Genomic DNA, 72,089 nt, shown 5'->3' on the forward strand with positions numbered 1-72,089 from the left:
ATATGGACCTGACTGTATTACTTATATTACAGCAAAAACAGTAAAAAATTGAAATATTTTGACTATTTAAAAAAAAAAAAATTCTGTTTGAATATATTTGAAAATGTAATTTATTCCTTTGATTTCAAAGCTGAATTTTAAGCATCATTTCTCCGGTCAAATGATCCTTCAGAAATCATTCTAATATTCTGATTTGCTGCTCTTTATGTTGAAAACAGCTGAGTAGATTTTTTTTTTTTTTTTCCAGGTTTGTTTGATGAATAGAAAGTTCAGAAGAACAGCATTTATCTGAAATAGAAATCTTTTGTAACTTTAGAAATGTCTTCATCACTTTTGATCAATTTAAAGCATCCTTGCTAAATAAAATAATTAATTTCTATAATTTATAAAAAAAAATAATTAAGTTTTTTGAATGGTATAGTGTATAATGATACAAAATCTTTAATAAATAATAATAATAAATAATAAATGCTGATCTTTGGATCTTTCTATTCATCAAAGAATTTTGGAAAAAAAAATGTACTCAGCTGTAATAAATATTGATATTAATACTAATAATATTAAAAATGTTTCTTGAACAGCAAATCAGCATATTAGAATGACTTCTGAAAGATTGAAGACTGGAGTAATGATGTTAAAATGTAGCTTTGATCACCGGAATAAATTACATTTAAAAATATTAATTTAAATAGAAAACAGTTATTTTAAATAGTAAAAATATTTCAAAATAGTACTGTTTTTGCTGTACTTTGGATCAAATAAATGCAGGCTTGGTGACCAGAAGAGACTTCTTTTAAAAAACAATAAAAATCGTGGTGTTCAAAAACTTTTGACTCTCGATGGAAATCAGTTTACGAAATAATGTAAACTTGACTAACTGCTTAACTTCTACTTTAAAGTAATAGTTCACCCAAACCGGCTGCAGAATTTCAATTCTAATTTAAATGCAAGGACATAGAATTAAATTCATTGTCGAAGAATTTAGCTTTTTTTCCTAGAAAGCAGTGTGTAAGGACAAACTTTTGACAAAAAGCCCAATTCTTCAACCTAGTACTCACTAGCAACCTGCAAATTGGGCCATTGTGGGGCTAGTTTGAGATATTACCTCATTTGCATAACGCCTTTAGCGAATCGGTTGCTAAAACAACGCAGTCAGGGTGTGCAAATAAATGGCGCAATTCATTCTTAGTGAATTCCCCCTAGAATATCACAATGTTCATTAAGATAATGAACACGTAAGTTCATTTGCAAACGTGTAAAACTCGTATTTTTAGTCTCATTTAATTTACTGCTGTTTGCTCCCTTGTGTATACCATCATTTCAGTCACTGTATCCTATAGGGACAGATGGCCGAGGAGGATGGAATTAATCATGCAGTGCTGCACTTTCATTATTTAAGAGATGAGCGTTTATTGATGACCCTTTAAACTGTCATTCGAGTAGAATAGCTGCTTGTTAATTGAGCTGATTGTTTAGGATTGGAGCTCCTCGCATCAGTTAGTGGGGCTTCTGCCATTTTTATGCGCTGTACTTTTAGCACCTCAGACCACATTAAGATTAATTACTGTGTTTTTATCACATCTCATTCAGTTATGAGAGCGTATGTACCTCTCTGAAAAAAAAAAAAAAGGATCCGGCTGTATTGGAGAGGTGAAGCTACTGATGCATTGACAACATTAGTATTTTGACTAATTAGTGATTCAAATCAGGCTAAACAAGAGGTACAAACAAAAAATGAAAGAAGAAAGACCTGTAAATTAAGATTGTGAATGAAAGCATCTCTCTCGTACAGGCTAATAGCTAATTACTGGCTTAATGAGAGTAAATGCCTTCATTTTTCCATCCGCGGTGTACACGCGTAGCTTCTGCCTGCAGTGATGTTACGTGTCACTCTGCGGCGTCAAACTAATGTAGTGAATCAAACGAGCATTCGCTGGTCATTAAAATGAAATGGATCATGATGGCCCGTGAAGGAGAAGCCTCAGCGAACAGCGCCATAGAAATATTCCCAATTCACAGTGCGCTAATACACATGACTGCTCTATAGGGATGTTCACAGTTCACCGTGACCTCCAAATATCAGCCTACTCATCTAAGGAGGCCCAGCCAGCCAGCATGTGTCATATTATTCTATTACTTGCCTATATGGAATCACTGGCTTGTGGGAGGCTAAGAATTATGGGAGCTGGAAAATTGTCAACTTTTTAATGCACATAATTAGTTGACTGGCATTTCATTGGCCAGAACTGATAACTATAGAGCTGGGTGGTCATTGAGCAATAGTGTGATGCAGATAAATACATAATACAATTTTAAGCTGTTTAAAGTTTGTTTTTGTTTGTTGTTGTTTTTTCACCTCATATGTAAACTTCTGGCTCAAGTTGAATGGTGTGAGTTTGTCAGTATTTGAATAAGAACAGATTGCAGGACTGTTTAAAGTGATAGTTCACCCTAAAAATGAAAATTCTGTCGTTAATTACTCACCCTCATGTCGTTCCACACCTGTAAGACTTTCGTTCAACTTCAAAACACAAATTAAGATATTTTTGATGATATCCAAGAGCTTTCTCACCCTGCATAGACAGCAACGCAACTACAGTTGAGGTTAAAAGTTTACACCCCCCTTTTAGAATTTGCAAAATGTTGATTATTTTATCAAAATAAGAGGGATCATACAAAATGCATGTTATTGTTTATTTAATACAGACCTGAATAAGATATTTCACATAAAAGATGGTTACATGTAGTCCAGAAAAGAAAATAATTGTTGAATTTATAAGAATAACCCCGTTCAAAAGTTTACATCCCCTTGATTCTTAATATTGTGTTCTTATCTGAATGATCCACAGGTGTGTTTTTTTTTTTTTTTTTTTTTTTAGTGATAGTTGTTCATTAATCCCTTGTCTTGAACTGTTTGACTGCCCACTGTTTTTCCAGAAAAATCTTTTAGGTTAAAACGCTCACTGATGCTCCAGAAGGAAAAACCATGCATTAAGAGCCGGGGGTGAAAACTATTTGAATTTGAAGATCAGGGTAAACTGAGCTTATTTTGTCTTCTGGGAAACATGTAACTACCTTCTATAGTCTCTGAAGGGCAGTGATAAATGAAAAAATACGATATTTAGGCAAAATAAGAAAAAAGTATACATCTCCATTCTGTTCGAAAGTTTTCACCCCCGTTTCTTAATGCATGTTTTTTCCTTCTGGAGCATCAGTGAGCGTTTGAACCTTCTGTAACAGTTGCATATGAGTCCCTCAGTTGGGACTTAGTCCCATACAGTCATTTGGAAAGGGTTCAAGTACACAAAAATGCTGGAAAACCAAAGAATTTGTGGGATCTAAAAGATTTTTCTGAAGAACAGCAGGCAGTTTAACTGTTCAGGACAAACAAGGGACTCATGAACAACTATCACTAAACAGCAAAACATAGCTGTGGATCATTCAGGTAACAACACAGTATTAAGAATCAGGTGTATGTAAACTTTTGAACAGGGTCATTTTTATAAATTCAACTATTATTTTCTTTTGTGGACTATATGTGACCCTCGACCACAAAACCAGTCATAAGGTAAAATTTTACAAAACTGAGATGTATACATCATATGAAAGCCCAATACATAAGCTTTCTATTGATATATGGTTTGTTAGGATAGGACACTATTTGACAGACACATAAATTTGAAAATCAGGAATCTGAGGATGCAAAAATATCAAAATACTGCGAAAATCACCTTTAAAGTTGTCCAAATTAGGTTCTTAACAATGCATATTACAAATGAAAAATTACATTTTGATATATTTACAGTAGTTAATTAGGTCAGTCCTAAATAAACAACAACATGAATTTTGTATGACCCTTCTTATTTTGGTAAAATAATCAACGTTTTTGCAGATTCTGAAAGGGGGATGTAAACTTTTTACCACAACTGTACCATGTTCAAGGCCCAGAAAGGTAGTAAGGACATCGTTAAAATAGTCCATGTGACATCAGCCGTTTAACCGCAATGTTATTAAAGGGGTCATCGGATGCCCATTTTCCATAAGTTGATATGATTCTTTAGGGCCTAAACAGAAGTCTATAACATACTTTGGTTAAAATTTCTCAATGGTAGTGTAAAAAACACTCTTTTTACGTTGTCGAAATCAGCCCTGTTCAGAGCGAGTTATTATGTTGCATGTTCCTTTAAATGCTAATGATCTCTGTTCACTCCGCCCCTTTCTGCCGTGGGGTGACGAGCCGTAATGTTTACCTTAGCCGCAAAACTTGCTAACTAGCACTTTATTAAGAAAGGTGATTTGCAAAGATGCATAAAAAACCCCTTTACTCACTTCTGCTGTGGGATGAAGCTGCATTACGAATGATTCGCACAAACATAGACCCAAATATGTGGATCGTACGGTGGCCGAGACAGCTCAACGCACTGCAAACTCAAGAAAACACATGCAAACAGAAAAAACGACATCAAATTAAGAAAACATCTTCATCAGTTTGACAACACAGGCGCTGCAAATGAAGATGTTTTCTTAATTTGTTGTCGTTTTTTGTTTGCATGTGTTTTCTTAAGTTTGCAGCGCGTTGAGCTCTCTCGGCCACCGTAGGATCGGGGATCAGTGCCTTCCTTTCAAAAATGAAAGTGACGTTAATCAGCTGCGTCTTCAGCGACTAAGATGTCGGGAGTAAATGAGGACTGCTAACTTCAATATTACATCCAACAACAGAACACCTCAATCGCTCAGTCGTGGAGACATTGTTGTCTTTAGTTGACACAATGGTGGTCGAAGTCAGGCTGTTTCAGCTCAGTGAGGGCGGGTCTAAGGTAAGACAGTCGTGTCAATCAACTATTTGTGTTCCGAAGATGAACAGAGACCTTATGGGTTTGAAATGACATGAAGGTGAGTAATTAATGACAAAATTTTCATTTTGGGGTGAACTGTGCCTTTAAGAAAACTTGTTTGAAAACCATTATTTATGTTTGGTGTTTTTACTGATATGAAAATTACACATTGCAGCTTGAATAACGGCAAAAGAGACACAGAAATTGTAAAAATTATTAAATTAATTGAAGATTTATTTTACAATATGTGCATGATTGTCGATTTCACAGTTTTGTTATTTAATATAATTGACATGGTTATCAGTCAAAGCCGAAAATCTCAAAATCTCAAAATAGTTTCTTGGTACTGCACATAATACCAGTATTTAATGCTAGTTTTCCTTTCTTGGACTGTTCTTCCTTTTACACATCTTCGGTTTTAAGGGGATTGTGCATCCAAATATGAAGAATCTGTCCATTTATTTGCCTTCATGTTGTTCCAAACCCTTAAGACTTTTATTCTTCTTCAAAACACAAATTAAGATATTTTAATGAAAGCTGAAAGGTTTATGTCCCTTCATGCAGCCAAAATTTTGACACTTCCAAAAGTTTAGTTTATGAAGACATCATAAAAATATCCCATTATGGATTGAGCACCTTAATCAAAGTCTGCTAAAGGGAAACGTTTGCTTTAAATGATGAACAGATTTTATCTAGGCTTTTATTCATCTAAAAGCATAGCGTACATTCAATATGGTAAACTGAAGTTTGTTTGATGTGCAGATTTGGTGGATAATTTTGGTTTTAAAGATGGAAAAAACGTCTTACAGGTTTGGAATGACTTGAGGGGAAAGTAATTGGTGGCAATTTTTATTTTTGGAACTATTCATTAAAAGGTTAGATTACTCAAAAATGAAAATGCTGTGATTTATAACTCACCCTCATGTCGTTCCAAACCCGTAAGACCTTCATTCATCTTAGGAACACAAATTAAAATATTTTTGATGAAATCAGAGAGTTTTTTTGACCCTGCATAGAAAGCAACGCAACTACCACGTTCAGTGGAGACTGATACGGAAGAGAATAATTTGTTGAATAAAGTCGTAATTTTTATTTTCTTTGTGCACCATAAGTATTCTCGTAGCTTCATAAAATTACGATTGAACCACTGATTTCACATGGACTATTTTATCATTGTCCTTACTACCTTTCTGGGCCTTGAACGTGTCAGTTGCTTTGCTGTGGGATTTCATCATAAATATCTTAATTTGTGTTCTGAAGATGAACAAAGGTCTTATGGGTTTGGAACGACATAAGGGTGGCCAATTAATGACAGAATTTTAATTTCTGGTTGAACTATTCCTTTAAAGTTATCTTGTTTTTCTCTAATGTCATTGTAACTGGTTTGTTGTTGTAGGAGAGCCAAGTCCCCCTAAACTAGAGGGCACTCTACAACCCAAAGGCAACTCTCTCAAAGTGAAATGGACCAAACAAGATGATGGAGGGTCACCAATCACCCATTATTTGGTCCGATACAAAGCCGTGAGTGTCAAATCTAAATGTATTTTATATGAGCCTTCATATTTTGTCTTAGCAAGTTTATGACCGTTTCATGCCTGGTTGTTGGTAGAGGGAAGACTCCGACTGGAAACCCGAGATCCGTCTGCCCAACGTGAGCGAGTATGTAATGCTGATTGGGCTGGAGTGGGACACTGAGTATGACGTGTTCGTTGTGGCAGAGAACCAGCAGGGCAAGTCCAAGCCTGGCACTCTGACCTTCAGAACCTCTTCGGAGCCTGCAGCGACCACAGGTATCCACCATCCGTCTCTCCCTCCCTTCCTCCCTCCTTCTCTCCTCCCATCCCTCCTTCTCTGTGTTCACCCTCACCGCCGGTCTCAAGCACACTGATTTTAACAGCTGACTCAGAGCTGTAATGACACCAAACATGTGAATGCAGTGTGGGCCATCACTTACGCTGCATGATAAACAGTGAGTCATGCTACATGGTAGATCACGAAACACACGGACAAAACATTTGGCGTGGTCATATGGGATTCTTGATGCCATATTTCTATAACATAAGATTAGCGTGAGACGGCGATGCCAGTCTCCAAGCTGGCCATTTAAGCTGTTGTAGATTTAGTCAGATATGCAAGGTGGGGAGAGGGGCAATTTTGATCACAAACAAGCGTGATGACAATTATTCAGCAAATGCTCAGTAGATGTTTTTTTCTGCAATGTTCAAAATATAATATATATATATATATATATATATATATATATATATATATAACGTAAAACATTTTCATACAATATATTGTTATATTCATATATATATTTTTACATATTCGTTTTAAATATTAGCCAATGTATTGTAAAAAATATTACCAAAAATATTGTTAAAAATGGTATATTGTTTATTATAATGTGTATATATAAAATATATTATTATATGTAATTATATAATTTATAGATGATTATTATTATTATTATTATATATTTAATAATAAACATTTTAAGTACAACAAATATCTATATATATGTGTAAATGTTTATCATAAACATTGTAAAAAAACGGCATTGTTTATTTTAATGTATAATATATAATCTAATAATAGTAATAGTGTATCTGTGTGTGTGTGTGTGTGTATGTGTGTATATATGTAAATATAGATTTTATAGATTATTATTATTATTATTATTATCATTATATATTAAATAGACATTTATATATATATATATATATATATATAAGCTAAAGTATTGTAAAAATGTATATAAAATTGTTTATCGTAAAAAATATATAAAATATCTAAATATGTAATTATTTATTTTATAGATTATGTAATATTCAAAAATATCATATATATATACTGTGTGTGTGTGTGTGTGTGTGTGTGTGTGTGTGTGTGTGTGTGTGTGTGTATATATATATATATATATATATATATATATATATATATATATATATATATATATATATACACACACACACACACACACACACACACACACACACACAGTATATATATGATATTTTGTGTGTGTGTGTGTGTGTATATATATATAGATATACATACACACACACACACACACACACATATGGAAATAGATTTAATAGAGTATTATTTAGAGTATTATTATCATTCTATATTAAATAATAGACATTTTAATAAAAAATAATATATATAATATATATAAATTTGCTAATATATAAATATTAGCAAAATTGTTGTAAAAAAGTATAGAAAATGTGTATAAATGTTTATCTTAAAAAAATATTGTTAAAAACACTTTATTGTTTATTATAATGTATATATAAACTTATTTTGTGTGTGTGTATAAATATATATAAAATGTTTACAAAAGTATTGTGAAAATGTGTATATATGTTTATTATAAAATGATTAGCAAAATTCTATTGTAAAAGTAAAAATTATAAATTTAAAATTATAAAAACAAATATAAAATGTATATAAAAAAATAAAAATGATATTGTAAAAAACAATATTGTGCTGATTTTCATTTAATCACTAATTTATACAGGATTTATATTTGCATATTCAACTAAATCAGCATTGCTTCTTTAAAAAAAATGCTTTGAATGGTCAGTTCACGTTTTGTTTCTCCAACACAAGAATCAACAGACCTCTTGCATTCACATGCAGGTACACTCTGAGTCGCTGTCTCTTTAATGTTACTGACTTGGCCTCCATCCACCTGTGACCAGGCTAACCCTCAGCATTAGCAGCAGGGCAGTAGCCCAGTGCATCTCCCTTCCCCCACCCCCTGCCTGATGGAGAATCACTTCCTGTTTACAAGCCCTGCCTAGTGTGCTGCGGCTACCCAGAAGCTGGGGGTTGCGGTCTGGTCAGGCGTGCCAGGGCCACAGCTGGGGTTCACTGCTTCACTTGTAATGTAACAAGCATCTGGTGCTTCTTAAATGCAGAGAGACTTTGTCTGTCCCTCGCTGTCTCTCTTTCTCATTAACACTCCGAGACGGCCCTCTGGACGTAGGAGGGCTGAATCGCCGCTCTCTTTGGCATACCAGGCTGTGAATGGCCCACATCCAAAGGCTGTTTGTCTCACTCACACCTCGGGAGTACAGAAGCGCACTCCTCACAGCATGCCAATGAGACCACATCACCTCCCGACTAGAACTTCACTAAACATGTTTTATTTTTTTACTGTGATAACCAACAGTAAAGTGGAGAACAGCTTGGATGTTGGCGTATTAGAAGAACATTTTGCAGTGCTTTAATGTAGTGCTTATCCAGTATAAATCACATAGTTTTATTTATTTTGAGTAATATTTAAACACATGCTTACTCAAAATAATAATTTCCGCAACTTGTGTGCAGGTTTTCCGTTTATTTAATCATATTTGGCATTTTGTAGCCTCTCAACTGAATATTTTATAAGAACTCATGCATTATTCTGCTGTTTGTTAATGAACTGTGTACATCTTGGAGCTACAATGTCAGTACAGGCATATTTCATAACTGCTTTAATCACAATGGAGATTTATTTAATGTGGATGCACATTAAAGCAGATCTTCACAACAAATCTGTTTCCTCCTTATGGAAGACTTCTGGTGCAGACTCTTTATCCCTCAATGCCAGACTAACAGTTTTTAGGTGACATTTTCATTCACAATGAGTGTTTTTAAGCTTAAACATCATGAAATTCTTTAGCATTCTTTTATTTGTCTGACAGTTATTAATGAATATATAATGAACAAAGCAAGTGTTAAACATGTCTTTTATGACTAATTATGTTGAGGTCAAAAGTTTACATACCTTGCAGAATCTGCAAAATGTTAATTATTTTACCAGAATTTGAGGGATCACACAAAATGCATGTTTTTTTTTTTTATTTAGTACTGACCTGAATAAGATATTTAGCATTAAAGAAAATAATGGTTGAATTTATAAAAATTATTCTTAATACTGTTTTTGATCCACAGCTGTTTTTGTTTAGTGAGTATTTGAACCCTTTCCAACAATGACTATATGACTTTTTTTTTTCATTTAGTGCTTCCCCTTCAGAAGTTACAGAAGATACATGTTTCCTAGAAGACAAAATAAGTTACATTTACCCTGATCTTCAAATTCAAAAAATTTTCACCCCCCAGCTCTTAATGCATTGTTTTTCCTTCTGGAGCATCAGTGAGTGTTTGAACCTTCTGTAATAGTTGCATATGAGTCCCTCAGTTGTCCTCAGTGTGAAAAGGATCTCAAAATCATACAGTCATTGTTGGAAAAGGCTGGCTGAAAAACCAAAGAATGTGTGGGACCTGAAGGATTTTTCGGAAGAACAAGCAAGGGACTCATGAACAACTATAAAAAAAAAAAAAAAAAAAAAAAAAAAACAGCTGTGGATCATTCAGGTAACAACACAGTATTAAGAATCAAGCGTATGTAAACTTTTGAATGGGGTAATTTTTATAAATTCAACTGTTATTTTCTCTCGTGGACTATATGTGATCATCGTTTATGTGAAATATCTTATTCAGGTCAGTACTAAATAAAAAATAACATGAATTTTTGTATAATATTAATTATTTTGGTAAAATAATGAGCATTTTGCAGATTCTGCAAGGTGTATGGAAACTTTTGACCTCAACTGTATTAATTTATATAAATTTAATTTCAGGGTTTATATTTAGCTGCGCAACTCTGTAAAATATTTTAAAAATGTTTAAAAATTATGTTATATATAATATTATGCACACAAGTCTTATTTTAGTTTCATTAAGACTTTTGAAACATTAATATATTTATTAATATTTTAATCAGGTTTTTTTTGGGGGGGGATAGTTAAAATTCTAGTAATTTTGTTGTGTTTTTGTCTTTTTTTGTAGTTATACTGTATATCACAATATAGTGCATGTAGTCAGTATTCTATTTATTTTTTATAGAAGTATAAATCTCATAATGATAGTGTTTTCAAGCATTTTACATTTATACCAAAATAACTCAAGGCATTAACAATTTAAACAATATACTTTATTTGTGTGCTTATGTTCAGCTATTCTTTTCAACTGGTAACTTTTTGAATTTTTCGTATCATCAGTCATCAAAGCTCGGTAAATACTGGCTATTGACACTGAGATTTACTTAAAATTTCACCAAGCTGGTTACTCACTAAAAAACTTCCACGGATCATGTTTTCAGGCCATTTTAAGTCTTATTTTGACTTAACGAAGTGGTTATATCCAAGTGTGTGAGTTGTTTACTTATTTTTTTCTAATTAGTCTTCCTATTAATGCAATTATATTGTTCATTCAGACTGATTTGAGAGTGCAAAACGCGTACAAACACAAGAGGCAGGATTTATCGCATGAACCAATCACAACCGTTCATATCGCGATGGAGTCATTACCTCCTCTCACGTGACTTTCCTCCATTAATTCTCAATTACCCCCCTACCAAACTTACCGCATGTTTTAGGGGGACTGTTAAAACTCAATGGGCTCAGAGGAGGCGAGAGAGACGTGGACTTCTGCTGTAACTTTACATTTTGGTGTCGCTTTTGATAGACTTTGTGATTTATAGACTTTCTAATGTCTATGTTTTCTAACATAAGCGTTGTTTTAATTTTGTACTACAGTATGTTTCTCATTTAATACTTTGAGAAGACACTAACTCCCTTGCCTCCTCTGAGGAAACGCTTTTTAGTTTTTCACTTTCGATTTTAGTTAACTAATATCCCTGATGTTCATACACAAACATATGCATTAATACATATTGCTACTCTGCTGTTGTTGCTCAGCTATTCCACATATTTCTCATACTTTGAAGCAAAATCAAAACTACACAGCGCTGAGCTCTTCATTAGCAGCTTGCTTTGTAGAGCGTTGTTTGTTTAATGCAGTACCTTGGTCTTCGAGGACATTCCTCAGACCATTTTTGTGGTTTCAAAGTCAGTAAATGCACTCTCTAATTAGCTTAAAATATAATAAATAGCTTGTTCCCTGCTATCCGCTGTGTGAGCTGTGAGGTACGCTGTGTTTTAGTCTGCATTATAAAGTGAAGTGCTAATTCTACGTGTTTTGCATAATTTTCAGTAACGCCGTCCCGTTATTATCCTCGTTAAAGTGCAATAAACAACTCCCACCGTCCCATCAAAACCATTTGCTGGCTTTTGCACGCCTTGTTTTGTAATCTGGGTCATCCTCAGGACATGGCGCCATTTATGCAAGAACATCTCAGGAACTTTTCATATTTCATTTAATTTGTATCATCATTTTCTTTTAAGTGACTTCCGAACTACTTTCGAGAAGTCGTATTTTCCCATCCCAAGCCCTAAATACTTGGCAGCGGTACTGAGAATGACCCAGCAAGTGTCACATATTTTCTCTCTCACCCTCAGCTTGTGCTTTCATTCGTTTTCCTTTCATCCCCACTTTACTTTTTCATTTTGAGACTTTGTTTCTGTGTTTGACTTATTTTTCTGCCTCTTGTTTTTCTCTCTCTTTTTCTCTCTTCCCATTTCCCTTTTTCCTTGTTTCTCTGTTGTCCTGTCGTTGTTCCTGGGCTTGGAAAATGGACGGACCATCACATGCACTCATAACGCACGCGTCCTGGTGCCAATACTCTTCCTCCTCCTCCCCTTTGTCATGGTTATGGCGTGAATGTTTGTTTCTGCCTGTGATCTTTGTGTTTTGTAGTCACTCAGAGTGGTTCTTCAATCTCCTCCACTCTAGTGTCCCTTCTGCTCTCTCCGTTATTGCTGCTTTTGCTTTGATAGAGTCGAGGAAATGTCTTCTCCTCATGTTGAGGATCCTCTGCATGACTTGTCTCTGTATCTCTCTAATGTGCTGGGAACACTGAGCCTCATAGACAAATAACTCCAATTACAGTAAAATACGAGATATGTTCCGTTTCAGATGACCAAATGCTTAAAATGACTGTGCTTTTTAATTTATGTGATTAAAAACGTAACATTTTTATATCGCATCCAGTCTATTGCACTGTATTGTGTAAGTAAAGCTGCATTGTGTCATTCCAGTGGCACCAGATGGAATTAACTGAACGCTAAGCCCCGCCTTATTAATCATATACATACTTATTAATCAAGTTTATGGAGGATTTGTTTTTGCCTGGTTTTAAACGTAAATTAACAATAATCTAGAGAGGCGGGGCTTAGCGTATAGTTGAAAAACATGAATAAATAATGAAACGGAAGGTCATGAGTACGTTTTTAGAGCCCGAATACTAATGTATGGCCTCTGTGGGCTTCTGTGTGTTTAGAAACAATTACTTTTGCAATTCCATGTAGTGCTGCTAATGATGCAGAAATGACACGTTTCACCTTAAAGAATGACAGAGTGAAGTTAAAAAGTTAAAAGCAGAGAGAGAGAATATATCTTGTCTGTCTGATGTTCTTCTTTTGCTCTCGGATTGTTGTTTGAACTAAAACTCTACAAGTCCTTTGGGAACGAATTTTGTAACAAACCTTTCAGATGTTATTTTATTACTTAAAAGATTTTTTGAGGCTTCTACTTACTGTAATGTTTGGGGGGGGAAAAACAACGCAGTGTATTATAGTCATCACTAGGGCTATTGTTCACACGTGGCATTATTAAATTCATTTTTATATAATGTTGTAATGTCTTTTTTTATTTTTTAAATATACAATAAGTTTGGGGTTGGTAAGTTTTTAAATTTGATCCTAGATCACAAAACCAGTAGCACGGGTATATTTGTAGCAATAGTCATAAAAATACATTGTATGGGTCAAAATGATACATTTTTCTTTTATGTCAGAAATCATTAGGATATTAAGTGAAGATCATGTTCCCTGAAGATATTTTGTAAATTTCCTTCTGTAAGTATTATCAAAACTTAATTTTTGAGTAGTAATGTGCATTGCTAAGAACTTAATTTGGACAAATTTAAAGGCGGTTTTCTCAATATTTAGATTTATTTGCACCCTCAGGTTCCAGATTTTCAAATAGGTGTATCTCGGCCAAATATTGTCCTATCCCACATCCTACATTGTCCAAACCATACCTCAATGTAAAGCTTATTTATTCAGCTGTCAGATGTTGAATATATCTCAGTTTCGAAAAGTTGACACTTATGACTGGTTTTGTGGTCCAGGGTCACAAATGTTTTTAATAAAAGGTCTCCAAGATTGAATTTATTTGATAAAATATAACAGTAAAAACGGTGATATTGTAAAAATAAATAGACATATTGAGCCCTATAATTTCCGCTATGTGGAAACGCAGACAGAATCGGGTCATGAATTTACTGTGGAAATTGGAATGTGACAAAAATTTGCCAAATTCACAATGAATAAATCAAAAATAGGTCCGTTCACATCAGTCAAAACGCGATATGAACTATGTTCTGCACTTCTCTCTGTGAATGAATGGACAATCTCTAGAACTGCTCTGAGACTCACTTCATAAGCATTTTACCGTTTCTTTTGAGAAAAACTGTCATCATATGATACACAAAGCGAAACTTAAAGGTCTTTAAAAGTTAGGTTTAACTTGAAAAAACTGTGACAGAAATACATTGCTTAATGTAATGATAGTACTACTACTAATATTATACTTAAAAAGGAATTATTTCTTAAAAAGGAAATAAATACAATAATATGTTTTTTTTTTTTTTAATAAAATCAACTAATTAAAAATGTTTTTCATTAATAAATTTAATGAAGCCATTAAAATGGAATCCAGAAAGTTAATGGAAAACACAGAATTTGATTATTACGGCCTTTTAAAAAAGTCATTTTTGATTGTGACGCGATGCTAAATTGCTGTTAAATTGTGCAAGTTTCATGATTTAAGCATAGACATGCTTTTTGATCAATAAAATGTATTTTAACCATTAAAACAGAGGCTATAAAAAATTTTAATGAAAAAAAAAATAAATAAATAAAACCGGTTTCATAATGCCCTAGAATTTATTTATTTTTTTTTCAAAATCTTACCAACCCAAAACTTTTGAACGGTGGTGTGTATGTAAATTGCAATGACTTTAATCTGCCATAAATAGCGTTTATGTTGTGTGAGTTGCCATCATCATATCATCATGATCTTAACTGTCACTGGTGTTTATAGGTAAGTATTATTTATTTATTTATTTTCTACTGGTGGTCAAAAAACCATAAAGCTTGCAAAGATGCGGGCAAAGATTATATTATCATTTAGTCCCCCTCATGTTGTTCTGTTGGTACAAAAGATTTTGACAGTTTTGGTTCCCATCGACTTCCATTATATGAACGTTATATGGAACTTATGAAAACTTAAGAAACTATGTTGAACGGTTTGGAGCCACGTGAGGTTGAGTAAATGATGACAGAATTTTATTTTTGGGAGAATTGTCAATTCTGTCATTAATTACTCACCCTCATGTCTTTCCAAACCTGTAAAACCTTCGGTCATCTTCGGAACACAAATTAAGATATTTTTAATTAAATCCGAGAGCTTTCTAACCCTGCATAGACAGCAACGCAACTGACATGTTCAAAACGCAGAAAGGTAGTAAGGACATTGTTAAAATAGTCTATGTCACATTAGTGGTTCAACCATAATTTTATGAAGCTACAAGCATACTTAGTGTGCACAAAGAAAACAAAAATAATCACTTAATTCAACAATTTCCTATTGCATGTATGCGTCGTCGTGAACATGCTTTGTAGACTGGCATGGAAGAGAAAAAAATTTGTTAAAGTTATTTTTGTTTTCTTTGCGCACAAAAACTATTCTCGTAGCTTTGTAAAACTAAGGTTGAACCACTGATGTCACATGGACAATTTTAGCAATGTTCTTACTTCCTTTCTGGGCCTTGAATGTGTCAGTTGCATGCTGTCTACGCAGGTTCATCAAAAATATCTTAAATTTGTGTTCCAAAGATGAATAAAGGTCTTACGGGTTTGAAACGTCATGAGGGTGAGTAATTAATGACAGAATGTTTATTTCTGGGTGAACTATCCCTTTAAGTCCAAACTTGTGCATTACATTCACTGAGTGCACAATTGCGTCTAAAAGGGGGAGTTGTTAGCTTTGCCTTGTTGCCTTCACAAATTGTCTTTGCCTTGCTGAATCCTGATAGTCTTATGATCTGAAAATAACTCATGCTTGCTTGACTGTTACATTGTGTGCAATTTGTGCATCTCTAGTTTGGGCTGATGATCCTCCTGCTCTGTCTCTTTGTCTGTATCTCTCCTGTTTCTCCTCAAGACTCCATGGAAGATGGGCCGGGCCTGAACACTGGAGTAATTGTTGGTATTCTTATACTGGTGTGTGTGCTGCTCTTGCTGATCGTGGACGCCACCTGCTGCTTCCTCAACAAGTGTGGCATCCTCATGTGCATCTGTGGTAAACCCGGCCAAGGCACCAAGGGCAAAGATATAGAGACAGGCAAAGCTGCCTTTGTGTGAGTATCCACAATGCTCCTGCACTCTATATATAAAATCGCCTCAAATAAGCTTATATCACGCGTGGCGAACAGTCAAGGGCCCTTCATTGTTAAAGCATATGAATCTAAAGCATGAATATTTTCACTCACATTAAGCTGTGCTTTTAAAGCCATCAAACAAGAGCTTCTCTTATGCCATCGCTTTAGTGACCTCATCAAACTCTACTCAGTGCTGTATAATGAGCAGATGTGTGTGCTTTCTCTTTGCATACAGTCAAGATGTGTCTAAAGAGCCCATTGTAGAAGTGAGGACAGAGGAAGAGGCCACAGCCAATCACGACGCAGAAGGCCATCCGGAGCCCAATGAGACCACGCCGCTGACCGAACCAGAGTAAGCTCAGTGTTATGTGATACTGTTACTGTGCTCAATCACTTAATCACTAAATCACAGAACATGTGCAATGCCATTATATCGGTGTTTTCTGCACCCTAAAAATAACCATTTGAATCCACCTCTGCTATCTATCTTCTATTTTTACTCTTAAAGACAACATGAAACAGCATTTTGCAATGCATTTAAAGCTGCAGTGTGTCATTTTTGCACAGCTAGTGGCGCCAAATGGAACTGTGGAAAATAAGAAAAGGTTCCCTTGAGCTTATACTGACACCTTGTGGTGTGAATATAACATCGCAAGAAATTGAAAGAAGGAAGTTAATACTTTTATTTAGTAAGAATTAATTAAATTGATCAAAACAGTAATGTTATAGTGACACTTAAGACATTTATATTATAAATGATGTATTTTTTAAAAAAAATGCTATTCTTTTGAGATTTCTATTCATTTGAGAATTCTAAAAGTAACAGTTTCCACAAAAATATTAAGCAACACAACTGTTTGTGTTTGATAATAAAGGCAAGACACAGCAGGTTAATATGGTAAAAAAAAAAAATAACTAGTAGTTATCGCCTTATTTACCCAGTTGATTGATTACATTCATAATTGCAAACGTTTTTTTTTTGTATTACACGTTTTTTAAATGTTAGGTTTAAATTTGGAAATGAGGCATTATTTAATGAAATATGCGCTAATTGCTCACATTTCTAGTACAAAAATCTAAAGACCGGATGAAGTCAGTTTTGAAATTCTTGACATATTAGAGTCGATACTTTTTACAGAGGGAATTGTGGGTATCAAATTATTGTCACTCCATGATTCAGAAAATACAGATAACAACAGACAGAAAACGATAAATTTTCACAATTTTTGGGGTAATGAAATGTTGTATATTATCAAGCAAATTATATATTAACAAATATCTGTAAAAACTCTCAGGATATAGACAGGAATAAAAATGTGAAGTTTGGTGTGTGTAAGTGCTACTGAAGTGGAGATTTATGGCTCAGTGTAAGAGGAAAAAACACATTTTGAGAAAACGGCTTTAAAAATATGTATTGTTATTGAAATCTATTGACACAAATAGATAAAAAGAAACAATTACAGTGTCTTTAGGATGTTTTCTTTCCACTAGTCTGGAAAAAAAACACTTAAAAAAAGCCTAAAATCTCAAACTTTGACAGGTGCATGAAAAAACACTGTTTTTGCCTGCAGTGTCTTTCCATAAGTTGCAAAATAGCATATTAAAATTATTTCTGAAGGATCATGTGACACTGAATACTGGAGTAATGATGCTGAAAATTCAGCATTGCCTCACAGGAATAACATTTTAAACAATTGCTTTTTTAAATTGAATTCAGTTAGAGAACTGTTATTTTTTAATTGCGTTTGTTTTATTTATTTCACAATATTACCATATATCTAATCAAATAAATGCAATCTTGATGAGCATAAGAAATAAATGTAAATTCAAATTTAAGTTGTAATTTAAAACAGATTTTAAAACTATTAATAAGTGCATCTTTAAAAGGAACCCCAGGTATTAAGGCTTGTATGGCTTAATTTGTCTCTTACTGAAATATGTAGTAGAAAACCCATGAAAGACTTATGGTTATATAAAAAAATCTGCATTCTTTTATACATATTTTGGACTATAGGGGGCGCCATTAGTTTGATGTTTGATGACATCAAATGGTTGCACTCAGTGAGCTACTGACGCTACTGTTGCAATTTTTAGTGCAGGACAACTCGGAAAATATAATACTGATACAACACACTGTGTTATAATTTTAGTCGAAGGGCAACAAGAGAAGCGATGTAAGTCTTTACTGCTTTCCTAGCGATAAGGAGAGGAAAAGAGAATGGGAAGATGCCTGTGGACTAATAAAACTTCCTAAAGACCAGCGACTTTGTTCTTTCCACTTTAGCCCTGATGCCTTTGAGGCTTTTAGTAGACCACAGCTACTAAAAGAGCTTACAAATGGCAGAGACAAGAAATGCTAGATGCCATCCTGGCAGGATATAAACATGCAGACGCTTGTTGTGACGCTGCGGTTACCAAAGAGTTTCTTAGTGTGGATTTCACTCGATATCCGGAGTTGTTTAGAATTCTATATATAATATGTGCCTATTCGTATATCCATCGCCACTTATAAGCTCTTTGAGCAGTTGTGGTCATCGTATCAGTATTTTATTTTCCAAGGTGTATTCTGAGTTGTGTTGCGGTAAAAATAGCGACAGGTAGCGCCAGTAGCTATGCAATCGAAATAATGGTGCCCCCTATAGTCCAAAATATGTATAAAGCGATGTGGTTTTTAAAAAAATAACCTAATCTTTCATGAGGTTTCTACGAAATATTTGAGTGAAAACAAACATGTTTTTTATGGTTAAATTGTGTACAGGAATGTATACACAATCAGCTTTGATTTCATGTTGTCTAATCTCATGCTCATTTTCCCTACATTCCCCCCCCTCAATTTTCATATTTTAGATCAAGTGCTCCCTCTAGTGACTGTTAATTGTAACACCACTCTTACAATACATCCAATACTGTATTTCAAATCAGTATTGCATATGTGTTGTAACCCCACACCTGAAATGATTTGGTGTCTCTCCCTCAATGTCTCCCCTCTGTGTCAACATCACCCGTCTGTGTCTCTGTTCTCTCCCTCTTCTCACAGGCAAGTGACGGAAACTGCCGCCGCGGTGGTGGACTTGCCTCTTTCCGTGCCCACTAACTCAGACACAGTCACTGACACCTTTGACCTTAGCCAAAGCAGCCCAGTTAGCGAAAGCACCACTCTCACCTCCAGCATCACAGCACCTCCCTCTGACCCTCCTAACCCCGACATGACACCACCCGACAGCAGCACGCCCAAATCTCACACCAAACCCTCCGTTTCATCTCCCCCGTCTTCCGATCCAACTAATGTTACTCTCCTGGTAGACCTGGGTGATTCCCCAGAGGCTGAGGTTCCTCCAGTGGTCCCTTCAGAAGAACCAGTCCCAGTGCCTCCTTTTTCCCCTCTCCAGCCAGCTGCTATAAACTCAAAAGTAACAGAAAACGCATTTGAGTCGCCCGAATCTCATGCCACTTTAAATCCCATCAGCCCACAGGGCAGCGTCGCGATCCCCTTAGTGAATCATGAACATGAGATTGATGGAGAGCTCCCACTGGCTCCAGATACAGACGTCCCTCAGGATGGGTCACATGCTGTGGGGACAGCTGGCTCCAGTGGCCCATCTGTTCCAGCACAGGACGAGTATGGATCTCTAGATGCTCTGTAGATGTTCTCTCAGTTTGTTTGTTTGTGTTGTGGCTGTTAGTTGTTTTTTGCAATTTCACTGCATGTGGTCATCTAAATGAATGTGCATGCCTTGTTTAGATTTGGTCATTTAAAGGTGGCGAAAATTAAAATAATTATGTCATTCCAGACATGAGAATTAATAAATGAAGGGCTGTTCACATCAAAGATAATAACTATAAAGAAAACTATAACTAAATAATCTTATTAGAACAGGTAAGTCCAAAAACCTCCAGTCCTCTAGAACTCACTTAAAGGGATAGTTAACTCAAAAATGAAAATTACCCCATGATTTCATCATCCTCAAGCCATCCTAGGTGTATATGACTTTCTTCTTTCAGATGAATAAAATCAAAGTTATATTAAAAAAATGTCTTAAAGTTTTAAATACAGATATTTTTTCTCACACAAATGCATCAATTTGATCCAGAAGGCCTTTATTGAAGCAGTGTGGAGTACTTTTTATGATGGATGGATGGATGCACTTTATTGGACTTCAAAGTTTTAACACCCATTCACTGCCATTATAAAGCTTGGAAGAGCCAGAACATTTTTTTTTAATATAAGTCGTATTATATTTGTCTGAAAGAAGAAAGCTGACTAAATCATGGGCTAGTTTACATTTTTGGGTGAGCTATCCCTTTAAGAACATGAGTTGTGGTAAGAAATACACTGTGTACTGTGAAATAATGGCAATCAATATCTCATATTAAGTAGTTTTTGCTGTATGCATGCAAAAACAAACATACAACGCCATTAGTGTAGTCTGATTCGCGAAGAAATGATTCTTACAAGCCTGTTGTTCATAATGAAAGAAATATACAGTGTGAACAGTAGGTCGATCCCCAAATCAAATCACTTTTATGTTTTTTTGTTTGTTTGTTTTTGTCATGTAGTTCTAAAAATCATAGTCTAGTTATACATGTACAGTTGCAATCAAAATTATTCAACCTCCTTGACCTGCAAGACATTTTGCTGCAGAGAACATCATTTTGTGAAAACAATTCAACAAAGGCATCAGTACACTATTAAAGGGATAGTTCCCCCAAAAATGAAAATTTGAAGTTTATCTGCTTACCCCCAGGGCATCCAAGATGTAGGTGACTTTGTTTCTTCATCAGAACACAAACAAAGATTTTTAACGAAAACCGGTGCAGTCTGCCAGCCAAATAATGGCAGTGGATGGGCACCAGACCTTTAAAAGTAAAAAAAAAAAACATGCACAGACAAATCCAAATTACACCCTGCGGCTCGTGGCGATACATTGATGCCCTAAGACACGAAACGATCGGTTTTTGTGAGAAACTGAACAGTATTTATATCATTTTTTACCTTTGATACACGGCCACGTCCAACTGTCATGAGCATGAGCTTTTCATCCGGCTCGTTACACGTGTACGCGCTCTGGCGTAATATACGCAAACGCCGGAAGGGGAAATCGGTGAAAAGTCCCGGATGAGTAATCCTTTAGCTTTAAATCAGTTTGAACAATCAGGATAAGCGCAAGTAATTAGCATTTTGAATAGCCGCTATACCCACAATCTCTGTGCACTGTGTAAACAATGAGTGTTGTATACATGCGACAGATCGCTTCCGGCGTTTGCGTACTCTACGTCAGAGCGCGTGCACATGTGACGTGACTGATGCTAAACTCGTGCTCATGACAGTTGGACGTGGCTGTGTATCAAAGGTAAAAAATTATATAAATACTGTTCAGTTTTTCGCAAAAAACGATCGTTTCATGTCTTAGGACATCAATGGTGCCCATCCACAGCCATTATTTGGCTGGCAGACTGCACCAGTTTTCGTTAAAAATCTTTGTTTGTGTTCTGCTGAAGAAACAAAGTCACCTACATCTTGGATGCCCTGGGGGTAAGCAGATAAACATCAAATTTTCATTTTTGGGTGAACTATCCCTTTAAAGAAAGTTTATTAATACACATTTGAGTAATTCTGATAATGTAAGTTGGTGAATAATGAAAAAAAAATCAACTTAGCTCTAAACATTTATAATATGTTCAAAATTATTCAACCCCTAAAAGTCAAATTTGGTGCTGAACCTTTTATTCTTTAAAACCACCAATAAATGCTGCTTGGAAGAGCTTCTGTCACCTCTCTACTGCAACCTTGGCCCATTCCTTACCTGAAAAGCTTTTAAGATCGCTAATAGTCTTTGGTTTTCACTTTGCCACTGCTTTCTTCAAATTCAACCAAATATTTTCAGTGAGAATTAAATCTGGAGACTGAACAGAGCACTCAAGAACATTCTATGACTGATCCCTGAACCAAGCATAAGTATGTATACTTTGGGATGATTTTCCTGCAGGAAAGTCAATTGATCATCAGCTTCAATCTTTGGACCAAAGGAATCACAATTCTTGCCAAAATGGTCTGATACTTCAGAGAATCCATGATGTCCTTCATACAGTCATGATTTCCATTTCTCGCTACAGTAAAACTGTTTTTAAAACTGTTTCCAGTTTTGAAGATGGAGATGGTGTTCTTCTGCGTATAAGCTTTGCCTAATCCATGGGTCTAAAAAGTTCCAGTTTGATCGTCACTCCATAAATCATTCTTCCAGAACTCCACAGGTCTATCCAAATGAATTTTAGCATATTCAAGCACATTTATGTTCTTCTTGGTCAAGAGTGGCATTCGGCAAGTTGCCCTAATATGAAGACCATACTTGTCTAGTGTTCTTCTTGTACACCTTATTAAAATGTTTTTCCTCCTTTCATTTGGCCATCTTGCAAGTCTTTGGCTGTACATTGCAGGTTTTTCCTCAGATGTTCTGATTAAACATTTTATGATATCATGCTTTTTCTTCAACGCCCTCGAGGTTTTCTGGTACAATATATTTTAAGCTAAGAAATAAGGCTGCCAGCTGTGTCTCTAGGAATTTTTATTGTCTTGGAAATCTTCACTTAGACTTAGAAAGTAATAAAAATATTTCTTCTCTATAGCTTTTGTGAGAGCTCTGTTGACTTTACCAGATTTGCAGCTTGTATGTACGTGTAACAGCTCAAGCTAATTCTGTTTTCTAATAGAGTTTCTAAAGATTCAATTGTGTTTTAAGACAATTTTGTTCCTCACCATACAAATAAGTGACTAAAAAAACAGCGATGTTAAATAGGGGTTGAATAATTATGACATAGCTGTGTTATTAGAGAAATCCCAGAACTCTAATTGACATTATCACCTTAAATATGCCAGTAATCTGTTATAGATGGAATTTTTATAAAGTCCTGGATCTTCAGAAAAGCTTGTATTTTTAAAGTACTGCAGTCTCTGGAGGGGTTGAATAATTTCGATTGCAACTGTAGTTCAAACATAAACATTTTCTCTAAGTAAGTTCACATCAAAGCTTGTGAATCAGCATTGAACTCAATCAAATCTTAGCAATGTTGAGACCTCTGCAAACCAGTGAAGTGAACTTGAGAAGTCCTGAATGAATCTTTAAGACCAGTTTTGTCAGCTAACTGAATAATTTATGAACCGAACCAAAGAAATAAAGTCATACAGGTTTGGAATGACATGAGGGTTAGTAAATAATGACAAAATGTTCATTTTTGGCTGAACTGTCCCTTTAATGGTCTCAATCACAGGAAAATTCTGGATGATGAGAAGACTATGACTGAAAACGCAAAGCTGAAGAAAGATGCACCAGGAGGAGAACCCAACGCCCTCACGCAAACAAACGCTACTGAGAGTAAAGCATGAGAAGAGGAATTGAGTAAAAGCGTCATGGTGACCATGAACGTGTTTGTTTAACAGTGCCCTTAATGAATTTTCTGAACAAAGCGGTGTATCGACAGACCGAAGTTTCACTTATGTATGTATGCATTTTCCTTTTATTTTTGTTGATTTGAGTAAACTTACAGACATTTCTGTATCAGAGTTACAAATCCATATAATTCAAAGATATTCTTATAGAGCTTCTTGTGTTACATTTTTTTTTTTCCATCAAAAGGATAATTATTATAGCAGGGCATCAAGTTATTCAGGAAAATGATTTAGTCAGTAATACACAAATGATTTGTTTGCAAAGTACATTGTTAAAATGTAAATGATTTCTCCTATTTTTTTATCTTGAGTGTTTGAGAGCTAGGTTCGATTTGTTGTTAGTTTTGTATTTTATTATATTTTATCATATTTTATTTACACTTAACTGTTTTGCCTGTTGGACGATAACTCATAATGGCAGTTATGTAATGACAAAAGATATCGTAAGGTATTTTAACATACTGTTATATGATCGAAAGTCTGGTAAAGATTTCAAATAAGCCATTTGATTCGCTATTGAAGTCTTTATTAAATCCGTTTTTACAATTATCGTGTGTTTCTAATATTTGGGATTTGTACATTAAATCATTCTTCCAACATGCAAAAAGCATCGACTTACACTAAAATATCTGCTCATTTTTATACCTTGTACCTCTGGAGAAATGTTTCACACTGTCACCTGCCAGCTTGTGCACTGTGATTGTGATATTGAGATCTTTGACATTTTTTCTTTTCTTTTAAGAACATTTGCATAGCGTTGCAGTAACTGCTGATTGTCCTTTTATAACATGAAGTATGTTAACAGTCCTGTATGAAATGGGACTGATGGGACACGTGACTCTGAGAAGAGTTCTTATATCATCACTCATTGCATGACTGTTTGCTTGCCCATGTCTGATGTTAAACAAGAGTGGCCTGAACTGTACAACCTCAGTTTGTGGCGGTGAAGATTGTCGGTTCTGGGAGTTTTCATGATTTCAATGCTTTCTATGATGTTTTGGAGAGAATGGAAGATAATTTTCTTTGCCCACTTGTACACCATTTGTTCAGTTGTTCACTGCCAGTTTGCCCCAAAACTGTAAATCGTTTCATGTATATGGGGATCTGACCCATGAAATTGCAGTATAATGGGCGAGCTTTACAATGACAAGCAAAGAACATGTTGTAAATTGTGTTGTTCTAACACATTTTAATTAAACTCATTAAAACATGAAAGATTCTCCAAATAGTTTGTTGTGTTCGTGTATTGTCATGCTTAGGTAATCTGACCTTAAAAAGTAAATGTCAACTCTCTGCGTGTTTTTATTTGGCAGATTTATAAGAGTCCAACATCATGATGTTTTTAAAATGTCTTCCGATCAAAGTATTAGTTCATTTCAAGAATGAAAATATCCCAATAAGTTGCTCACTCATGTCCTCAAAGATGTTCATGTCTTTCTTTCTTCAGTCTAAAAAAAGAAATTAATTTTGAGGAAGACACTCCAGGATTTTTCTCCATATAGTGGACTTCAATGGGAGCCAACAGTTTGAAGGTTTAAATTGCAGTTCACTGCAGCTTCAAAGGGCTCTACACAATCCCAGCCGAGGAATAAGGGTCTTATCTAGCAAAACGATCAGTAATTTTCTATAAAAATAAAATTGATATACTTTTTTAACCACAATCGCGCGTCTTGCGCTAGCTTACATTACATAATAATGTTGGAAAGGTCACATATTATGTAGGCGGAAGTACCGACCAAATGTTTACAAAGCGAACATGCGAAGAAACGCCATTTACAAAAAAGGTAAAACAACAATGTTGGACAATTTTAAAGTTGGAGGAGAAAATGAGATTTTTCAACCTACCCAAACGTTTTGAACCAAAGTACACAGATGAAGAACTACCTGTGACCTTTCCGATGTGATTTAGCTAGTCAAGTCACCTTTATTTATATAGCGTTTTTATCAATACAGATTCTGTCAAAGCAGCTTTACAGTATTAAATAGGACAATAGTGTATCAATAATGCAAAAAGACTATAGTAAACACTCAGTTTTCATTTAAAATCAGTTAATCATTGATTCAGTGATGTTATCATCCAGTTCAGTTCAAGCTAGTGCAAAATTTGCTGTTAAAGGGTATGCATAGCCAAGCCTGAAATTATTCATACCCCTGGCAAATTCTGACTTAAAGTTACTTTTTTTCAACCAGCAAGTTTTTTTGACTGGAAATGACACAGGGTTCTCTCAAAAGATAATAAGACGATGTACAAGAGGCATCATTGTGGAAAAAAAAATAATATTTCTCAGCTTTTATTTACTTTTTGAACAAAAAGTGGCGTGTCTAAAATTATTCATACCTTTTGCAAACCGTCACAGTCTATGGAAAAATCCAAAGTTCTATACCATTCCAAATAGTCCAAGCTGTTCTAAAGCATCCTAATTACCCTGATTCATTGGAAACAGCTGTTTTAATCAACTCAACAGGTGAAAAACAGAAGCTGTCTGCTTGGTTTGTGGACAGTCATGGCTAAGACAAAGGAGCTCACTGAGGACCTGCGGCTGCGCATTGTGGCTGCTCACAAGTCAGGAAAGGGCTATAAGACCATATCTAAATGTTTTGAAGTTCCAGTGGCTACAGTGCAAAGTATTATTAAAAAATACAAGACTTTCCGCACTGTGAAAAATCTCAGAGGACGTGGTCGGAAGCCAAAAGTGACACCTGTGCTGGCCAGGAGGATAGTGAGAGAGGTAAAAAAGAATCCGAGGATCACCACCAAGGCCATCCTGATAAATCTGGGCTCTGCTGGTGGCAACATCTCAAGGCAGACAGTCTAACGGACACTGCACACCGCTGGGTTCCACGGACGCAGACCAAGGAGGACACCACTTCTCCAGATAAAGGCACACAAAAGCCTGCTTGGCCTTTGCAAATGCTCATCTGGACAAAGAAGAAAACTTCTGGTCTTCTGTTTTATGGTCAGATGAAACAAAAATTGAATTGTTTGGCCACAATGATGTAGCCTTCATTTGGCGTAAAAAAGGAGAAGCCTTTAACCCAAAGAACACCATCCCCACTGTCAAACATGGTGGTGGGAACCTAATGTTTTGTTTTTTTTTTTTTTTAGCCGGTGGACCAGGGAACCTAATCTCAGTAAACGGCACCATGAAAAAGGAGCAATACATCAAAATTCTCAACAACAACATCAGGCAGTCTGCAGAGAAACTTGGCCTTGGGCACCAGTTGACATTTCAGCACGACAACGACCCAAAACACACAACAAACATGAAGAAATGGTTAGTAGAAAAAAGATTAACGTTTTGCAGTGGCCCAGCCAGAGTCCTGACTTAAATCCAATTGAGAATCTGTGGAGGGAGCTAAAGATCAGGGTGATGGCAAGGATACCCTCCAACCTGAAAGAGTTGGAGCTCATCGCTAAAGATGAATGGGCAAAAATACCAGTGGAGACATGCAAAAAGCTGGTCAGCAATTATAGGAAGCGTGTGATTGCTGTAATAGCCTATTGATTGTTGAGAAGGGTATGAATAATTCTGGACATGGATTTTTGTTCAAATGTAAATAAAAGATGAGTAATATTTTTTTCCACAATGTGTTTTCCACAAACCTCTTGTACATCGTCTTATTATCTCCTGTGTCATTTCTGGTCAAAAAAAAAAAAAACTTGCTGGTTGAATAAAAATAACTTTAAGTCTACTTTAAATTTGCCAGGGTATGACTAATTTCGGGCTTGACTGTATATATTTATTTATATTTAAAAGATTAACGATTGCTAGATAAGACCTTTATTTTTCGTCAGGGTTCGTGTTGAGCCCTTTAAAGCTGCATTGAAACTGCAATTTGGACCTTCAACCCTTGACTCCTATTGAAGTTTACTATATGGAGAAAAAACCCTGAAATTTTTTCCTCAAAAACCTTCTTTTTTTTTCGACTGAAGAAACACGAACATCTTGGATGACATGGGGGTGAGTAAATTATCAGGAAATTTTTATTCTGGAAGTGAAGTAAGTCTTTAATACTCGCTTTCATTTTGAACATTATAAACGTAAGTAAACCATTTCTATCCGTTTATACAAATATGGTAAACAAGATACCCTTCAAAATACTCAGCACTAGTTATTGTTGCAACAATAAAAGTGGTAACATTGTTATTGGTCAACAATGGCGTCAAAAATGAAAATGGTAGAAATGCTCTGAATAAACAATATAGGATAGGCTATATTAGGACATTACAGTGGAAAAATTGCTAATTATTTTTTTAAGTGTCACTCTAGAGTTTGTGTGTATAATGTGTCTGTTGTATCCTGTTCAAATTCCCATGTTAGGCTCTGAGAAAATACCTACAGTATGTATCAATTATTTAACTTGACCAGCAGGTGGCACTATTTCATAAGCCTCAAATGTTAGTGGACGTTAGTGACTGCACATGCTTTAATATAAACATATTTAACACTAACAAATGCATTCATTGCGTTTAATATTCATTGAATGCAATTCATACATGTCTTGAATACAACTTCTTTAATTTCTGAATTAAAAGTAACTTTGGATTTTGTGGGGCTTTTGTGCATCTACCTGTCTGGAGATTAAAGTTCCGTTAACACTTCTAAACTCTTAAAAATGTGAAAAGTTGAGTTTGGCACAAACGTGTAAGTTATTTTTATTTCTTTAAGGAATTAGTAGTTCAAATGGATAGTAGATCAAAGGTGAGCACAGAAGAAGATATTCTGAAGAATGTTGGAAATCAAACCCTAGTGCTTTTTGGCAATGGCTACTGTCAAATAAGTTACCAACATTCTTCACAATATCCTCTTTTGTCCTCAACTGAAAAAAAAAAAAAGAAACTCATACAGGTTTGGAACAACCTGAGGGCGAGTGATGACAGAATTTCGCTTTGGGGTGAACTATCCCTTTAAGGTTACACAACGTTTGAAACATTTTTAAAAACATTACCAAAAATGTCTCACTACATTTCGAAGAACTTTTTTTTTTTTTGTACTCGATTAAACTACAACCTTTTAATCTATCATCAGTTGTGTGCTCTGAAAACAACATAGGTTATAGTAATGATAAGGTTGGCAATTAAGCAGACAAGAAAATACAGTGGCTCTCTAATGTTCTCAGTCACTGTTATTGCGCGTTTAGGCAAAGAAGCAGCATGTCTCCAGATAAGACGACTGTGGGAGATGAGGTAAAACTCCCATGCTTACAATTGGCACGGTGCTTTTGTGCATGGTTTTATTCTCATTCATTCTTTCCCCCCTTCATTCACGGACAAGCTAAGCTCTTTTAATTCAGTCATGCTCTTTAAAGTTAAACATCCTCTGAGGGAAGTGTAAGTGGACTGCATGCGGGGTTGTATTTCGCTGTAATACTTTAATTTTCAGTCACATGTAAATGACTATTAGGAGTTTGGGTTTAATTCTAGTAATAGAACACCACAGCGCTGTTTTCTTCACCAGCTCCATCCTAAAAGCACTAATAATCATATGCTGCGTCCCAATTCGCATACTTATACTACGTACTAAAAGTATGTACTTTTTTTCGTATTGAAAAGTACGTACTTTTGAGTATGTAGCAAAATAGTATGAACGTTCTGGGACATACTACCAAGACGTCATATAACGTAAGAGAACTTTGTTGCCTAGTTACGCACAACCAACGTAAACAAAGCATCCAAAGCAAGTTCATTGATTCCTATTTACTCAATATCACTTAATTTTCGCATTTTATCTATTTTTTTTTCCTCATTTCGTATATACCGCTCTAATATGCGTCCTACCAGCTTGAAGAGAGAAGCAGCACGTCGCCGTAGATCTACCAAACGCAGGTCTTTCGTGAGGAGGCTGGTGTTGACGTTCATGTGCAATGTGTGTAACAATGAAAGCTAAACGTATAAAATAACCTAAAATACGTTAAGTAAAAATAAAGTATTAATAAGTAATGTTTACAATACATAAATACATGTGTGTGTGTGTGTGTGTGTGTGTGTGTGTGTGTATATATAAAAGACACTGGACCACAAAACCAGTCATAAGCAGTGGTATATTTGTAGCAATAGCCAAAACCTTTCTCAGAATTCTCAATTTGTTTTACTTTTATGCTAAAATCTTTAGAATATTAAGTAAAGGTCATGTTCCATTAAGGTTTTTGTAAATTTCCTACCATGAATATATCAAAACTGTTAAAGGTGATTTTCTCACATTTAGTTTTTTTGAACCCTCAAATCCCAAATTTTCAAATAGTTGTATCTTGACCAAATATTGTCCTATCCTAACAACCCATACAACCTCATTTTCAAAAAAAAAAAAAAAGACCCTTATGACTGGTATTGTTGTCCAAAATCTCACACACACACATGAACAGGTTTAGGCATAAATCTACAAAAAGAAACACAGTTGATATAAATATGACACTTGACACTGTACTGGAGTCTTTTTATTTATTACTTTGTAGACCGACATCACCACACCTTACTGTCAGTTGAATGTGACAGTTCCCATCCTGAAGCTGTTTTTGGACAGGGAATCTAACCTCCGCCCCTATCTTCGCCTCAACAGACAAGCCATAGTCAACCTCATAGCCGCATTGCCTTATGAGGTTGACCATGGATGGTCAAAGGACATCGAGGTTGTGATGTTCCTGTACTGGCTGGCCCATGCTGCATCATACCGTGTTGTTGCCTCAGCCTTTGCCATCCCCAAATCAACAGTTCACAGGGTTGTGCACAAAGTCAGCAGGGCTGTCCTTGGCCTGCTAAAAAATATTGTGCAACTCCCTCAGGGTGAAGAGGTGGAGGAGATCGGTGCAGGATTTGCCAGGCTGTCAGGCTCTCCTGCTTTTCACATGGCAGTCGGCGCTATTGACGGCTGCCACATCCGTGTAAAGCCGCCAGCCGTCAATGCATCCTGTTATTTTAACAGGAAATTATTCCATTCAGTGCTGCTCCAGGCTGTGTGCGATCACAGGGGAAAGTTCTTGGATATCTGTGTCGGCTTTCCAGGATCTGTCCACGATGCAAGGGCCCTCAAGAACAGTGCCATTTACAGCAGGCAGTTATATCCACCAGAGGGCCGTTGCATCTTGGGAGATGGAGGGTACCCCTGCCTCACATCACCCATCACCATCATGACACCCTACCGTGAACCTGTTGCCTCTCCAGTTGAGGCCCGCTACAACAGGCATCATTCCAGGGCCAGATGTGTGATTGAGAGGGCCTTTGGGATGCTTAAGACCCGCTGGAGGTCCATCTTTTTTAAAGCCCTTGAGGTGAGCCCAGAATTCACCCCAATCGTCATCACATGCTGTGTGATTCTGCACAACATGTGTCTGGCTGCTGGTGACATAATAGATGCAGATGTGGATGACGACGATGAGGGTGATGTCAATGAGCACAACATCGAAGCCAGGGAAGTGGTGTGCGGTGATGTCGTCAGGAACCGTCTAGCAGCAGCAGTGTCCGCACCCGACATCCACGTTCCTGCCTTAATGGAACATGACTATGCTTAGAAACATGTATTTAAATTCTCCCTTGTTAAAAAGTTATTTTCTGTTACACATTTCTTACAAATCCTTCACGAATGTACTAATACTTAACATCCCCAGTTAAATAAACAAATTAATTAATTAATGGTAATGTAAATAAAGATTTTTGTACTGGCAGTATTAAACATATTTCAATCAACATACAATTTGATATGGGCTTTGTATCGCAGTAACACTGGTTTACATGTTTATAGCTCTAAAATTGGCTAAATTGTAGCTGAGGAGTAACAAACTTTTATGGTAATGGGATAAATGTATTTAGAAAATTACAGTAAAAAACAATTGCCTTCTCCAGTGCTTGCGGCTGCTTCTCCTAGAACCTAACTTAACTCCTTGAATTCAGATGTTTACATTTATATATAAAAACACTTAGCCTGTGTGGTGGATCCATTGAAATTACCTTAATTTTAAAAAATGCTGTATTACTTTTTGTAAAAAACAAAACAAAAACAGACTAATCAACTGTTAGCAAATACAGAGTAAATCAATATGAATAATATTTTTATATTAACCCTTCCAGATCCTGCAATCATCCTACAGTGGACTTTACAGTTTATAGCTGAATACATGTCAATTTATTTTTTAAATGTATACTTACTAATATATTCTTAAAGGAATAGTTCACCCCAAAATCAAATCATTAATTAGTCACCATCATGTTGTTCCAAACTTGTAAGACATTCATTCATCTTCAGAACACAAAATAAGATATTTTGATGAAATCTGAGAGCTCTCTGACAGGGTTCTTCCATGTTAGAAGCCCAGAAAGGTAACAAGAACAAAAATATTCCATGTGACATTACTGGTTCAACCATAATTTTATGCTTAAGCTCCAAGAATACTTAAAAAAATCAAGTAATGTTATTCGACAATTCTTCTCATGTGTCATGGTACTCTCCAAGAGGTACTAGGCTAGGGTGACACAGGTACCTTGAACATGGTAGGACCCTTGCTGTCTGTGGAGGGTCTGAGAGCTCTCCGATTTCATCAAAATATCTTAATTTGTGTTCTGAAGATGTACAAAGGTTTTTAAAAAAATATACTATTTACAGAAGATTCTGGGAACATAATACAAGCTTTGATTTAGTTTTTTATTATTGTATGTAGACGTATGTATTTTATTTATTTATTATTATTCATTGCAATTATTTATTTATTAATGATTTGGTCAAGACAGCCATTAAGGCAAGGAACCTCTCTTCCCTTGCTGCAGCCTCTCTTCTCATTTCTTCATCTCTACGCTCCATTCTTGCCCTAAACTCTTCTTCTCTCCTTCTGGCTTCTTCTTCTCTCTCTTTTCTTTCCTCCTCTTTTCTTCTCTCTCTCTCTTCAAACTCTCTCTCTCTTCTTTCCTCTCTCTGTTGTGCCTGTTCCTCTCTCTTTGCCTCCCGTTCCTCCAGCTCTCTCAAATATACCAAAAGTTCACTCTCTCCGGACCCTCGCTTTCTTTTCCTGCCAGCATCATCAGAAGGGTCAGCAACAGAGGGAGATGAACCAACAGCATCATCTTGGCTGCCAGATTGTATAAGCACAGGTGGGGTGATGGATGGCTTAGAACCTAATGCAGCATCCATCACCCCATACCACTTCCATGATGCTGCTGTTAGTTCGCCTCCCTCAGTGCTGAGCCCTGACTGTGGACACTTCAGATCCTATACAATGTGTAAAAACACTAGTTAAAGGAAAAATTCCCTTCCAAAACAAAAATTGTAAGATAATTTACTTACCTCCTTGTCATTCAAGATGTTTGTCTTTCTATTGTCGTAAAAAAAAAAAAAATGTTTTTGAGGAAAACATTAAAGGATTTCTCTCCATATACTGTAGTAGACTTAAACAGTGCCTGTGAGTTTGAACTTCCAAAATGCAGTTTAAATGCAGCTTCGAAGGGCTCTACATGATCCCAGTCAAGAAAGAATGGTTTTATCTTTTGAAACAATCAGTTATTTTCTTTTTAAAAAAATGGCAATTTATATACTTTTTAACCTCAAGTGCTCATCTTTTCTAGCTCTGTGTGAAAACGAGATGGGAGTTTTTCAACAGTCTTGAACCGGACATGCAGAGCAAGACGAGAGTTTGAGTTTATTTATTTTTTTAGAAAATAACGGTCCTTTAGCTGGATAAGACCCTTCTTCCTCGGCTGAGATCATTTAGAGTCCTTTGAAGGTGCATTTAAACTACAATTTATAAGTTCAAGCAGGCACCATAGAAGTCCTCTATATGGAGAGAAATCCTGAAATGTCTTCCTCAAAAACACAACTGAAGAAAGAAACATATGAGCATCGAGGATGACAAGGTGGTGAATAAATTCTGTAAATTTTTGTTCTGGAAGTGAACGTTTTAATAATTTAACTGGTTATCCATATTTATTGAAAAAATAATAATAAAGGACAACACGCAACATTACATGTACTTACTTTGTATTTTTGCTTTAGGTTTTCCCATTTTTTCTTCACCCATGTTGCTGAAACCTTTCCTTTTAGGTTTTTTTCATGGATGAAGGCTCTTGCGTACCCAAAAGAGAAAACAATAAGTACATATTTACAGAAATATCAGAGAATCCTGAATAGAGCAAACAAATCCATTGAGCCTAAACACAAAACATATTTTAAGTTGAAGCTAATAAGCAATACAAATATTAGTAACAACAAACTGAAAGACATTGCCCTATGTAGCCAAGGCAAACCTCAATTTAAAACATTTTCTTAAAGATAACTGCAAACAATATAAAGTTCAATGCTCTTAAGTAGGTGTGTATGCACATGTTTTTAAGGTATAATGTTAATAAAATACACACTACGTTAAATGAGCTTGGTTAAATTTTATTCATTTTGATTTAACCAACTTAAACTGCACAATTATGGGAATTACCTTTTAAATTTGACATTTTCCCACATCCCATCAAAAAGGGCTAAAAATAACTGACAGTCAGCATAAACTCTTCATGTAGACCAGGGCTGAGTAACTCCTTTCCTGGAGGGCCACTGCTCTGCAGAGTTGAGCTCCAACCCTAATCAAACAGCACCTGACTCTATTTTTCTAGTGATCTTGAAGAACGTGGTTAGTTTGTTTAGGTGTGTTTGATAAGGGTTGAGGCTCAATTCTGCAGGACTGTGGCCATCCAGGTCTGAAGATGCCAATCCCTGATCTAGACTTTTCTTACATCTGTTCCTTCTATAGACTGTTTCTTATATCTTATTACAGACTAAAGACAACATGAATAGATTTAGGCATCAAGATAAAAAATTTTTTTTACAATAAGGTGTCATTTGTTAACATTTTAACTAACATGAACAATGATCAATACATTTACTATTTATCAATCTTTGTTAATGTTAATAAAAACACAGTTGTTCATTGTTAGTTCACGGTGTATTAGCTAATGCTAACATACATTTGCAATGCATTAGTAAATGCTGAAATTACTCAATAACTACGATTAATGCTGCAGAACTGTTTAATCTTAGTTCATGTTAACTACTTTAGAAGTTTACTAATATTAAATAATGAACCTTATTTTAAAGTGTTACCAGAGTTTACACTGTTCGTGCAGGAGTCCGGAAAATGTCAAAAACCACAAGCTGTACCCTACAATTTAGTCGTGTCTCTGTGGTAAATCCCCGAATACACAATATAACAATAAATTAAAACACCCAAATATTGGGGCTTATTATACCAATGTAACAAGCACACTACAATAGGACAGTTAATACAGCATCTACAAAAGCATACAAATAACCGTTACTTACTCAAATCCTTTAATGGCAGCGTTTCTTTTCCCCGTAAAAAGGGATTCATTGGCAATGCGCCAAGTAATTAGGCGCTCAGTGTCTTCATCTGTCCCTACAAGATTAACACGGTACTCTTTTCACACATCAATTCATTAATCTCACAAAGGATTAAAAAAAAAAAAAACTTTATTATAGTAAAACGTTTAAATTCTTACATTTAAATACTGAGGGCACTTCTCCATCACCACCTCCAGCCGCCATGTTTACACGTTCTCAAGCTCCTCCCTCCCGCGCGCAATGTGTTGTGGGCAATATTAGCCTCTAGAGTGTGCATCGATCCGCACTTCGAATTCCAACCGGAAGTAGTAGACCATCCGGGAATCTTTGGAATACTTTTTTAACCATACTACGATTTGGGACATACTAATTCTTTTTTCGAATACTATTTAGTACGGATAGTATGCGAATTGGGACGCAGCAATAGGGTTCCTGTGCGCGGCGTCTTGGCGCGCCTCAGTGAAAACAGCGAGCCATTGCTTTGACGTCACGGTGATGATGATGATTGGAATCCGCACGGCGAGTGTAGTGCGCGTGAAGCGGCTCCTGTGAACCTCAGTATGTTGATGCCTTAATAACAAGTGTTCAATTTACGCGCCAATTGCAGGTAAGTGGAAATAACTTCACCGGTTATTCCTTTCTCCTTCCAGATGCTGAGACTGGCTACATAAATGCGTATTACTTGGTGAAAGTGCTGCGAGAATGAGTTAATTTTGCGTTGAGGATGCAACTTGTTTCTTGTCTTTAAAGATACAGCACGCACCTAAGTGTTCGTCTATCCTGCATGCTCATTTCTGCTTTCTGGACACGTAGACTTTGAGTGTTATAAAAATGGTTTCGTTTATAAACTAACCTCTGGAAATGTTGCTTAAAACAACTTGTCAATCAGGTGCATTTGCGCTTGGCAGCGCAGTAAAGACTGCGAATACAGACTGTTGCACGGAGGAAGCATGACTGGCTTCGCTGTCTCAGATCTGTTGCTTATTCTGACATATTTAGCAAGCGTAATATTAGCGTAAATTGAATATAGTCAGAGATAGAAAGGCTGATAGATGGATATATGGTTCTGATAAACTGATAAACTCACGGTTTCAATATATTTGCGTGATTTGAGGGCTGAGAGGTTAGGAGTGTTCAACCTTTTCAGGTTGGTCATGAAGGACAAAGTGCATCCGTACCTTTTTTTTCTTTACATCGTTTTTATTAAGTGAAGTGTTTAAGCTTTTTAAGGCAAAACTTGATGCCTTTATTGTCTGAAATAGGCGCAAAATAAATAAACAAACAAACGAAATATAATCTCGAGGTTTGACTAAAAAGCAGAATGCAGTATTTATGCTTCATATGTTCATGTTGTAGATGTTTTTCACTTTATTTATTGAGGTTATGTTTAAATAATACAATAACAACAACAATAATAGTAGATATGAATAAATATGTGACCCTGGACCACAAAACCAGTCTTAAGTAGCACGGGTATATTTGTAGCAATAGCCAAAAATACATTGTATGGGTCAAAATGATCGATTTTTCTTTTATGCCAAAAATCATTAGCATATTAAGTAAAGATCATGTTCCATGAAGATATTTTGTAAATTTTCTACCATAAACATATAAAAACTTGATTTTTGATTAGTAATATGCATTGCTAAGAACTTCATTTGGACAACTTTTAAGGCGATTTTCTCAATGTTTAGATTTTTTTGCACCCTCAGATTGCAGGTTTTCAAATAGTTGTATCTCAGACAAACATTGTCCTGTTTTAACAAACAATACATCAATGAAAAGCTTATTTACTCAGTAAGACGTACTGAGTAAATAATAAGAATCTCAATTTCGACAAATTTACACTTATGACTGGTTTTGTGGTCCAGGGTCACATATTAAATGTTAATATTACAGACAGACCCATAATCAGTTTGACAGATGTTGGTACTTAAATATTAAATAAATGGCACTATTTGTTGAGTCCAAAAGAGATTAAGTGGAAAACTGTGAATGTGGATTTTAAAAACTGGCTAAACTGTTTTATCAGTCTATTTGTAATAAATATTCACAGGTAAAGTTTTATATTTCAGTGTGTTATTTGAATACACGATTTAGGCTAGCTTTTTACATAACCAGTTGTGCTTCAGTGAGACTTTACAAAATGCCACTAGTTAAACTATCATTATTAGATATTAGTGCCAGAAAAAAAAAATGTTATTAAGTAATTTATAACAGCTTTTAGACAGTTAGTCTTATCATTTTTATAGTGCAGCAGTATGTGTCACAATAGATGTGTGATTAAAATGTCACTCCTGGAGTGAGTTTATATTCTTCTCCAGTGCTGGAATGTTCCTGAGTGCTAGTACAAAAGGTAAAGGTACAATTAAAACAAATTATGTTTCTTGCCTGAAGAACAATATCAGAAATGCAAGTTCCTCTCAAGCATGTGCATAATGCCGTCGGTTCAGTTTCACCTGGCAGCTTTCCACTACTATCGCTGCGATTGCGTAACATTAAGTACATGTTGTGACGATTAGCTTGTGCCTCTGTACAGAGGTTCAACAACAACAACGCCTCTTTGACTTTTTTCTCAAAGCACTGAGTTAACCTGTTCGAGTGATGATTAACATGACCTGTGCAACAGAGATGAATGAACCGAGCATTGAACATCTGACGTAGTCTAATTTGAACTCATTCTTGTTTTTGTGGCATGACTGAATGACATTTGCAGGAGCACTTAAGGAGAGAAGCAAATCCGTGAGATGGTTCGGTAGATGCCGATTTAATGGATTTGACTAAAATGGGTGCGATCCACCTCCAGAACCCCGGCCACCCCACATCGCTCCTGCAGAAGGCCAACCAGATGCGCCTCTCTGGGACATTGTGTGATGTGGTCATCATGGTCGACAGCCAGGAGTTCCATGCCCACAGAACCGTGCTCGCATGTGCTAGTAAGATGTTTGAGATCCTGTTCCACCGCAACAGCCAACATTACACTCTGGACTTCCTCTCACCAAAGACCTTCCAGCAGATTCTGGAGTACGCCTACACCGCAACGCTCCAAGCCAAGCTGGAGGACCTGGACGACCTGCTGTACGCCGCAGAGATTTTAGAGATTGAATACTTGGAGGAGCAATGTCTGAAGATCTTAGAAACCATTCAGGCGTCCGAAGAGAACGACACGGATGTGAACATGAACGAGAACGGCGGCGAGGACGCCGACGACCGCAGGATCAAGTACCTTAAGAGCACATTTATCTCTAAAAAGCATTCCATACAGGACGCCGGCCATCGCCATCGTTTGGCGCTGGTCAGCATGGTCGATAAGAGATCTTCAGAGTCCACCCAACTGGGTCTTTCAACCGTGAGCCCGACTAAAGCAGCCGTCGAGGGTCTGATGAGCATGGGACAGTCTGTCCTCCAAGGAAACATGGCCCAGGGTTTCCAAAACAACCTTGGTAGCTCATCTTCTTTACTAGATAAAATCAAAACTGAGATGATGCAGGTAGACGAGGACTACCAACACGAAGGCGGCTTCCCCAGGAACGGCGAAGGCGGAGGTGATTCCAGGCAGCACCGGGACACTCCTGGAACCCCGACTAGAGGTAGCGTCATCACAAGCGCCCGCGAGCTCCACTCCGCTGATAGTTCTGCTGATTCCCAAGGGGACAGCACCCAAGCGGGTCTGGTCAATATGACTAGTCTGGCTGATAGACATTTCGCTTCGCTGTGCTCCATCCCCTCCAACCATAAGAGCGAAAGCATGCTGCCCTTGCCTGTGTCCATGGCCTCGTCGCTACATGTGCCCTCCTCCCTGGCCATGTCGATGGATTTCAGTGCCTATGGGGGGCTGTTCCATCAGAGCTTGATTCAGAGGGAGTTCTTGAGCAAGCTCGGGGATTTCACAGCGAATGTGAAGCATGAGGTCCAAGCCCAGAAAGAAAGATGTGAGGTCTGTGACATGGAGCTGCCTGATAATGAAGCTGCTGAACAACACAGGTGAGTGAAATTATGCGGGGCTTTCCTGATGGTTTGATATTTATACACTCTTAAAAATAAAGGATTCAAAAGGGTGTTTCTCCAGTGATGCCATAGAAGAACCGTTTTTGGTTCTCCAAAGAACCTTTCAGTGAACAGTTCTTAAAAGAACCATTTTGAAGAACATTTAAAAAATCTAAAAAACCTTTTCTGTGTTTGAAAGGTTCCATGGATGTTCAAGGATCTTCATTGAACCATAAATTCAAATAAAGAACCTTTATTTTTAAGAGTGTATAAAGAATAGAACCTAAAAATTATTATTCACCTGTATAACTTTTTGTTCTGTGGACCTGCAGAAAGAGAAATTTAGTAAATGTTCATGATGCTCTTTTTGAGTGATGGGTAGAAACTGCTGAAAAGCAAAATAAATGTGTTCCATACAACTAGTGAAAATGCACATATTTAAATTTTGTCAACACAATCAACCACAAGGCACTTAGAAACCAGTGACATTTGACGGCATTGATTAATATGTGTAACTTAGCAATGTTTTAGTCTTTTTCTTTTTGTAGAGTTTCAGATGACTTGAAACATAGTACCAAAATCATCTTAGGGGCCATTCAAACAAAATGTGTTTTTGCTTTGAAAAATGTGAAATGCAACCAACGGAATGGAAAAAACGCAAGATTTCAAAGATACGATTTATAAAATTTGAGGTCATTTTGACCTGAGCATTGGGTTTTTAGAATGCATGTCATGCCTGAGACACTGCAAAAGATGCCGGACGTGAGCACAATTGTGAAAGACATTAATCTTACAGTATGTTGTTCCAAACCCGTAAGACTTAGGTTCAACTTCGGAACACAAATTAAGATATTTCTGATGAAATCCAGAAGCTTTCTGACCCTGCATAAACAGCAACGCAACTACCACATACAAAGCCTGGAAAGGTAGTGAGAACATTGATAAAATGTGACATCAGTGGTTTAACCATAATTTTATGAAGCTACGAGAATACTTTTTGTATGCAAAGAAAACAAAAATAATGATTTTATTCAACATGGACTATTTTAACGATGTCCTTACTACCTTTCAGTTGCGTTGTGTCAAAAATATCTTAATTTTAAGATGAACGAAGGTCTTACGGGTTTGGAACGACATGAGAGTGAGTAATAAATGACAGAATTTTTATTTTTGGGTGAACTATTTCTTTAATGAGGATAAGACTTTCTGTTTAAATATAGTGTTTTTTTTTTTTTTTTTTTTGCTGTTGTTCTTCAGAAGAAAGAAAGTGGACTTTTTTGGGGTGAACTTACTCTTTAATGCACTTCCTCAGGCTGGTTGAGAGCAGTGCCGAGCAGGTTGGAAACATCTGCCAGCTCAACACACCAAGCCTTTATTTGATTTGTAGAAGGACAAGGTCTTCCTGTGCAGAAAAGAAGGGCTCCTTAGTGCAGCTTGACCCTGACCTTCCCTCCATAACCCCTGGCTCCACACTGTCAAAATGATCGGCCAGGAGCGGCTTTGCTCAGATAGACAGATGGATTTGAAGCTCAAACAACCAATAAATATTCATCAGGCATGTTTGTGCATTTTTGTTTTTGCACAGAATGTCCTCTCGCTTTCACTTGGTGCACACCCAACTGGTGTTACACCATATGTCAAAATAAAATATTTACTGCTGTAGTAATCCATTTTTGTCGGCAACCAAAGGCCATCGTTATTTCAGTTTTATTGGTTTGGGCTTGACCGATGACCGTGCAATTTAAACTTGGACTCTCAAACAGTAGGTCGAGCTTTATCTGTATTTATCAGAGTGGAAGATAACCCCACACTGCTCTCCTTAGTCTCTGTGGTGAAGATGGTCTGATAGTGACTTTAGCCTTCTGTCAGACACAGATAAAGTGGCCACACGTTGTGTGTATTGCAGCACACCTGATACTCTTTCATTCATTCCCACAAATGCTGAACCCAGTGACACCGACCCGGGTTTCCTGTCTGAGGCCTGACGAACATATCCTATCAGATGTTCTCCGTTCCAGTGTGGCGCTAAAACACATGATGCTTCTTGTTTTGGCCGGAACTATGTATGAGAAAAGGCATTAAAAATTCAATTCGACTTGAATACACCTCTTTTATGCTGAAAACTATCAGAAAAAGTAGTACTTTGGCATATTGTTGTTGCTTACAGTAACATTTTTGCAAAATTGTTTATTAATATGTGACCCAGGACCAAAAAGCTGTCATAAGGGTATTTTAAAAATACTAAAAGCTGGATGAATACTCTTTCCATTGATGTATGGCTTGTTAGGATAGGACAATATTTGGCTGAGATACAACAATTTGAAAATGTGGAATCTGAAATATTGTGAAAATTGCCTTTAAAGTTGTGAAAATTAAGTAGCAATGCATATTACTAATCAAAAATTAAGTTTTGATATTTTTACAGTTGGAAATTAACAAAATATCTTCATGATCTTTACTTAAAATCTTAATGATTTTTGGCATACAACTCTATTGCTACAAGTATACCCATGCTTTTTATGACTGATTTTGTGGTTCAGGGTCAACAAAGTTGAGATGGCTGTGCAGTAACCACATCCAGACAGTAGGTCAGTAGGTTAGCCAGTCACTAATATTTGTTCATAAACTCAACTCGCCCTTTTCTGGTTTGTGAACAGTGACAGATGTTAAGATCCGCCGACATCTGACTTGCACACAGGGCGTTATGAAAGCCCTGGGGCCCCACGGGGTCATTGTGGTCATGGCGAGGCGACCCAATACCAATAACAGTTAAACTTTTGCCCCAATTGCGAGAGGCCCTCAAAGTCGTGAATCTTAACCCAAATGCACCAGCCAAAGCATTCCCAGTCCTCTGGAACGACTTTAAGCGCAACCATCCGTTTGAAATAAACGCAATAGCAGCGGACGTCACAACAGTCGTGCAACAAACACACTCTCCTCTGGATTAAGACCTCTGCGAGATCCGCTGTGCTTGGTCTCGGTCCTGTCATGCATGTCATTTCTGCCCCGTGGTTGAGCTGAGGAATGTGCTGCTTTCCACTGAGTGGGTTTAATCTGCCGCTGATGTGTACTCACAATCCACCGCGGGCGGCAGGGAGATGACTGATGCGTGTAGGGGCTCTGGGGACACAGATCAGCTCCGCTGCTTAGGAATCCCTGGAAGCGGGAGATCCTAGAGCAGTCGCATTGGCCCTGCCGCTCACGGCTCTAATTAGATCTTTTGTTATAGAGCAAACACAGAGAGATTGAGAGACAGAGAGAGGTCAAGAAAGACAGAGGAAATAGAGCTAATAGAGCTACTTCCTGTAGCTTGCAAAGCTGTATATAGAAAATCAGCTGCATTTTCAGCATCATTACTTTTAGTCTTTAGTGTCACATGATCCCTGCTTAAAGGGATAGTTCACCCAAAAATGCAAATTCTGTCATTAATTACTCACCCTCATGACGTTCCAAACCCGTAAGACCTTTGTACATCTTCAGAGCACAAATGAAGATATTTTTGATGAAATCCAAGAGCTTTCTGACCCTGCATAGACAGCAATGCAACTGACATGTTCAAGGCCCAGAAAGGTAGTAAGGACATTTTTAAAATAGTCCATGTGACATCAGAGAAGAAATTGTTGAATATAGTCATTATTTTTGTATTCTCGTAACTTCGTAAAATTAAGTTTGAACCAGTGATGTTGCATAGACTATTTTAATGATGACCTTACTACCTTTCTGGGCCTTGAATGTGTCAGTTCACACAGAAACGACATGTGGGTGAGTAATAAATGACAGAATTTTCATTTTTGGGTGAACTATCCCTTTAATGTTTTGTGTAAACCATGATACACTACCATTCAAAAGTTATAAAAATGAACACATTTTTTTTTTTTTACTCAGGAAGGATGCATTAAATTGACCATAAGTGAAATTAAATGCAGTTAATATCACAAAAGATTTCTATTTCAATTAAATGCTGTTATTTTGACCTTTCTATAGACCTTAGTCAGGTTAGTGCCATATTTCATTTGTGAAATGAATGAAAAGAAGGCTGTGAGAGATAGAAGTACAGTGCGTTCAATGGATTGTACTGTTGCTTTACAACATACCAATTGTTCAGCTGACTTTCAGCAGACGAAAACTCCATACAACTTTTTTGAAAGTTGTGAGCTGGTGAAAATTACTTCTATACAGCGTTTTATACAGAGTTCCATTTTCAAGACTGTAAGTCTAGCCCTCACAGTCTGGCTTTCTTTATATTAAATATGCAGTCAAACTGGACAAAAAGTCTATTCATCAAAGATCCTGGGTTCCACAGAAATATTAAGCAGCACAACTGTTTTCAACATTGTAAATAATAAATGTTTCTTGAGCTTCAAATTAGCTTATTAGAATGACTTCTGAAGGATCATGATCACTAAAGACTGGAGTAAGATGCTGAAAATTCAGCTTTGCATCACATTAATAAATTACATTTTAACATAAATTAAACTAGGAAACACTCGTTTCTTAACTATAAAATTATTTCACAATTTTAGTATTTTTATTGTATTTTTCATCAAATTAATTAATGAGAAAATTGAGATTTTGTAAACACAAGAAACTTCTTCCAAAAACTTCCCACCCTAAACATTTGAATGACAGTGTATACATAGAGCGGTTCAATAGTAAAGAGACCGAAGCACAGAGATAATGAGTGTCTTTCACATGCCAGGCTTCAGAGCTCATCTATTGTCTTCTCAACTGTTGCTTCAGGAGATATTTTGTTTACTCAGCCTCTCCCTTTATCCTCTGGTTAACTACAACAGCAGCCCTAACTACATACCACTAGTCCCCTGAGAGGACACTGTATATACCCCTTCTGAACAGGAAGTTTGGAAGACCTGATTGTCATCTATGTTGAAATCTGAGCTTCTAATAATAACCAATAATGTAAGAATGGGCAATAAGAAGAGTAAAGTTATCTTTATCTGATTTGACACTTAACAGTGAGTTTGTTGGAGTTACCTAATACAGTTTCATCCAGTGTTATTTTTGTAAATATGTTTTTTTTAACTTGAATACAATTTTTGGTCTATATTTGATACACATTTTTACATTTTAATCCATCCCTGTGTTAAACTATTCTATAATAGACTTGTAGATAGCTCTAGTGATAGATCATGAATTTACTGAAAGATTAGTGTGACATTTATAATGATCCACAGTGTAGAAGGGGCCAAAGAAAACACATTGAGCCCATTAATGGATAACCCAGCCTCCGGAGAAGATATGTTTTCAGAGAGCATTGCCCTGGTCAAGCTTCATTAGCGCTTCAAGCCCTTCCTGTCCCACAAGACTATGGCCACCCAGTGATCTTTAAACCTCTGTCATCTCCCGGACCTCTGGAATCCAGTTGGTCAAGACTTTAAGCCCTCTAGTATCTTTTCACCCCAAAGCCTGCTATCAGGCAAAGACAGGACTCTTTCAGCCCTTATCACGGCTATACAGGTCAACTCTTTAGGGTCGGGTCAAACTGCTGACCTTTGGCGCCCTGAGGGTGTTTTTTCTTCTCTTTCTCACATTGTTCTAGTGTTCAAACCCTCTTTTGTGTGTTTGAGTGTGTGTGCGCCTGTTTTCATAGCTCTGGCTTCGTAGCTTTGGGGGTTGGGTGACTTATTGATTGGCAACTCTGGGATTCAGCTGAAAACAGTGACTTTAGTCACAGTTCCTAAACTCTAGCGTAATATGCCAAAATACAAACAATGCGTCTCAAACCTTTGATCTCGTTGGCTCGGCCATATGTTTTGCTGTCTGTTCACTTGTAACCCAAACTCCTGATCAAAGTAAAAGGTTAGTTTAGTCTTTGGATGATGACTGGTAGCCTGCATTTCACACTAATTCCATCCAGTAATGTGGCTCTTGTGCTAGAGCTCTGGTTGGCTCACTGAAAGAAAGTTTACTAAGAGTCAAAGTTTGCATCCTATAGTGGTCGCTTTTTTCATGGGCTTACGCAAGAATAGCTGCATTCTCATTATATAAGCTTGAAGAAAATGCAGAAGTACACAGTATTTGGGCTACATTTGGCCTTTAAATCATTCACAGTCTTACAATGACATCCGAAATGAAGGATGATTATTTAATGTAACAACTCATAAAACTCAAGCAGTTCAGTGTTTTTAGAATTTATATGTTATGTTATCAAAATCATTTTATTAATCAGCATTTTTGGCTTGTTTGCCAGTAAAATGTCTAAATATCCTTGAAACGGTTAATTTTCTTGAAACAAATTTACAAAAGTGTTCAATTAAACATTTTTCTTACCTATAAAGCAAATAGTTTTTGTCTTGTTTTAAGCATAAATCACAATTAAAATTTAGATTTTTACTTTCAACTCAAGATAGTGTTTTAAAATAAAGAGTGCATCTATAAGTTATCTTGTTTTAAAGATTTTAAAGAGTAGATACTCTTTTTGTAGATTAATATTATAAAAATGTATTAAATCATCTAACTATCTGATAGATTAGATTATAGATAGAGTGTACTGTAGTGTATATAGACAGATAGATAAAGTGTATATAGACATAGAGTATAGACAGCGTATGATAGATAGATGTGTATCTATCTAGTGTATATAGGCAGATATACAGAGTATAGATAGAATATAAACAGAGTATAGATAGATAGAGTGCATATAGACAGACATATAGATAGATAGATAGATAGTGTATATAGACAGAGTATAGATAGAGTGTATATAGACAGACAGACATATAGATAGACATAGATAGAAAGATAGATAGATAGATAGATAGATAGATAGATAGATAGATAGACAGACAGACAGACAGACAGACAGACAGACAGACAGACAGACAGACAGACAGACAGACAGACAGACAGACAGACAGACAGACAGATAGATAGACAGACAGACAGACAGACAGACAGACAGATAGATAGATAGATAGTGTATATAAACAGAGTATAGATAGAGTGTATATAGACAGACAGACATATAGATAGAAAGATAGATGATAGATAGATAGATAGATAGATAGATAGACAGACAGACAGACAGACAGACAGACAGACAGACAGACAGACAGACAGATAGATAGATAGATAGATAGATAGATAGATAGATAGATAGATAGATAGTGTATATAAACAGAGTATATATAGAGTGTATATAGACAGACAGACATAGATAGAAAGATAGATGATAGATAGATAGATAGATAGATAGATAGATAGATAGATAGATAGATAGATAGATAGATAGATAGATAGATAGATAGATAGATAGATAGATAGATAGATAGATAGATAGAGTGTTTATAGGCAGATAGATAAAGTGTATATAGACAGATAGGGTTTAGACAGCGTATGAAAGATAGATAGATAGATAGATAGATAGACAGACAGACAGACAGACAGACAGACAGACAGACAGACAGACAGACAGACAGACAGATAGATAGATAGATAGATAGATAGATAGATAGATAGATAGATAGATAGATAGATAGATAGATAGATAGATAGATAGATAGAGTGTTTATAGACAGATAGATAAAGTGTATATAGACAGATAGGGTATAGACAGTGTATGATAGATAGATAGATAGATAGATAGATAGATAGATAGATAGATAGATAGATAGATAGATAGATAGATAGATAGATAGATAGATATTGTAATAAATTACTCCTTTAAAGTAATATCATACAGTAGATAATCCGTTGTACTGAGTGAACCCTAAAATGTAATGTTTGATGTCTAAAGTTTAGAAACATATCCAGATAAGCTCAAAGGTTAAGTATTCAGTGTACTATCAAGGCCACTGAGTCAAATCTAAACTGTAAACTGTTTGTTTGCACAGTGTCACACTGACCTTGTGTGCGACACGTAAGCTTACCTGGAATCTGAGTTTAATAGAATGATAATATTTGTCGAGAGGCCGTGATTCATGGTGCCCCACTAAGTAGCTACATTTTCGATACAAAATTATAGTATATCATCCATGGCAGCCATCACACTGTTGTTACACCATGTTCCCAGACAACATTTGGCAGCTTTTCCAACCTGCACAACAGCGTCTGAAGCTTTCAAGACAGAACTCTGTGAAATTACCAGCAGCAATCTTTCAATAGACCTTCAGGGAAACACAGTCAGCTGTGAGGGTGTACTCGTGCTGTCATAATGGCACTGGCCTCGCTCACACAAAGCCGTCAGGTCATTGAGCATCCGCTGCACGGGCAAATTGAACACTTCCCAATTTGCAGGATCTTTCCTGTTTCCCTCTCTAGCCTTGCAAGGAAGAATGTCACTGAACCCACTGCCAAACATGGTTTAAATACTGTATATGCAGCCTGTGACACATTTTGTTGAATTAGTTGTGGTATTTAAGGCAAGTGTTACTATCTCTAATGCTTCCTTTGAAAAAAGGCTATTCAAAATGTAGATGAGTTTGTTAGCTCATCAGAACAGGTGTGGAAAAAATTTCCTCTGGAGTGAATGGGTGCCGTCAGAAAACATGATGTTTTTATCAGCTGTTTGGACTCTCATTTGACGGCACCCATTCACTGCAACCATTGGTGAGCAGGTGATATAAGGTAAAATTTCTCCAAATCTGTTTCCATAAGAAACAAACTCATCTGCATCTTCGATGGCCTGAGAGTTAATACGTTTTCATCAGATTTTCTTTTTTTTGGTGAACTGTTGCTTCAACCTTAAATCATATTGTAGAGTTGTGCTGTTCAAAGTGATTGGACTTACCTTTTTTGAGTGGCAAATGTAATTCTTTTCAATCAGAAAGTACTTTACTATTACTATTTCTATACTTGTACTATATCCACTATTAAACACTACCTAGATGCTCTTTGGATTTTTTTTTTCTAAGTACCATTGCGCATAAATATGATAATGTGTGTCACGGTTCCAGTTGACGCATCTTGATAAATGGCCATTTGTTTGTGGGTTCGTGTGAAGTGTTTCTGTTTTCTCATTCATGCTTCATACGGTTTTCTCACACTGCTTTAGGGAAGACTTCCTTTAAAGCCGCCTCATTGGTAATTTGGCAGTGCTCTAGTATCCGATTGCACACATCAGCCCCTGAATTGCTCTCTCAGTGGGAAAGGTACTCTAGCAGCTCAGCTCTGGCCTGCCATTAATCAAAGCCACTTCCAGTGGCCCACTCCAGAAACACAAGCGCTTACCCTGTCTCAAACAGACAGCTCGACAATTTGTCTCCTTAGAAAAAGTCGACATTTTAATGCCTGCATTTTAATAGGAATGTATAACAGCGGCTTGTAGAGACAAATGGACCATCATCTTTACAGATTGGTTTTTCTCCTCTAACCTCGTCTGAACCGTTTCGTTCGGGGCAGGTGTACTTAAATCGACCGGAAGATTAAGTTTTAACACGTCGTGCTTTCAGAGGTTCGATTTCCATGTTGATTTAACGTTGATCTGACTTTAGGATTATTTAATATTCTTTTGTTGCTGTTCGTATCCACATATCAGTGTCAGATACTTGAGCTCAAACTAGACTATTTGAATAATGCAGTGAGTTGTCATGATGTTTTTTGTCTGTCTGTTTGGATTTGCTTTGACAATGACAGTTGTTTTGACTGGGATCGAGACGAGTAGTATTGATTTTCCTATCATTGTTCCATTTACCAGGTATTTCTCCTTGTCTCAGATCAGTGTTGTTCAATCTTTCGTGTCTTTCAAGTGGACAGAGGGAATGGGATTAATGGGCGGTTTCTGAAAGATGCTCTTGTTACAGCGCAATCAAACTGCTATGGGTTTGAAGATACATCAATTAATATTAGCTACTTACAATACCTTTTTTAGATGAAAAGTAAATGCTCAATTGTGTATTATCAGGAGCATTCACATTATAGCTGCTTGTAGCAGAGACATGCAAACCTGACTAGTTGGTGGGTTGACTGTTCCACAGAAGAAAGAAAGTTTGGAGCAACAGAGTAAATGATGATAGAATTTTTGTGTGAACTGTCCCTTTAAGGACATCCATCAGACCCAATCAGACACTTTTTCTTATGAATATAAATATAATTACAGCTGCAAGCAGCGATGAACGGGCCCTCGCCATCTGCGCAGTTGCCATCCCGGTATCATCAGGAAAACGGTGGCCAGTGGGCACATGCATTCACAGTAACCTTTAAACCACCCTCCCCTCTCCCTCCTTCTCTTTCTCTCTCTCTCTGTCTCCCCCTCTCCCTGCACTCACTCTAACACTCAACACACACACCCCCAAATAAAAGCAGAGTGAAAAAAAGATGTCTGATAGCTTTTAAATTTTCTTTTACTCAGAGAGTTTTGTATATCTGTGAAAATGAACTGTTTCCTTAGAATGACTAGTTCTCTGTATGAAACAAGTTTTAAAGAGTTTGGATGCTGCACTTTAAAGATATAAAATTACTGAAAATGGAAAATGAAATTCTAAGCATGTTATCTGCCTCAAAAAGACAGAAAACATATTTTAGTGTATGTTTTTTAAATGTGCCATGGCAATAGTATTTGATGCATCAGGGACACCTTTACAGATTCTCATTGGCCGTGTTTTGACATTATTCTGATGAAGTTTGAAGAAAATCGAGTAAAAATATATTGTTTATTGTTTGTTCATGTTTGTTAATGCATTAACTAATGTTAACAAAAGAGATCCTATTTTAAATAGTTACCAACATGTTTTATGATCTACAACCATTTTAAATATTATTTTAATGATCTATAAGCATCTGTGAAATAATTATAAACAAATATATTAAAAATAAATACATATTAACTTAGTTGATGTATTTGTTTCTCATTCTAATTAAGTGAACTGAGCAGTATAGTGTCATACTTATAAGATTTTTATCCTATCAGTGAGAATGTATATATGTATATAAATCATATAATTTTTCCTTTAAAGATTAAAAAAAAGATTTTAATGCTCTTTAAGCACCTATACAAAATAATTATGTAAAAGTACACTCACAGTACAGTACATATCAACTGATTCTATGCATTATTATCATTCTTACACACTGAGAATGAGCTAAATAGCATTAGAGGTCAAACGATTCCTTATCTTATGAGGACCTCTAGTGTTCATCCCTGGTATTAGAGCTTTAATCTGACAAACATATATGACACTTTTAATGTTTTTGGGGCCTCTGAGCATGATAACATTTTGAAACTACACGTGTTTCCTAAGAATTTCTTGTTCTTTATATGTAAAAAGTTTTGATGAGTTAGAATAATGCAATTTAAAGATTTATGGAAAAACTCTTCATCTTTTTTACTGTTACTTTCATAAATCGCCACATCAACACCGTTCAAGATATCCCAAAGCCGTTCACAATTTAGCATCTTCAGTATCTTGGCATCATGTCGGCAAAGTTTGGTGTGAACTGTCTGATTCTGCTATGAGTGATATGAATTTATTCACAGCTATATTTTTCCAAAAATCCACATTCAAATCAAAATAGCCGACTTCCTGTTGGTCGTAGCTAATGGGTGTAAATTAGAAAGTCCGGCTTGATGAGACCAATATACCAACCGAGTTTGATGTCTGTAGCTACAACTAACCCTCCAACTTTGTCAAAAGGTGGCGCTATAGAGTGTCTCCTCCACGCCCATTTATGAACTTTTGCCAGTGTTTTACTATCATTAATATTGATGTGTGTGTTGAGTTTCATGAAATTCTAAGCATGTTATCTGCCTCAAAAACACAGGAAACAAATGTTACAGTTTGACACATTGCCGCGGCAACAGCGTTTGATCTATCAAGGACCCCTTTACAGATTCTCATCGTCTGTGTTGGGATATTATTCTGATGAAGTTTGAAGCAAATTGAGTAAAATTAAGAGGCTGATTTAAAAGCGTTTTGCGAACAACACACTTCCTGCTGCCAGTTGGTGGCACTATAACTTTGACTCATAATAGTCACATCTCTGTGATCGGCATCAGACGACAAACAAACTGCTGAAGTTTGATCTAAATCAGGCAAAGTGTGTCAAAGTTATTAGACACTTCCTGTTTCTCATTTCTTGCCATAATTTGTCGCCCCGCCACGGCCAAACCGTTCGAGATATCAAAAATCCCCTGGCAATTTTGCGTCCCCAATGTCTTGAGGTCATGCTGACCGAGTTTGGTGGCCATCGGTGGAAAGGCCTAGGAGGAGTATTTCAAATTCCACAGTCTGATTTTTCCAAAAATCCACATTTAAATAAAAATAGCCAACTTCCTGTTGGTCGTAGCTAATGGGTGTAAATGAGAAAGTTGTCCGGCTTGATGAGTCCAATATATGTACCGAGTTTGGTGACTGTAGGACAAACTAACCCCCCAACTTTTGTCAAAAGGTGGCGCTATGGAGCGCCTGCTCCACGCCCATTTATGGGCTTTTATCAGTGTTTAACTGTCATTAATACAGATGTGTGTGTTGAGTTTCATGAAATTCTATGCATTTTAAGTGGCTCAAAAACACAAAAAACTAAAGTTAAAGTTTGACACGTTGCCATGGCAACATGATACAAGTTATCGATAACACCCTTCACAGATTCTCATCGGCCGTGTTTTGACATTATTGTGATGAAGTTTGAAGCAAATTGAATAAAATTAAGAGGCTGAGTTTAAAGCATTTCGAAAACATCACGCTTTCTGCTGCCAGTTGGTGGCGCTATAACTTTGACTCATAATAGTCACATCTCTGTGATCGGCATCAGAGGACAAACAAACTGCTGAAGTTTGGTCAAAATCAGACAAAGTGTGTCAAAGTTATTAGGCACTTCCTGTTTCTCATTTCTCGCTATAACTTTGTCGCCCCGCCACAGCCAAACCGTTCGAGATATCAAAAATTCCCTCGCAATTTTGCGTCCCCAATGTCTTGAGGTCATGTTGACCGAGTTTGGTGGCCATCAGTGGAAAGGCCTAGGAGGAGTATTTCCATTGCATGCACTTTTTAGACATCCCTGAATATCTCACTTCCTGTTGGGTGGAGCCTATAACATAGAGTACAAAAGTTGTTTGGCACAGTGAGATCTATATGTGTACCAAGTTTCATATTAATACATGTAAGTATGTGTGCGCAATACATCAAGTTTTCTTACTGTGTTCCAGGGGGCGCTGTAGAGGCCCTGAACCATGCCCGGGTCCCAGCCTCTGTGGCGTCCTGATGGCCGCAGATTCCAATGTGCGTGCAAATTTTCAAGAGTTTTTGAGCATGTTAAGGCCCCCAAAAGTGCCCAGAAGGTTGAAAAAAATAAAATAAGAATCCTTAGAAGAACAATAGGGCCTTCGCCCATTCTTATTCCTAAATATAAAACTGCTAAAGACATACATTTCGGGTGTGATAATAATTGTCTTACAGTTCATTACAAAAGAGGTGTTTTGATGGCCCTTTAAGGGGATTCACCAGAAGAAATCAGACACTTTTTCTTAAGAACATTCACACTAGCGTCAAAATTACAGACCGCAATAGCAGTCAGTACTGTTTAAGAATCTGCTCAACAGTGCTCAAATGTCAGTGGGAAACTACAGTAGTTTACACAGCTAACATTAAAATAACTGCTAGATGAAATGCATCAAGACAATTTTTTTTTTAATTAAGCTGCAAACCTAACTAGTTGGTGGGTTTACTAGTGTACTAATTTCGCTTAAAGAGATAGATCATGCAAAAAGTAAACTTCTGTCATCTACTCACCATCACCAATTGTACATGACTGACTTCCTTCTGTGAAAAGGTGAACACAAAAGAAGATATTTAAAAGTTGTACAAGTTTGGAGCAACAGAGTAAATAATGACAGAATTTCCTTTAAGGACGTTCACCAGACCAAATCAGACACTTTTTCTTAAGAACAGTTACACAGCATGCATTAAAATAACTGCTGAATGAAATGCATTAAGACTCTTTTTTTTTTTTTTTTTTTAAATAAGCTGTTTTTAAATTAAAAAGTTTTGATCATTTGATAATGCAGTGCTCATGTCGTGAGACACTGAAAAACAACAGCAAGACCTTAAAAAACTGCTGAAGACATACATTTTGGGGTGTGACAATAATTTTCTTACAGTTCATTACAAAAGAGGTGTTTTAATGGCCCTGAGGACATCCACCAAAAGAAATCAGACACTTTTTCTTAAGGACGTTCACACTATTGTTGTAAAACATACCGCGATTCCAGTCAGTACTGTTTAAGGATCACAACAGTGCTCAAATGTCAGCACAAAATGGATGTTTTTAAAATTTGACAACAGTAGTTTACACAGCATAAATTAAAATAACTGCTAGATGAAATGCATTATGCCCCTTTTTAAAAAAAAAAAAAAATTAAGGGGCAAACCTAACTAGTTAGTGAGTTGACTAGTGTACTAATTTCTCATAAATGGATAGATCATGCAAAAAGTAAAATTCTGTCATCTACTCACCGTCACCGAACATACATAACTGACTTTCTTCTGTGAAAAGGTTTAATTTAATTAAATTTTATTCTTTGTGTTCCAAAGAAGAAAGAAAGTTGTGTAAGTTTGGAGCAACAGAGTAAATAATGAAAGAAATTTTGTGTGAACTGACCCTTTAAGGACATCAACCAGACCAAATCAGACACTTTTTCTTAAGGACAATTACACAGCATACATTAAAATAACTGACGAAAAGAAATGCATTGAGAAAACAACAGTGAGACCTTAAAAAAACTGCTAAAGACACACATTTCGGGGTGTGACAATAATTTTCTTACAGTTCATTATAAAAGAGGTGTTTTAATGGCCCTTTGAGGACATCCACCAGAAGAAATCAGACACTTTTTTTAAAGACGTTCACACAGCATACATTAAATTAACTGCTGGATGAAATGCATCAAGACATCAGTTGTTTTTACATTTGAAAAGTCTTGGAAGTTGATAATGCAGCGCTCATGGTGTGAGACACTGAAAAACAACAGCGAGACCTTAAAAAACTGCTAAAGACGTGCATTTTGGGGGGTCTGGCGACAATAATCTTACATCTCATTACAAAAGAGGTGTTTAGAGAGCTACAGAGGTAATGCTTGAATTGGATGAAGCAAAGCATGCTGCTTGATACTACATCTCTTTAAAAGCAGCATTATATAGCAAAACAAACCTCAATAATCTGCTAGTCAACCATTAAACATCTGCATTAATGCAGTTCTGTTAAAAAGCTTGGTTTATGCCATGTCATTATTGTACAGTGTTTTCAAAGCTTAGCAGCACAATAATATGTAATTTTCAAGCCACAAGGCAGCATTCAGGAAGATAACACTAGTATTTTTCCAGCAAACACTCAAATCTGTAGATAACGTCTGTTGGCTGCCGACAGCGGTGCTCAGCGTGTCCACTGCGGTTGAGTGGATATTGTTTATGGGAGGCTGGGCTCTGTCAGGCGGTCTATTTCAGACCCTGTGTTGTGGCTGCAAAGAGGGACGACGAAGCAGATGCTACAGATGCAGCTAAAATGCATTCTGTCTGCGCCCTCAACCGAAGGGCACATGACCTGAGCAAACATCCTTGGTCAAATAAAATGACCGTACACCTGACTCTTTGAATTCGAATAGAAAGCTAATTCGCTTCTGTTACTCCAAATGATCTTCAAGAGAATGTCCTGGAATGAATATTTTACCACGACCGTTCCAGGTGGTAGCAAGAGTTTGCTTTAATAGCTTTTTTCAAGGTGAAATAATATGCCCCTGTTCATAATGAGCCCGTGCATGTCTGGCAGCGCCCCGGTTGCGGAGCGGTGATAATTAAGGGCTCTATAGCAGGAATAAAGGTTACGTCTGCGGCGGGTTCGCTCGACTGCTCGTTGATGCAGCGCACGCGCCGACGGTGCGTCTGTGTGTGTGTGTGTGGCTGGAATTCACATGAAAGGACTCAGGCGAGAGAAGGGAACAGGAGTGGGCGGGGGACGAGTCGTTGATATGTACAGCGTGACTCAGTTAAACATACCGAACTGCCGGCGTATTTCAGGAGCATTTAATACGTTTTAATTAAAACAAATATTTAGAGCACGGGGACAGATTAAAAGGACAATCGGCATGTTTGACTTTGTCGGGCAGTTTTGGGCCCTTCTGGTTCACTGGTGGCTGTAGCTACTTCATTGAAATGGAGTGTATATATTTTAGGGTTGTGCCGATAGACGATAGTATCGTGTATCGACGATAGTCAGAGATATCGCCTGGTGTTGATGCCTTTGACGATAGTTAGACGATTATTATTATTATCCCTCAACAAAGAACTTAACTTTAGCAATGCAGCACAGAAAGTCTGTTCTAGGATGCTTCAGAAACGCATAGAGAGACCACAGCGCCTTAACGCACCTCGTGCAGTGAAAATGGGAGATTTTCATCATACAGTACGGTGGTAGATTAACTGATTCTAAAGGGAGTGTTATATTATATTAGCATTGCAGTCATTAGGATAACAGAGGTAGTAAAACCTGGTTCAGGCTGAATTAATTATGATGTATCATAATCAGTCTGTATATAGTAAACATAAACATTCACCTCAGTAACGTCTTTAGGCGTTCATTAGAATTACGATGCGATCAGATGACGCTAAACATACGCACGTGAATTACACGCACATCACTTCCGCATTCAATATGAACTGAACTACAACATCAACTGATGACAGCGGTCAGACATACAGCGGTAACATACTCGCAATATGACGGGTATAGAAAGATACATTCATTTACATTCTGGCACGCACATTTACAACTCACTCACTGACGATAGCAGAGAATGAAACCGAAAGTAACTTGAACAACTCCGGCAGATAGCGCTCTGTACACGCACAACTTAATCATATGCCAAAACGAATAAGGAATTTAGTGCATAGATAATTAATTAAATTAGCACGATAGTATCGTGTATCGGCGATCTCTCAGGCTGACGATAGGGCGATATGAAAATTGAGCATATCGCCCAACACTAATATATTTGTCCGGGTTCTTTGTGTACCTTTTCTCTGAGGCGTGTTTAATTTTTGATAAAACAAAGCCATAAATGTTTTCTCTCAAGCCACCGGGTCACTACGTCTGGACGGTAAATATTTCATAGCTGCGCTGAAGCTGAATGTTACGGACGTCGCTTTTGTAGACAAGCTCGTTGCGTCTCTTGAATCCAGGTCTAGGTTTATTTTAGGCATCAGATGATGATGGCATATGCTATTCAGTTCATTAACAGCTTTTGCTGTATTAGGCCTAATTGATTCAGACCTGCTTGATGAATATTTCGAGTGCCTGGAGTCTTTGAAGTATGTGCCCTAAACCTTTCACAGCACCCTGTCGAGTGTATCATCAAAATAAACTATGAGCCACAGACGCAGGCATGTTTAGAATATCAAGCGTGGATTTATCAAGCTGCATTCCTAAATAAAAAAAAGTGCTTTTTTAATTTTAAAGGAATATTTCATTTAAGTAAATGCTTTCTTTTTTTCATTGAACACACAAGGAGATGTTTTGGAGAATGTTCCAGAGCTTCAAGCTGATGTATACAGTTAAAGTAGATATTCATCTCCAGCATTTCCAAAAATGTCAGTAAAGTACCATAGAAATAGTCCTAAAAGTAGTCATACAAGACTTCTGCACTATATTTCTCTTGCAGCATAACTCTCAGATGTCATTCATGCACACATATATGAAATGATGAAAGAACACAATTTTTGAGTAACCTTTTCCTGTATGTCACTCAAAATGAGCAGTTATTATTGATTTAATGATTCCTATAGCACCGTATCTGTGTATATAAAAGCATCTGCCAAATGTGTAAAGTGTAACATACAAAAATATTACAAACACTCCAATAAAAAGACCCATCAAAACCCCTCCTTTCCTGGTAAAATAATAATAACCTTTCAAAAGTTAGCAAGTTTGCGACAGTTGAAAATAACATTTTCCACAAGCCTGTTAGTCTCTAAGTAACGCAATTTATTTAAGCTATAACATACTTTATAGCATATTTTAACATTTTTCAGTAAAATAAGTTAAATTAACTATGTATTCTGAACACCTCCAGCATATTTTATATTGCTTGTCATTGCTAAATAAACATAGAAATCAAACGTAGTTGCACATTATCATGTCTGTCAAAAACTTGGCTGACTGTCGGCTGGAATAAGTATAAATATCAACGTAACACACTCTTTAAATCGGCATAATTTGAGCATCAGTGTCTGTCAAAAAATAACATACACAATATACACTCATATGCTTTGTTTTCAAATTGGCATAATTTGAACATCAGTGTCTGTCAAAAAATAACACACTATACACATAAATGTCTATCAAAAATAACATACACAATACACTCGTATATGTTTTGTTTTTAAATTGGCACTTGAACATCAATGTCTGTCAAAAAATAACATACACAATATACACTCATATGCTTTGTTTTCAAATTGCCATCATTTGAACATCAGTGTCTGTCAAAAAAAATAACATATGCAATATAGACATTTTTCGTAAATGCGGTCACACCTGACTCTTAACCCGAAGAATGCTTTGCATTTCCGGTCTCCAGTGTTTCTAGTCAAAGTAGCATATATTCCGACCTGTTAATCTAATGCTAAACCTATTCAAACGTTTTTTAAAAATGGCTCTATAGCGCCATCACTTTGCAATGTTGCAATGACCGTCATTTGTCAGTGACTTACTCAAAGTTTAATGAGTATTCAAATCAGTTTTCAAATCAGCATCATTTGAACATCAATGTCTGTCAAAAAATAACACACAATACACTATTATTTGTTTTTTCAAATCAACATCATTTGAACATCAATGTCTGTCAAAACAATTAACACAATACACTCATAGGCTTTTTTAAAATCAGCATCATTTGAACATCAATGTCTGTCAAAAAAAATAACATACGCAATACACGCATTTGCTTTGTTTTCATATCGGCATCATTTGAACATCAGTGTCTGTGAAAAAATAAAATACACAATATACACTCATGCTTCATTTTCAAATCGCATCATTTCAATGTCAATGTCTGTCAACAAATAACATACACAATACACTCTTATATGCTTTGTTTTTACATCGGCCTCATTTGGACATCAGTGTCTATAAAAAAATAACACAATATACACTCATGCTTCGTTTTCAAATTGCTATAATTTGAACATCAATGTGTGTCAAAAAATAACATACACAATACACTCTTATATGCTTTGTTTTTACATCGGCCTCATTTGGACATCAGTGTCTGTAAAAAAAATAACACAATATACACTCATATGCTTCATTTTCAAATCTGAATCATTTGAACGTCAATGTCTGTCAAAAAATAACACACACAATATACACTCATGCTTCGTTTTCAAATTGCTATAATTTGAACATCAGTGTGTGTCAAAAAATAACATACACAATATACACTCATATGCTTTGTTTTCAAATCTGCATCATTTGAACATCAGTGTCTGTGAAAAAATAAAATACACAATATACACTCATGCTTCATTTTCAAATCGCATCATTTCAATGTCAATGTCTGTCAACAAATAACATACACAATACACTCTTATATGCTTTGTTTTTACATCGGCCTCATTTGGACATCAGTGTCTATAAAAAAATAACACAATATACACTCATGCTTCGTTTTCAAATTGCTATAATTTGAACATCAATGTGTGTCAAAAAATAACATACACAATACACTCTTATATGCTTTGTTTTTACATCGGCCTCATTTGGACATCAGTGTCTGTAAAAAAAATAACACAATATACACTCATATGCTTCATTTTCAAATCTGAATCATTTGAACGTCAATGTCTGTCAAAAAATAACACACACAATATACACTCATGCTTCGTTTTCAAATTGCTATAATTTGAACATCAGTGTGTGTCAAAAAAAAACATACACAATACACTCTCATATGCTTTGTTTTCAAATCAGCGTCATTTGAACATCAATGTCTGTCAAAAAATAACATACACAATATACACTCATATGCTTTGTTTTCAAATCTGCATCATTTGAACATCAGTGTCTGTGAAAAAATAAAATACACAATATACACTCATATGCTTTGTTTTCAAATCTGCATCATTTGAACATCAGTGTCTGTGAAAAAATAAAATACACAATATACACTCATGCTTCATTTTCAAATTGCTATAATTTGAACATCAATGTCTGTCAAAAAATAACATACACAATACACTCTTATATGCTTTGTTTTTACATCGGCCTCATTTGGACCTCAGTGTCTATAAAAAAATAACACAATATACACTCATGCTTTGTTTTCAAATCAGCGTCATTTGAACATCAATGTCTGTCAAAAAATAACATACACAATATACACTCATATGCTTTGTTTTCAAATCTGCATCATTTGAACATCAATGTTTGTCAAAAAAATTAACACAATACACTCAGGCTTTTTAAAATCAGCATCATTTGAACATCAATGTGTGTCAAAAAAAATAACATACACAATACACACTTATGCTTTGTTTTCAAATCGGCCTCATTTGAACATCAGTGTCTGTGAAAAAATAACACACAATACACACTCATTTGCTTTGTTTTTAAACGACATTCTTTGAACATCAATGTCTGTCAAAAAATAACACACAATACACTCATGTTTTGTTTTCAAATCTGCTTCTTTTTAACATCAGTGTCTGTCAAAAACTAACATAAACAATACACTCTCATATGCTGATACATAGATTTGTAAATCTGACAATTGATTTTCTATCTTGTCAGTTTTTAAGAAGATTAAGACAAGTATCAAAGTTTTATCTTTGCGGCACTTATGAGCTACTTGAATATAGAAACAACTCAACCAATAGTGTAGGTTTGGGGGCGTGGCTATTTGTTTGTTTGACCAATGGAAGATTAGGGGAATGTTAGAAATCTGTTTGAAAACAATCATTATTTTCAGTATTCTGTTTGGTGAGGCTAGTGGTGCAAAAATGACATATTTTAAGCAAATATATTTTATAATTTAATAAGTACATATGAATGTATTTTGCTATAGATTGTATCTATAATTTACTGAAATTAATGAAGCCATTTTCTCACTGTGAAGCACTTGACATCAAGGTCAAAAAAATATTCAGGTCTGTAGTGACTGTGTATTGTTACACCAGTTTAACCTATCAATATATGTTTCATCCACAGGAAGTTGCATGGTGGAGTGAAGACCTTTGGCTGTGAGTTCTGCGGAAAGCAGTTCCTGGACAGTTTACGACTGAGGATGCACATGCTGTCTCATTCAGGTAAACCCTCCCATAAATACCTTGATCACGCATGGATGTAGTCCCGATAAGGAAGAAAGAACAGATTACAGTGCCGTTGCACAAGTGATACGTGATCACTGTTGTGCAACAAGTGTCAGCCCCCTGTTGCCCTGTGTTTGTCCACCATGTACCGCACGCTTAACCTGCTGTAACAGATGGAACATTGCACTTCTATTAGTGACGCAGTGTTTGGTTATCCCCGTCTTCCCACTTCCCTTTCCAGTCTCATATGTGTCTCAACTGTTACATTTCAAGCCTGGCAGAGATCCAGTCTGGGCACTTTGCCATGTTATTAGTACAGTATGTACAGTGAATCTTGCCAGTTTTTTTTTTTTCTTATTGTAATGAGGAGGTGTTGGACAGAAACACGCTTAAGGGAGGGGATGGATCCAGTTGTTTATACACATCCAAACCCATAATTAAACGATCATGCTGAAATGATGCTGTTACAGTACATGTTACGTAAGTGTGTGGTATTGTTTCGTGCCGATGTGTGCTATTAACTTCAAACTTTTGCAGTCAGATTTTGGTTATCAAAAGGCTCTGTTGCATAACCGTACACATAAAATAAACCAGACACAGACTGCAAAATGAAGTTTAGCGCTGAGACTTTGTGTTTTGGGCTTATGCTGTCCAGCTGTCATCCTGTTTTTTTATTGTAGCTCCTTTTTAAGATCTTTCCCTTTTAGTCTTTGCTTTACAGAGTGTGCTATGTGGTCAACCGACATGGGTTTTCCATAAAAAGTCACAAGTGAGAATTCTGCTATTTAATAAAATTTGATTTTAATTACATGTAAAAAAAAAAACATAAAAAAACAAAAAAAACTTTTATTTATAAAACAATGATATTATCACAGGATTTCTGAAGGTGTTACAAAAAAAATATTCTCAAATCTTTAATAAATTAAGATCTTAAAAGAAAAAACATGCAGAGAGGGAACATCACTTTTATGCAGTGTGATTAAAATGTCAGATTTTTTTTTCCTAAAATTTTCAAATAGACATTATTAAAAACTACCTTACGTGACACAAAAACAGTATTATTTCTAATAAAAAAGTGCTGATATTACTAGAATATCACACTCCTCTCAGCCTCCTATCAGATTCGAGGACCAGAAAGAACTGTTGTATAAATACAGTTGAAGTTTTCACACCTTGCACAATCTGCAAAATCTTAATTATTTTACTAAAATAAGAGGGGTCATACAAAATGCATGTTATTTTTTATTTAGTACTGAGTCTGACCTGAATAAAATATTTCACATAAAAGACATTACATATAATCCACAAGAGAAACGAATTTATAAAAATGACCCTGTTCAAAAGTTTACATACGCTTGATTCTTAATACTGTGTTGTTACCTGAATGATCCACAGCTGTGTTTTTTGTTTAGTGATAGATGTTCATGAGTCCCTTGTTTGTCCTGAACAGTTAAACTGCCCGCTGGGTCCCGCAAATTCTTTGTTTTTTCGACATTTTTGTTTATTTGAACCCTTTCCAACAATGACTGTATGATTTTAAGATCCATCTTTTTACACTGAGGACAACCAAGGGACTCATATCCAACTATTACAGAAGCTTTAAACTTTTACTGATGTTTCAGAAGGAAAAACGATGCATTAAGAGCCGGGCGTGAATACTTTTGGAATTTGAAGATCAGGGTAGATTTAACTTATTTTGTCTTCTGGAAAACATGCAAGTATCTTATGTAGGTTTTGAAGGGCAGTACTAAATAAAAAAAAAAAAAGTATTATTTAGGCAAAATAAGAAAAATATACACATCTTCATTCTGTTCAAAAGTTTTCACCCCCGGCTCTTAGTGCATTGTGTTTCCTCCTGAAGCATCAGTGAGCGTTTGAACCTTCTGTAATAGTTGCAGTCAATAGTCATTATTGGAAAGGGTTTAAATACACAAAAATGCTGAAAAACCAAAAAATATATTTTATTTTTAAAATCTAAAAAATGCTTTGTTACTTTAATGATAACAGAGATGGGACATTATTTGGGAAAAAATGGAGAAATGATGTTGCAGGCAGGATTCAAACCTACTTCTTTAGGTCAAGGCTCTTGCTTCACTATCAGGGATGATAGAATGTGATTGATGCTTATTGAATTCAGTAGTTGCCCACACTAAATTGTGCTTTAGAGGGGAATGTCCTGTTTCAAGTGGAGGAAAAATGCACTTAGACTGGCAGCAGGAAGTGTGTGTGTGAGTGTGTGTGTCCATCTGTCTGATTAAGTCTATAGTCGACTCTCTGGAGGGTTTGTGAAGCCCACCTCACTTGACTTTATCAGCTCACGTTTTTGTCAAGATTCTGACAGCATTCTTCGCCAAATGAACTGAGAATTCCTCTTCCTTTTATCTCTTGTTCTCTGTCTGCCTCTTTCTTGTGTGTGTTTATAAAAGCGAGAGGATGAGATGTATTATTTTTTTTCCATGAATCCTTAATCTGTTATAAATCAATATCATAAACACTGGCAACAATATTCAGTTACTCCCACATTTAATCTGCTCGTAATCCGCCGTCGCACCTGTTCACGCGTGACGTGAAGCAGAAACAAGGGCGAATCTTCATCATGTGCGGCATTCGGGCTGAAAAGCCCTGTCAAGATGTTTTCTCTTAATGTCTCTTTCTCTTTTTCTCCCTCTCTCTGTGTCTGGGAGAAGCCCTGCGCGCGGAGCCTGGCGACACGCCAGCTCTTCCCTCGCACTGATGACATCATCAGCTGCCGGCAGGTCTGGATGTTCTGCCAGCATTCTGGAGCATTTATGATTGCTCGCAGATGTGTGTCCAGGAACATACTGTACCCAAATCCCAAAATTAATCAAACTTGACTGCTCTCCAAGCCACTGCGCTCCAAAATAGCGTGAGCGCTGGGGTGGAGGGAGGACACTGGCAGAGTCCTAAATAAAACAAAAATGCAGAAAGAAAACACAAATGTTGACTGCAGGCCCTTGGAGGCAGGCTCGAGAGGATGGAGCAGACGTCTGCGCTGCGGTCGAAGTGTTAAAGGGTTACATCCGAGGGCATGTCCTACAGTACACATGCCGTCATGCCAGGTTCTGAGGCTTTCCATTAATACAGTATACTTAGCTGTAACTAAATATGTTTGATAAACATGAAAAAACCTAGCACAGAAAGTACCTTCCGTATACTCCCTTTTGAAATGTGGATTTTGGCCTGTCAATATTTTTTTTTTTACAATATTATTGTTTATACAAATTTATATTAGTTATATATAATTAAATTTAACTGTATTTAAATTAAAATTAAATTATAATTAAATTATATTACATTGATTTATTGTTTATTACTATTAGTATATAGTAGTAGTATATTTGTATTTACTATTACTATTATTCATTATTATATTTATTATTTATTTTTTGCTAATGTTACTGCCAAATTTAACCCAAATTTAGGGCTAAATTTTCAACCCAGTCATTGGCATTTTTCTGGCTTTTTAAAATGTTTTGCTGTTTTTAATTACATTATTTATTGTTTATTATTATTTAGTATATAGTAATTGTATATTTTTATATACTATTAATATTATTATTTATTATTATATTTATTATTTGCAAATATCACTCCCAAATTTATCCCAAATTTATGGCTAAATTGTCAACCCAGTTACTGGCATTTTTCTGGCTTCTTACATTTTTTTGCTGTTTTTAATTACATTATTTATTGTTTATTATTATTTAGTATATAGTAATAGTATATTTTTATATACTATTAATATTATTATTTATTATTATATTTATTATTTGCTAATTTTACTCCCAAATTTAACCCAAATTTAGGGCTAAATTTTCAACCCAGTCATTGGCATTTTTCTGGCTTTTTAAAATGTTTTGCTGTTTTTAATTACATTATGTATGTTTATTATTATTTAGTATATAGTAATAGTATATTTTTATATACTAATAATATTATTATTTATTATTATATTTATAATTTGCAAATTTTACTCCCAAATTTAGGGCAAAATTTTCAACCCAGTTTTTGGCATTTATCTGGCTTTTTAATTTTTTTTGCTATTTTCAATTACATTATTTATTGTTTATTATTATTTAGTATATAGTAATAGTATATTTTTATATACTAATAATATTATTATTTATTATTATATTTATAATTTGCAAATTTTACTCCCAAATTTAGGGCAAAATTTTCAACCCAGTTTTTGGCATTTATCTGGCTTTTTATTTTTTTTTGCTGTTTTCAATTACATTATTTATTGTTTATTATTATTTAGTATATAGTAATAGTATGTTTTTATATACTATTAATATTATTATTTATTATTATATTTATTATTAGCAAATATCACTCCCAAATTTATGGCTAAATTGTCAACCCAGTTATTGGCATTTTTCTGGCTTTTAAAAAAAAAATTAGCTGTTTTTAATTACATTATTTATTGTTTATTATTATTTAGTGTACTATTAATATTATTATTTATTATTATATTTATTATTTGCTCATTTTACACCCAAATTTTACCCAAATTTATGGCAAACTTTTCAACCCAGTTACTGGCATTTTTCTGGCTTTTTTAAAAAATCTAGCTGTTTTTAATTACATTATTTATTATTTAGTATATAGTAATAGTATATTTTTTATATACTATTAATATTATTATTTATTATTATATTTATTATTTGCTCATTTTACTCCCAAATTTAAGGCAAAATTTTTTGTAAATATCTTTAGTCAAATACATTTAAGTTTTTTAATGTTTATTAAATATTAAATAATATATTAAAATATTTAAAATATGTATTTATAATGTATGTATTCATAATTTATATTAAATATTGTGGGAATTTATATTAAATGCATTGTCAAAATAATTTTAAATTGTTAATTTATTAGTATTTTTGTATACTAATACTATTGTTATTTATTATTATTTATTATTTGCTAATTTTACAGTCCTTAAAATTGTGACACCTTGGTAAACTGACTTTAAATTGAACCCAAATTTAGGGCTAAGTTTTCAAGCCAGTTCCCGGACATTTTAAAATAAATTCTTTATCTGTTTATCTATATAGTTATGCATTTTTTGTAAATACATATTGTTAAAATATATTTTATTTTTAATGCTTATTGCTAGCAAATTAGGTCCCAGCTTTTCAAAAAAATAATAATAATAAAATAAATAAATAAAAATCTGTGAACCACATAAAAAATAAAAAGGTTGACTATTATTATTAATTATTATTATTATTATTATTATTATTATTATTATTATATTTTACCATGGTTAGAAAGCGTTTCTGACCCTATTTAATAGCTTATTCTTGGAAAGTGCATTCTGTATCAGGTGGATTTAAATACTCATACCTCATGGACTGCAGATGTCAGCATGCTAATAAATTACCTTTCTTTGTACTTTGCCACAGAGACTGACAGAAGGCTGTTTTTAATGGGCATTAGACCACCCTGCTGGCTTTATATATAGAGCTGCTTTAATATTATGACCTTTGTGCCTCCATTATTTAATGATGTTTTTCACCCTGACCTATTATTCGACAGACTCTCACAAATTAAAAGATAAATAACGTTATTCCACTGTTGATGTCCAAACACTTACAATTTATGATTGTTAACTCGAGTCTTTAATTTGCAAATGGGAATGGAGGGGAATAAAAATGAAAATCTCATTCGGCCTTTATAGCGCATAAAAGCCCTAGATCTTCTGGCCCGTCATTGGATTTCGCTGCTTTACATCCCGACGGTTGCCAAGTAGCAGAAGCCCTTGTTTTCTAATGCTCTAATTTGGTATTCAGCACGAGATTGAATCTTATTTTTGTATGCCAGACAAAGTGTTTTGATGGAGGGTGATTGCAGCCAGTCTGGAGGCTGTTTGGGCTGTTTTTCATGGGCAGTACAGTGCACAATGTGCCGTCTGAAACAGAACACAAGCCTATTGAATGTGGGATCTGCTTCGTGGTTTCTAAATGTGTGCCGTGGCTTTTGGAAACCTGCGCGAGGAGACGTATGAGAGAATCCTGCCTCGCCGCGCATGGCTGCGTCAAAACAGAACAAATTAGATATGTTGAAACTAGCTAGGTAGCTCACCAGATTTCGAGACACAACCATCAAGACTTCAAAGCAAGACCTGAAATGTAGCTAATAAGACAAAAATAAACCGAAAACACGGAGCATTTTCATTCATGCGCATCAGAAATGTTCTCACAGGCGTAATTTACGCCGGCGCTGATGAGTCACACCATCAAAGTGTTTTTGAGCGTGGTTTGTAATGATTCTGTAAATGAGTGCATTTTTAAACTTTAAAGGGCTTTGGTTGGCGTCCAGAAGGAATGAGAAGAAAGTGTATGTGGAAAGAGGCTAATTTTAGGCGCTAGCTGGCTGACTTCACGAAGCTTGTGGGTGCTTTAATGACTCATAATAAAGCCATTTCAGGCCAGCTGAGTGAAAATAGATACTTGATGAGCCGAAGGTCATTATACATTTGGATTTTATTGATTTTTTTGTGTGCGTCTGAGGTATGTAGTCTGCTAGAAATGGTAAAATCCTGCCAGCAGAAGCCATAGTTGTAGATGTTGGGTCTGAGCTATTGGAGCCGTTGTTCACTTTGCTTTTGAGGTCTTGTCCCTTATGAATTGTTCAGAAAAAGCAACGTCAGCCGGTCATTTCTTCTTGTTCGGTGTGTGTGTGTGTGTGTGTGTGTGTGGTTTATTGCCAGTGTTTCTAAAGTGATGGAAACATCCTGGCCTACTTCATAATGGGCCAGCAGCTCCACAGGTGGATCTAATACTATTAATAGATGGATTCCCTCAGGCGGTTGATGGCCATCAGAACAGTTATTTAGTCCAGTTATTAAAGATCGCTGGTTGCAACTGGGTTAAATGATTCTTTTCTTTCTTTGTGTGCGTATGCGTGCGTTTGTACACCTCGTATATGTGTTTCCATCTGTGCAGGTGATTCATATGTTTAATGATGTCTTAATGGTGTGATTTTCGCGTAGCCTATTTTTAGGACCATTAAGATTTTTGTGCGTTGTGACATTATTTTCAGGATAATTAAGCAGCCCCCACCCCTTCTCATTATCGGAATGTGAAAAATTCTCATTCTCATTAACTTAATGTGAAATAACAATGTAAATTGATTTATACATAATGGTAGTGCATGATGTACGGCTCCCAGTTAATTATTTATTGTGTCCAGACAAGGTGATTTTATTGTAATACAGTAATTAGAATCTAATGAGAATCATAATAATTAAAATTACAAACACATTAGAATTGGAGAGGAAATAGTATTGGTATTTATGTATGTATTATTATTTATATTTATAGTATTTATTATATTAATTAAAGGGGTAGTTCACTTCTAGAACAAAAAATTACAGATAATGTACAGTACTCACCCCTTTGTCATCTAAGATGTTCATGACTTTCTTTCTTCAGTCGTAAAGGAATTATGTTTCTTGAGGAAAACATTTCAGGATTTCTCTCCATATAATGGACTTCTATGGTGCCCACGAGTTTGAATGTCCAAAATGCAGTTTAAATGCAGCTTCAAAGGGCTCTAAACTAAATATGCTTTGTAACCTCAAACGCTCATCTTGTCTAGCTCTGCGTAAACTCTGTGTATTGTGGTTCATGAAAGTTAGGGTATGTCGAAAAAGTCCAATCTCATTTTCTCCTCCAACTTCAAAATCGTCCTACATCGCAGTTTTAACTTTTTTTGTAAAGGGCGTTTGACTTTTCTTTGCAAATTCACTTTGTAAACACTGGGTCGGTACTTCTGCAGCGATGTAGGGTGATTTTGAAGTTGGAGGAGAAAATGAGATGGGAGTTTTTTAACATACCCTAACTGTCATGAACCGGAATACATAGAGTTAGACAAGACAAGCGTTTGAGGTTAAAAACTATGTAAGTTGTAAATTTTATTTTTAGAAAATAACTGATCATTTTGCTAGATAAGACCCTTCTACCTCGGCTGAGATCATTTAAAGCCCTTTGAAGCTGCATTTAAACTGAATTTTGGAAGTTCGAACTCGGGGGCACCATAGAAGTCCATTATATGGAGAGAAATCCTGAAATGTTTTCTTCAAAAAACATGATTTCTTTACGACTGAAGAAAAAAAGAAATGAACATCTTGGATGACAAGGAGGTGAGTACATTATCTGTACATTTTTGTTCTGGAAGTAAACTACTTAAGCTGTTTCAAATAAATGCTGTTCTTTCTATTTATACTGAAGACTAAAGTAATGGTTTCTGAAAATTCACAGAAATAAATTACATTTTTTAAATATATTAAAATAAAAAATAGCTATTTCAAAAATAGAAAAAAAAAAATCGTACTGACCCCAAACTTTTAACTAGTAGTGTATTTTAATGTAACATAACAGGCTTGACAGTAGGGCTGGGTAAATTTTAAATTTAAAATTTTTTGTTGTAATCGATTCTCATTTTTACGAAACGATATTGATTCTTAAATCCCAAGATTCGATTAGTCCATTGCAGTAGGAATGCAATTATGTAATTTTAACTTTATTATTATAAAAACTTTATTAAAGTATTGGTTCACTTCCAAAACAAAAATGTACAGATAATTTACTCACCGCTTTGCGATCCAAGATGTTCATGTCTTTCTTTCTTCAGTCGTAAAGAAATTGTGTTTCTTGAGGAAAACATCTCAGGAATTATTCCCATATAGTGCACTTCAATGGTGCCCCCAAGTTTGAACGTCCAAAATGCAGTTTAAATGCAGCTTCAGATGGCGCTAAACGATCCCAGCCAAGGATGAAGGGTCTAATCTAGCAAAACGATCAGTCATATTCAAAACAAATTGACAATTTATATACTTTTTAACTTCAAATGCTCATCTTGTCTCGGTTGCGAAGTGCATTTGTAGTCTGTGTAATCCGGGTCAATACAGTTAGTGTATTTCGGAAAACTCCCATCTCGTTTTCTTCTTTAACTTAAACAAAAGCGTCTTACATCTTTGTTTTACCTTTTTTTTTGTAAAGGGCATTTGATCTTCTTTATATGTTCACTTTGTAAACACTGGGTTGGTACTTCTGCAGCGATGTACTGTAGGACGATTTTGAAGTTGGGAAAGAAAACGAGATGGGAGTTTTTTGAAAGAACAGAGTTCACGCAGACACAAGACAAGCGTTTGAGGTTAGAAAGTACATAATAAGTGTAATTTAACTGTTTATATACAAATCAGTTAATTTTAACCTTCAATATTATAGTAATGTAGTTCCAGTTGACTCATTAGTTGAGAGATTTTTTTCAAAATAATCAATATCGAATCACAAGCTTGTGAATCAGAATCGAATCGTGATATATGTGTCAAAACCCTGCCCTACTTCACAGGCTTCGTAAGATCCACCTTAAAAAAAAAAAACCTTGGTGTTGGTAAATGAATTATGGTTGATCAAAATCATCTGCTTTTACAGGAAAACATGAGCAGTACCTGCCTTAGGGCCCGTCAACCTGATATGACCTTTCCTGTTATATGATTATCATTTATTACTGTTATCTCTATGAACACATAATAAATGGGTATAGTGTGTTGTTTGTAAGAAGAGACTCATAGTACATGTCATAAATCAGTCTGAAGATACAAAGCGCTTTAATATCCTTTAGGACATGTTGCTGTCTGTTCTGCCTCGGCTTATGGTTTACGGTCTTTTATCAAGACAAGACAAGAGAAAGCTGCCAGCTCTTGTAGATAAGAACATCTCTTTGATTCTGTCAAGGGACAGTACGTTACCCTGTTTACGTGTGGGGGGAAAGAGAAGGATGTTTAGTGTCATAAACAACTCATATTTTGAAATAACACAATTTCAGCTTTTGGCGTAGTTTCTGTTTTCTTTTCAGTTCAATTTATGGTTTGATTTTTCTTCAAAAAAGTATACTACTTTGTACTGCTTTCTGTCAAGGACATTTGTTCGCGGTACATGTTTGTAATGTAATGTCTTTAATTCTAATAATAGATTTTGTTCCTTATATGAATGTTTTAGTGGCTTAATCTGAGGAATATTCCACATATGTGATGATACATTTTGGACACTTCAGGCATGCTAGATAAAAACAGATTTCTGAAGAAATGAGTCATGCATTTTCTTGAGGATATTTGATATGAATTACAATTATATCAGTGAAGGTCAGATTATCATTTCAACAATGTAACTAAAATTTAAAAAACTATTAAAAATCTTTTTCGGTAATTGAAATAAAACTGAAATTAAATTAAATAAAAATATTAGGTAAGAAACTTAAACCTTGGCAACTAACTGAAATAAGTACTAAAACTAAAACTTAATATTAATAATGTTGTTTTAAAAATTAATTAAAATGACAAATGCACAACAAAATTACTAAAACTTGAAAAAAAAGCTGAAAAAAATAAAAGCTCATTAAAAATATGAATAAATACTATATTAATAATAGAAGTACTTTTCATCAGTTTTAGTGATTGTAGTACATCAATTTAAACTTTTTCATCTAATATTTATATTTTATATACGATGAAGCACCAAACAGGAAATAATTATATATAATCTGAATATATAAATGTACATTGTGAATATATAGAAATAAATCTGGATATATAGTTATGAATAAAAAAATATAAATGTAAATCAGGAATATATAGTTATAATTCTGAATATATAGTAAATCAGTATATAGAATATATAAAGTAAATCAGATTATATGTTTAGAAATCTGAATATATAAATGTAAATCAGAATATATAGAAGTAAACCAGAATATATAGGAATAATTCTGAATATATAGAAGTAAATCAGATTAAATATTTAAAAATCTGAATATATAAATGTAAATCAGAATATATAGGTATAATTCTGAATATATAGAAGTAAATCAGATTATATACTTAGAAATCTGAATATATAAATGTAAATCAGAATGTATAGAGGTATATCAGAAAATACAGTTATAGTTCTGAATATATATAAGTAAATCAGACTGTATACTTAGAAATCTGAATATATAAATGTAAATCAGAATATATAGAGGTAAACCAGAATGTATAGTTATAATTCTGAACATATAGAAGTAAATCCGATTATATGTTTAGAAATCTGAATATATAAATGTAAATCAGAATATATAGAGGTAACCCAGAATATATAGTTATAATTCTGAATATAGAGAAGTAAATCAGATTAAATATTTAAAAATCTGAATATATAAATGTAAATCAGAATATATAGGTATAATTCTGAATATATAGAAGTAAATCAGATTATATACTTAGAAATCTGAATTTATAAATGTAAATCAGAATATATAGAGGTAACCCAGAATATATAGTTATAATTCTGAATATAGAGAAGTAAATCAGATTAAATATTTAAAAATCTGAATATATAAATGTAAATCAGAATATATAGGTATAATTCTGAATATATAGAAGTAAATCAGATTATATACTTAGAAATCTGAATTTATAAATGTAAATCAGAGAATTTAATTATAATTCTGAATATATAGAAGTAAATCAGATTATATAAATGTGAATCAGAATATATAGAGGTAAATCAGAATGTATAGTTATAATTCTGAACATATAGAAGTAAATCAGGCTATATACTTAGAAATCGTCTAGGTTACGTAGGTAACCCTCGTTCCCTGAAGGAGGGAACGGAGACGTTACATTGGGATCTTGCTTGAGAGACCAATCATCTCTGAGCCTTATTCAAAAGGCCAATGAAAATTGGTGAGTGGAACGTGCGTGCACCACTCAGTCAGGTTTTTGCTGAAGAGCCGTATCGAGCCGGCGTCAGCGCGACGTCAGGTCGTGGCAGG

At 35.5% G+C, this 72,089-nt stretch overlaps 3 protein-coding genes across 4 annotated transcripts in view; 2 read left to right on the forward strand and 1 right to left on the reverse strand.

Annotated features, from left to right (window-relative positions):
• ncam1b (neural cell adhesion molecule 1b) overlaps window positions 1-24,897 on the forward strand; it is a 159,539-nt gene extending 134,642 nt beyond the window's left edge. Inside the window, 6 exon segments of the mRNA XM_073818210.1 lie at window positions 6,232-6,356; window positions 6,445-6,625; window positions 16,020-16,215; window positions 16,472-16,588; window positions 19,274-19,855; window positions 23,503-24,897. Coding sequence (XP_073674311.1) covers window positions 6,232-6,356; window positions 6,445-6,625; window positions 16,020-16,215; window positions 16,472-16,588; window positions 19,274-19,855; window positions 23,503-23,617 — 1,316 coding nt within the window. The 3' untranslated portion in view covers window positions 23,618-24,897.
• A 5,200-nt stretch (window positions 24,898-30,097) lies between these two features.
• On the reverse strand, window positions 30,098-35,333 carry LOC141284787 (uncharacterized). 2 transcript variants are annotated; one of them, XM_073817807.1, is made up of 4 exons: window positions 35,166-35,280; window positions 34,969-35,062; window positions 33,637-33,724; window positions 30,098-31,161 (listed from the first exon to the last, which is right to left on the reverse strand). In XM_073817807.1, exons 1-4 carry the CDS (start codon window positions 35,209-35,211, stop codon window positions 30,862-30,864), a joined length of 528 nt encoding a protein of 175 aa, XP_073673908.1. In that variant the 5' UTR covers window positions 35,212-35,280; the 3' UTR covers window positions 30,098-30,861. The 2 variants fall into 2 exon arrangements, with proteins under 2 accessions (XP_073673908.1, XP_073673907.1); XM_073817806.1 differs by lacking the exon at window positions 30,098-31,161 and adding an exon at window positions 32,285-32,874 and having other exon boundaries at window positions 35,166-35,333.
• Window positions 35,334-35,493: 160 nt separating this feature from the next.
• On the forward strand, window positions 35,494-60,280 carry zbtb16b (zinc finger and BTB domain containing 16b). Its single transcript, XM_073817347.1, has 3 exons — window positions 35,494-35,614; window positions 37,724-38,991; window positions 60,142-60,280. The coding sequence occupies exons 2-3, from the start codon at window positions 37,778-37,780 to the stop codon at window positions 60,278-60,280; spliced, it is 1,353 nt and encodes a 450-aa protein (XP_073673448.1). The 5' UTR covers window positions 35,494-35,614; window positions 37,724-37,777.
• The last annotated feature ends 11,809 nt before the right edge of the window (window positions 60,281-72,089 follow it).

This window comes from Garra rufa, chromosome 14 (genome assembly GCF_049309525.1).
Source record: "Garra rufa chromosome 14, GarRuf1.0, whole genome shotgun sequence".
NCBI lineage: Eukaryota > Metazoa > Chordata > Actinopteri > Cypriniformes > Cyprinidae > Garra > Garra rufa.

Bases quoted from the DNA above. Each gene is read 5' to 3' on its own strand.
- LOC141284787 (XM_073817806.1), bottom strand. From the start codon at position 35,211: ATGGCGGCTGGAGGTGGTGATGGAGAAGTGCCCTCAGTATTTAAAT. The intron at 35,063-35,165 runs GTAAGAATTTAA...TTAATCTTGTAG, and splicing joins AGTGCCCTCAGTATTTAAAT to GGACAGATGAAGACACTGAG. The intron at 33,725-34,968 runs GTAAGTAACGGT...TGGGTACGCAAG, and splicing joins GCTGCCATTAAAGGATTTGA to AGCCTTCATCCATGAAAAAA.
- zbtb16b (XM_073817347.1), top strand. From the start codon at position 37,778: ATGGATTTGACTAAAATGGGTGCGATCCACCTCCAGAACCCCGGCCAC. The intron at 38,992-60,141 runs GTGAGTGAAATT...TTTCATCCACAG, and splicing joins GAAGCTGCTGAACAACACAG to GAAGTTGCATGGTGGAGTGA.